Source organism: Psittacula echo (assembly GCF_963264785.1).
Source record: "Psittacula echo genome assembly, chromosome: Z".
Lineage (NCBI taxonomy): Eukaryota > Metazoa > Chordata > Aves > Psittaciformes > Psittacidae > Psittacula > Psittacula echo.
The window spans coordinates 101,708,584-101,780,672 of NC_137742.1; the positions used below are offsets into that span (position 1 = coordinate 101,708,584).

The following is a 72,089-nucleotide window of genomic DNA, read 5'->3' on the forward strand; positions in this document are numbered from 1 at the left end:
TAGCACGTGCTACTTTTTCCCCAGTAGCTATTACATCTCCTGTAGCAATTTTAAATGAGGTCTTAGATTAAAAGAGTTATGATCAGCCACCATTTTAAAGATAGCCAGAGTTTAATTTGCATCTGTGTTAATCAAGGTGCTTGGTAAGTGAAACAGCACTCTTAAAATGCAGATGATTGCTCTTCATGTCTGCAAAATGACTTGGATAGACAACAACAGAACAAATGCTCTCTAATCTGCTTCAATAATATTTTTAAATTTATATCTGAACTTACCATTACATTGGTGTTCCCATGCAATAAGCCTTCATCCTATGGAGAGGAATAGCTGAAGAAGTCAAATGATGCTGCAGTGAATCAGTGTAAATGTGCTATTACTAATGTTGCTGAAGGACTCTGTTCTTCAGATAACTAAGGAAAGAGCAAAACTGTATTTTAAACACAGTTCCACACAGCTCATCAAATTTTAATTTTAATTTCATTAAATAGTACGTATAGTATGCAAATGTGTATATAATAAATGCATTAGCTGTTCTATGATTCTATATTTAGTATCACATGTTATTCTTTCTTAGTAATATCATGGAACCAAATGGGACAAAGTCCTTTTTTGTAGTCAACCTAAACTGTTGTAGACTATAAGGGCAGCTGCACCAGAAGATGGGCGAAAAACTGCAGGGTTTGGATCAATACAAACAGAAAAGAAAGAGTGGAAATTTCTACAGATGCAACATAAATAATTATGTTGATGAGGAAGCTGCTTTTTGGACCCCACACTAACCATAAAGACTTTGCAGAAGTGCACAAATCCAAAAGCCAAACTGGTACAAACCGTGAGATTGAACTGATAATCCTGCTTTATAGCTCAAATGGTGGGTATATCAAAATGAAGGACCACACACTATCAGTGAGAAGTTAATGAGTTGTTCTTGGTTTTGAAGGTACATTTTCAGAAGCATGTCAATAGTCCCTTAGAATTTAATGTACTAGTCGCCTGTCAGCTAGTCATTGCCTACTGCAGGCAATCATCAGTTATCACTGTTTAATTTGTTTATTTACTCTTGAATTTGACCCTGAGTTGGAAGAGAAGTAGTATTTTTTTACCAAACCTATATATATACATGATCCTCTCTGCCTGAAGAGTGTAGGCAGTACAGCCCTGCTATCAAATTTGGTCAGATGTCTTTGCCTCTGAGCACCCATGAGAGTTTTGAAGTGAATCGGATGGGTTGAAACCAACAACAAGGAGGATGAAGTGTTAATCGCAGGAGTGAACAAGGTTTTCTATGATGGGAGCTTGTGATGTGAGAAGTGATAGGTGTGCTTTCACAGCATTTGCAAAGGGGAGTTTACACTGTTGAGTAGAGCTGACTATCAAACATAAAGAAATAGTAACTATAGGTTACTGTCTTTCCTCCCCTCCATTAAAGCAATGTGCCCCTCGTCTTTTTCTTCTTTCCTAAGTAAGTTTGTTCCTCCCACAAATGATGCAGTTAGAGGAGAGCTGTCAAGCTACCTTTCTAAAAGAAAAAATGTTTCTTTCCACCATGTCATTTCATCTTCAAAATAGCATCCTTACTTTCATTTTATTGAAGATTTTTCTTAGAGCCATTTTACAGCCATGAAGAAAAAGCACTTCATCTTTTTTTTTTAACTCCCTTAAATCCTGAAATCATGATGAGCTCGTAATTAACCGTTTTTTAGGGTATTTGTGAAACTATTATGCTGTACTATAAGGACATACACTTTATCAAGGATTGAGCATGGTCTAATTAATAGAGATCACATGCAGCCCATAAATTAACTCAACATGGTAATCAAACATCCATAAATACTGCTTAAATAACCTCTGGCGCACCCAAGGGCAACGCATCCACTATGATATGGTATGTCATGTTGCTGCATGGAATACAGCAGTGTTACCTTTGAGGGTGGGCTGCTGGGGGTTAATTTGACAGAAACTATGAAATAGCAAAGAAAGTACTTTTTATGCTAATGTAAGTGCCCATGAAAAATACTAAATTATCCTTAATGGAAAGTTAAAGATTTCCTGGGCAGCAACCCCTGCCTACTCGTCCTGTTGCTGTAATTATTACCCACCACCCCACCATCCTTCCTTCATGCCCTTGCAGCAGGGAGTATGACAGTTCCCCAGTGATTCACACTGCAGCTCCACAAACAGCTGGTGCTGCTAAGTGGGCAGCATGAATGAGAAACCACAGGTAGAAAGAACTGGGCTGTTTAAGCCAGCACTGGACATTTTTCCTGTTGGAATCGAAAAGCCATGCACTTATTTAGAGTACCTCTAATGGTGTGCGCGGATATTTCTAGAAGTTATGTTAGCTCATGTGTCTCAGGAACTGAGCTTACAATGGGATGATCATCTTTGGAGAGTCTTAATTCTTTCCACTCGACTATGGACAGAACCTGTATTTCTATATTAGACCAGATTTACCTTTTACATGGAAAAATTAAATTGCATAAATTCCCACTTTATCATCTTCATTACAAAAAAAGAATCCATTCCATGTTAATATTTAGGTCAGCAGTTTGTTGCCAAGTCCCTTGAATCTCGTTTGTCCCCTTGGCAGATTTCTGTTTCATTAGTGCTATATTTGGGTGAATCATGACTTACAGACAACCTTCACATACCTGTTTTATAGGATTCCTTACACTCAGATGAAGGTCACTAGAAAGTTAGAAAAAAACAAAAATAACTGAGCTAACAGAAAAATTAATTCTGAAGCAGTTTTCCCTGCTCTAATTCAATGTACTTATATTACTAAGTAAATCAAACAGTAATAAAGCATTGTCCCCTGACATGAAATCACCATGTTGTAATTCTGCTTCTAATCATTTGTGGTGCTAGGAGACAGTGAATGTTATCACTGCATGCTGTGATTTCATTCAGCCTTATGGAGTTTTTATACCAGGAGGAAATACTACATTTATCTGTGACTTCCAGTATAATCCAGGTCAAATTGCATCATGTGGTAACTCCTGCATCCTCAACATATTCTGTGGAAGGACTTGGATGAGATTTTTAGAAAGACAATAAAATGAAATAACGAAAACTCTTTAGGCCTGTACAAATTGTCCCAACATTTGGTTAGTTTCTGTGTGAAATTTTAGCAGCTGGAGTCTGACCTGAATTTCTACTGGCTCCAGTTGTCTGCCACCAGTCTCATCCTGCTGTCAGATGCTAAGTTATTGTATTTTGGCTCAAAGTCAATACAGGACAGATATTTTTCCACTGACTTATAGGGCCAGACCTTAAATCTGAATAAGTCACCATAGTTTAAGCAAAGTTAAATGGATCTTATCCTGACTTTGCTTGCTAAATTACAGAAATATCTGCTGTGCCGCTTATAAGCTGTTCCCTCAAATCGGCTTTAATCAAACTATATCAAACCCTTTGTTTCAATCAGATCAATACATCGATATCCTTGAGTTTTCCATATCAGGTTCTTATATGTATATCCTGAACCTTTTCAGAAAAGTAGTGGTGGGTTTATCTTAGGCTGCACCCAGACACAGACACAGCCATACTCCCACTCCTCTTCCTCAACAGAACAAGGGGAAAAAATAAGATGAAGAAGTTTGTGGGTAGAGATAAAGACAGTGAGATCACTTATCAATTACCGTCACAGGCAAAGCAGATTTGGCTTGGGGAAAATTAATTAATTGCCAATTAAACCAGGTCTGGATTGAGAGAAAAAGACAAAATTAAGACCACACTGTCTCTCCTTGCCACCCCCATTCCCCTCAACCCCTTTTCTCCAGGGGAGCTTCATTCCTTCATTCCCAACTCTTCTTGATTCTCTCCCAGAGCAGCACAGGGGGATGGAGAGCAAGGGGTTACAGGCAGCAACTAAGGGCTCCTCTCTGCAGCTCCTTCCTCCTCCTCAGACTTTTCCTCTGCTCCAGCTTGAGTCTCCCCTCTGCAGGCTGCAGGTTCCTTCAGGACATACCCACCTGCTCCAGTGCGGGGTCCTCTGCAGAATCCCGCTCCAGCACACGCAGCTCTTCTTCCAGTTCTTCCCTTTCCTCATCCTCCTCTTCCCCTGGGGCTCACACGCTCTCACACCCTCTCTCCCCTCACCCCAAGCAGCATTTTGCCCCTTCCCCAGAGGCACCACCATCCCTGTTGACAGGCTCAGTGATGCTCTGTGTCAGGGCAACCCCGGAACCAGCCCTATGCCCTCACAGAGAACCCATGGGTATCACCCAGCAACAGGACACTGACTCCTGCACAGAATCTTTACAAGGAGGGGCTTATTTCCAACATGGTGCTCCTCTGCCATACGTAAAGCAATACAACCCGCCTCATCACACTTGTCTATGTAGACATGCATCAGTTCTCTCTGTCACCACGTTACTGTAGCTGTCACAAGCAGCTGGGTACCACGATGTCCGCTTTTGAGATTAACTCATCTCTATTACGCAACACTTAGTGGAGAAGTGTGGCCTAAACTATGAGCCTAGGTCTTGTTACACTGAAAGACATTGGATGGCTTCACCGTACACACAACCCCAATCCACTACTGAAATCAGCCCGTCGCCTCATTTACAGCAACAGACCTCAGCTGGGGTTTCTGTGCCCAACCCCTAATGAACTGGAAACCTCCCCTGGGAACTGAGTCCTGATTTAGAGCTTCCTGCTGCAAGCTGTCACTGAGACGGTTTGGGAGCCATTTAATATGTACAACACCGATTTTGTATAGCGATAATTGTTTTTAATCAGAATGTTGTGCAGTACTAAGTCAAACACATTACAGAAGTCTAAATATATTATGTCAACACGGCTACTTTAAATTACGCAGAGCTAGGCCCAGCCCAGGAGCTCTGTGGAAAACCGTGATTCATTAGGAAGAAATGTTGATTTAGTAGTGACAATCTTCCCCCAGAAGAACCATTATCCTAACAATGTTTCCTGGAATGGACCACCTGGGAAGGAAAGAGAAGAGGTTAAGGGACTGAGGTCCCGCTATTCACTGTATGATGTGAGGTACAGTCTTTCTGCCTGCACAGGACATAGCAGCATTTTATCTGCCTCATACCTACAGTCAGTCCTGATGATGCTATCACTGTTATCTTTTCAATAGCAAAGATGACGGGCATCCTCCCAGTTGTCTGCAGCAATTAAACATCGAGGCACCTTTACAAGGTGTAACTGTGTTATTGGGGAGAGGGACAAGATTAAAAGCTGTCCAGGGGTTCATTTTGTAGATATATTGTTTTTCAAAAAATGGTTCATAGAAACATTTTGTATAGACAATAATGGACTCATTTGTCAAAGGTGCTGATCAATGGAGGCAGTGTCAGAGCAGCAGAGACAGCACAAGCTTAAAAGATAGGGTCACCAAGGTACTGCCTCTACCGTTCCGCTGCCATGAAACAGAATTTACTGCCACCTATTTTGAATAATTTAAATTGAGTATTAGGAGTTGTAGATACTTTTCAGCATGCAGAAAACAGGCATGGGATAACGAAAAGGGGACATGGCATGAGTACACAGGCTCCTGCCTCCAGCCATACCCTCTTCTCAAAACCCTTTGTGGTCTCATCAGGTAAAATGGGAAGAAAACTATTTGCTCCAGCTGGCAGGGACAAATTGTTCCTAAGCACCACTCTATGTGAAATTAAAGCAACTAACCAACCTTAATGATCACTTTGGAAGAGACAGAATTCTTCCTTATTTTACCTCTACTTTAATTCTAAATGGAGGAAAAAGCAACACCTGCTTTCCTTCAGTTTCATCCTGTTTGCTCTCACAGTGCTCTGTTTTAGCCCTCATCTCCATGCATGTATGAGCCTGAAGCACGAATAGTCTATCAGACTGTTCATATTAAAGATACCATCTCAATTCTTAAGTGGTTTAAAAGCTTTATATTTCCCCCTTCACAAAACCAATCCAAATCCACCCCAAGAAAAATATATAGCATCTTTTTCAACAAAACAGAGCAAATATGATCATTTTCAGACCATATAAATAGTAGAAATGAACAAAAGAAATGTGAAACTAATGACAGCTTAAAAGCAATTTCCAGATATTATTGTTATGCATTCATAAAAAACCTCTTCTTTTAGGTTTTAGACCTGAGCTTAATGATATAGGTGTCTGAAATAGACCTACTAGAATGGGAAATTGTGTAGCTTGGCTCTCAAAGAGAATTTTCACTTGCCATCATCACTAATCTAACAAAGCCAGCATCTCAAGGGGCAAGAACTCCCCCTAGCCTTCCTCATCCTTCCTACAGAAAACCTGGTGATCCAAAATGCCTAATGAAGCAATAAATCCCATGGCGCCCTTCACATAATTCTCTCTTTTTTCCTATGCCACATGCCCACACTGTCGTTGCCCCTCGCACGGCAGCACCAGGCAGTGAAGGACACAAATATGCAAAACCTTGGAGACATTGAGAAACAATGAGTGACTGCTACCTGGAGCTGAGCGCATTAAAGAGAGAGGCTTCCTTTAAGAACATTTGTCCTTGCATAGCAATTTGCAACAAAACCTTTCCACACCATTGTGGTTACGGTACATTTTCATTCAACTAACTATATGTTTTCAGGAAAAAAACAATAGAGAATCCAAGCAACACAGAAGGAACTGGCTCTTAGTCACCTTTACTGTGAGCAGAGAGGATCTGCACAAATAGGAGGCAAGAAAGGATGTGTATCCAGCAGAGCTGCTCTCCCAAAACACTCCTGGATAGTGTTAGGTTCAGCTTTAACAACCAGCAGGCCCCTAACTGCTGTACCACCATTAACCTTTTGCAGAGAAGACTGTGGTTCATCAGGCAGGGAGTGCTGTGAGCCCAGCATCCTTCCGTGGTCTCCTGCATGGAGCTGTGAAATCCTGCACACAAACCACGTTTCCCTCTTTGTCAGGCCTTCCAGAACAGTAAGCAAAAGAGGAGACAAGAGTTGCCTGTTGTGTGACAACTGTTCAACATGCAAAGGGCAGGCTTCAGCTGGAGCCATTAAAGACAACTCACCATCAAGCTCTCCCCATCTTCTGTGATCTTTTACAGTCCCCCATATACTCACGTTTTTGGACACAACCCAAGGTGCACCATGTGTGGTGAGTCTTGTGCTGTTTTGAACAGTGAAGTAGAACCACCCACCACCCTGGATGAAATTCAGATTAATTAGGACCCCTCCAGTCTCTGCTTTCTGATGATTAAAGGCTAGAGATAGCCTGTAGAGATGACACCTGTCACCATGAGTTTTCGAGATGCATTAACCACACACTTAGTGGGGGTTGTTTTGTTTTTTAACTAAAGGAATCGTTCAGTTTAACTTGAGCAGTTTTAAGTACCACGAGCATACTTCTTCAGCATGAGAAGTTACTACAAAACTATAACCCATTTTGAAAAGGGAAGACGGCAAGGCCAAATTAAACTGGCAGATTTGGAAATTTAAATTCAGTGGCAGTTCAGGTTATACACTACATTTAGATAAAAAAAAAAAAAACCCTAATTCTATTTTAAAGGCTCATTTTCCACAAATGGCTGAGCTGTTTAAGTTAAAGTGAATAAATACCTAATAAGCCATTAAAGTCTCTTAGACTGTACGGCCTGCAGGCACTGGTACCTGGATTCGGCCAATTATAGTTCCATAAGATAAGATAAAGACATCAGTTTGTTATTGGAATATATAAAGGTTGAAGACACTGCTAATAAGTCACTACAGGATGTGATAAAATTGTTAAAACTGCTTAATAACTCTCAGTGTGTTTTGCTAGACACTTTTTTAGTGCTAGTTTTTCTCCCCATCTCATCCTTTCTTTGCACAGCCTTGAGAAGCACACTTCACAATATTGCATTAATACCACACTGCGATTTGTTTCTACATTACCATGTTTTTAGCACATACTCTGGACGTTGTGAAATATTAATGGTGTCAATTCCTCAACCATGGCATAGAGAAAATAAGAAGGAGAAGAAAGGAATTAAGGAAATACCAACAAAAACCAAACGAACAAATCAACAAGCCAACAAACCAAAGCAGCCATCCAAGAGAAGAGTCATAAATAGTGAAGGTTATATTTACATTTCAGCAATACCAGCCTTAGGGAAATTATTCACACACAATATATATCTATTCTTGCATTTTTTCCAGGCTGAAGGAGTCAGCCTATTTATAATTAGAATTTTCTGGTCATAACTCTGTTTATTAATCGTTAATTATTTCCCTCCCCGCCAAGCTAAGCGTATAAGGTTTGACTACAATCCAAATACGCAATGAAAATGTGTGAAAAATCATGCTGAACACACCAGTTCTGCAAATATTTGTGGATATGCACAGTCGTCATCCCACTGGTGTTAAGTTTTCCAGGGAGAACTGTCATTTGTCCTCTCACTTAAGGCAATTGTTCTTCAAGCACCTCAGAAACAACTTATCTTCTTTTAAACCCTTCCGTAACACCAAATCTGCCAAAAGTCACGCCTGGCCAGACTTTTGACTCTCAGACTGACTGAAACATCTTGCACTTTCCATGCTGTCTCTGAACCTGCTTCTCTGTATCCATCTATTTTTTTCTTGGCTTTACCTGAAAGACTTCTCGGGCATAGACTGCCTTTTTTATTGTGTGTCTGTACAGCACTTCAGACATCCTGATCTCTCTCCAGGGTTCCTTGCTGTTACCCAGCTTAACTAACTGATATTAAAGGAGGGCATCAGGGGGGCTGTTAATGGGACAATTGACAGAGCCCAAGGTTAAGCGTATGAATAAATATGTACAGAATAAGAGGCCGCCTGATGAAGGCTGAAGCATTTCATTTGTTAGAGTCACAAAGCCCATTAACATGAGAAAAATATCTCAGTACAATTTTCTTTATGGCTTGCTCTTCTATGACTTAAGTACCAGTTATTTAAAAAATTGTGATTCCATCCTAAGAGCTACCATATAAAAGCCATAGACCATAGTATATTTTTACAAGCATATCACCAACCTCCTAGAATGATCAAGGTTTCTGACAGGCATGTTTACGCATTTTCATTCCCCCTGCTTTCTTACAAATGTACTTACAGTTAAAAGCACACAAGCAAGGCTCTATTTCCCAGCAGTGTAACTTGCATAAAGACTTATGTTCATGCCATGAACTAGGGAGCATCTCACCTAATCCCAGCTTGTGCCCTTAGTAAAGCTTCGGCCCAGTGCTTCTGAATTATCACCTATGACTAATTCAGTTTCCCACTGTCACATTTCTATTCTGTTTTGGCTCCAAGTCACCAAAGGGGAATAACCTTCCCTGTAACTTACAGGACCAGATCCTCAGCTTGAGTAAGCTGCTATAATTCAAGTGACATCAACAGAAATAAGGCATATTATGTCAGCTTAGGGGCCAGCCTATGGATACTCAGGACAAACTAGCACAGTTGTTGTACCAAGTCATATAACAGCCTCAGTGTTGCAGCATGAGATCTTAATTTCCCATGCATGCTCTTCTTAGCAGTTCAGCAAGAGGTGCCTACCTCCAAATTTACTCAAGCTTGTAAAATCTGGAATATCATAGTACAATAGAAATTCCAGGTCCCTGTGAGAATGTTTTACTGTTCAGAGCTGTCTCTTGCCAATGAACATATGTATATTGATGCCACAGGTGAGAATTTAATGAAGCACTTCAGAAAGCATGTAGCTCTTCATGGCTGTGCAAATGAAGGGCTTGATAACACAGCCTTGGAAAACACAGTACCAATATTCTTCCTGTAAGATGGCTTCATTGATTTGAATATCCTGATTTTATACCTACCCTTCTCATTAATATCTTGTGACAGAGTCCCTGGCTTCACAGTGGTTTTCTTTATGACACTGCAGTCTTTCCTTTAATGGCAACTCACCAGCCCTGAATTTGTCGTCGATACAAAAGGAGGGGGAAAGAAGATATAGTCAATGTTACACAACAAAGTAAATAACGAATCTGACAGTGTGAAAAATACATTCTAAAGTACAGCAATTTTATCCCAGACAGTAAAAAGAGGCTGTAAGTTGGGGCATTTAACTACTTTCAAATTACTTTTGCACGAGCCCTGCCTTTTTTGTGTGTTAAAGATTGCTCATAGCTGCAAATTAAATATTTCAGGATTATAAATAATGGAGACTCCTAATGGCACTTTGAGCCATGACTATGTAATGCAATCTCTTTTTTATTAAGAGAAATTATTTTCTTCTTGATTATATTTCCTGGTTATTTCTTTGCCTTTTATTTACTGTTACTATTGTATATTGTAAGCACACAGGCCAACAACATAATTTAAAACCTGCTTTAAACAGCTTTGTGCTGGTTGGCCTAAGACATATTGTTTTATAAGTCCCAAAGAATATTAAAATATATAAATGACAAGAAAAAAAGTGTACTTTGTGTTTCAAAGAGAATACTGGTGGGATATGTAAAGAGTTTTAAAGATTATTACAAATATTCTTTGTAATGTAAAGGATAGATTACCCATAGGTTGGATACAAGAGCAAATTAGGTTTTATTATTAGTGTTTTTAAAAGGGTCCATTCTTTGTTTTGTACAAGTGGAACAACATAAATGGCGTTTAATAACAATACAGCAAAATGTAAGTTCAGCTTTCCCTAATAAGAGAAAAACAGTCTTTCTTCAGTTTTCATCTGTGAGAAGAAATTTAGAAATTTAAAGATTGTAAAGTATGAAAATAATCTCAGGTAGCATAAACTACAATTGCACTACAACTTACTGCCATTGAAATAATGTAATTCGAGAACTACCTGGAAAGGCAAATTGAGCAGGTTAGGCAAAATTTCCCATCTGGAATGGAAGCCAAAGGAAAAAGGATAAATTACTATCTATACTAAACACTATGCTGAAGATGAAGACCTCAAATTCTCCTGTTTAAACCATTGTTTACAGCTTTAATTGGGACCTGCTTGGATGAAGCACTGGAATATTGTCAGTTTGGAAACAAGATACTAGGGCCCTAACAAGTCATCTAGATGTAGAATACCAGAGCAAAACTCCTTTGTAATTTTTCAGTCTTCAGCTTTAGTAGCTGAATCCATGCTTCATGATGCTGCTTCGCTTTCAGCTCAACAACAGTGGTTTGAAGTTAGATAGCAGCTTTCATGTCAGCATCTCAGTGTACCGTCAGTGTTTATGTGAGTAAGAACAGAATGCTACTTGTTTTTCAAAGGAGCCAAAAAGAGATTAAATGTTGTCTGAAAAATCACTCAGCAAATATTATCCAGAAAGAATTGAGGAAACAAACACTCCCATGCCAACCTGTGCCTGCAAGCCAGAGAACTCAGCACTCATCATTCCTAGGCTTATGTTCCTAAGACTACTTTCCATTGCTTAATACATCTACACAATGGGAGCTCCTGCTTGCTGGGTGAAATGCCCAAGCAGAGGTTCTGCATTTATAGTGATTCTGTAAAACTGAACCTTTAAGAATACCATGGAAAGAAAGATCTCCAGTTATTATAAAGCAGCATAATCAAGGACTCTTGTCCTCAAACCCATTACCTCTGTTGAGCAAGCAGCTGTATGTTTTCAAAACCCAAAGGAGTAGAAAAGAAAACAACTACATATATATTCTCTTCAGATCTAAAGAGATGGTGAAAAGACTTTTAAACCAACATTTTAATGTGTCATTTACTTTTTTTCTTTCTTTTTTAGAGCTCTAAGATAGGTCTCAAAGGATATTTTATATTCTTGCTAACACTGTTTTCTTTAACACATGTGAAAACGTCTCCTCTGTTTTGGTATTTACCACACTGGGCAACAGGTAAGCCTAGATCTCAGCAGCAAGGTGGAATGGTTTGTGAGTCTAGCAGGAGGCAAAGGCCATTGACACTGACACAAAGGATCCATCTTGCACCAGAGTGTCACTTCAGTTGTCATTGAGGAAGAATTACCTTCTGTGACTGCATTGTCACTCTGTCCCTTTGTTCAGGTAGACACAACTATCTGCCCAGAGCAGGTCCTAGCAAGTCTGACCCATATCATGCAGACTTCAGATTCCCTAATCTCCATTTCCCACCCTTAATTAATGAGACTTCTCACTTGTCAAAATAAATGGGACCTGCAGATCAAAAAGTCAACACTGTTATTTGTACCATATACACTCTGTCTACTCTGCTGGAGGCAGTCCTGAAGAGCCCTGTACCCCTGTGACTTCAGATGAAGTCAGGTCAACGGAGCAGTTTGCCTTAGTCGATGAGGAATGGGTTAGAGACCAGTTGAGCAATCTGGACATCCATAAATCCATGGGTCCAGATGGGATGCACCCGCGGGTGCTGAGGGAACTGGCGGAAGTCATTGCTAGACCACTCTCCATCATCTTTACCAAGTCTTGGGAAACGGGAGAGGTGCCTGAGGACTGGAGGAAAGCAAATGTCACTCCAGTCTTCAAAAAGGGCAAGAAGCAGGACCTGGGTAACTATAGACCGGTCAGCCTCACCTCCATCCCTGGGAAAGTGATGGAACACCTTATCCTTGGTGCCCTCTTAAGGCATATCAAGGATAAGAGGGTTATGAGGGGCAGTCAACATGGCTTTTCCAAGGCGAAGTCATGCTTGACCAACCTCATAGCCTTTTATGAGGAAATAACACGGTGGATGGATGATGGCAGAGCGGTGGATGTGGTCTACCTTGACTTCAGGAAAGCATTTGACACAGTCTCCCACAGCATCCTCATAGCTAAACTGAGGAAGTGTGGTCTGGATGATCACGTAGTGAGGTGGACTGCAAACTGGCTGAAGGACAGAAGACAGACAGTTGTAGTCCGTGGGGCGGATTCTAGTTGGAGGCCTGTATCTAGTGAAGTGCCTCAAGGGTCAGTACTGGGACCAGTATTATTTAATATATTCATCAATGATTTAGATGAGGGAATTGAGTGTACTGTCAGCAAGTTTGCTGATGACACTAAGCTGGGAGGAGTGGCTGACACGCCAGAAGGCTGTGCTGCCATCTGGCGGGACCTGGACAGGCTGGAGAGTTGGGCAGGGAGAAACTTGATGAAATATAACAAGGGAAAGTGTAGAGTCCTGCATCTGGGCAGGAACAACCCCAGGTTCCAATATAGGTTGGGGAACGACCTGTTAGAGAGTAGTGTAGGGGAGAGGGACCTGGGGGTCCTAGTGGACGGCAGGATGACCGTGAGCCAACACTGTGCCCTTGTGGCCAAGAAGGCCAATGGCATCCTGGGGTGTATTAGAAGGGGGGTGGTCAGTAGGTCGAGAGAGGTCCTCCTTCCCCTCTACTCTGCCCTGGTGAGACCGCATCTGGAATATTGTGTCCAGTTCTGGGCCCCTCAGTTCAAGAAGGACAGGGACCTGCTGGAGAGAGTCCAGTGCAGGGCAACTAAGATGATGAAGGGAGTGGAGCATCTCCCTTATGAGGAAAGGCTGAGGGAGCTGGGTCTCTATAGTTTGGAGAAGAGGAGACTGCGGGGGGACCTTATTAGTGTATATAAATATATAAAGGGGGAGTGTCATGAGGATGGAGCCAGGCTCTTCTCAATGGCAAACTATGATAAGACAAGGGGTAATGGGTATAAACTGGAACACAAGAGGTTCCACTTAAACTTGAGAAGAAACTTCTTCTCAGTGAGGGTGACAGAACACTGGAACAGGCTGCCCAGGGGGGTTGTGGAGTCTCCTTCTCTGGAGACATTCAAAACCCGCCTGGACACATTCCTGTGTAACCTTATCTAGGTGTTCCTGCTCCGGCAGGGGGATTGGACTAGATGATCTTTTGAGGTCCCTTCCAATCTCTAACATACTGTGATACTGTGATACTGTGATACTTACATGTCACTCCTTCTAACTAATGAACTAATGAAGAAAACAGGATTGAAAAGATGTAACTGACAAAAATTTTTGTCCTCAATTTGCTGAATTTGACCAAATATGACTAAAAATCCACCCATCCAACCAGTTTTTCCATATCTGTTTGAAGCAGAACCATCTCACAATAACAGAGAATACCATCATTTAAGTTAGCACACATTGAATGCAACCTACTTAGAGCTGTGGAATGTTTCACAAGCTTTAAATAGACTGAACATTTCTTCTTTTTGAATTATATATATATAAACCATCTTATAAAGAGGTACATTGAGACATCCAGGGATTAAGACTAACAAAACACTGTAGCTCAGCTGGTCTGCTTTTTGGAGACCCCAAGAAACCACCTCTCTTCTTAAGCCAGCTTAAGTTGTAGCCTCTGAGTGGTTTTGCTTTACACTCTGTTTACTAAACTGGATGTCTATAACTGATTATTGATGATTGTTTAAAATAAAACGAATACTGCTGAAGTTAATCCAGGAAGGAACTGGGAGGCTTAAAACCCGAATCTTAGTTTCCACATCTAACAGCAAAACTGATCTGGCTCCTAAAACAACACAACAAAAATCAAGATTGTTTGGAAGGCCCTCTGAGCTTAATAAAATAGATAATCTAAGGAGAAAAATTAATAGACTTTAATTAAGTATGGGAGCAATAAATAAAACAACATTTTGTTACATGCTATAGATTTTGAGGGAAAGCATTACACCCATTATTTCTTATTAATGCTTCAGGAAAGAAAATCACAGTGAAAGTACAAAAAATGAAGTTAGCAATGATTTTTCTCTCATGAGCCTTTCTCTAGGGATGAGTTACAAATGAAAGAGATGTTGTCTGGAAGAAAAGAGAAAGCAAGGATTATCTATGCTTATGTATTTAGGGAGACACTTGCACCTTCACTTCCACCACTTTTCTCAATTTCTAACAGTAGAAAAACTGTTAAACAGCATTTTTACACCTTTAAAAACTTTTGTGCTGGTATATGAAAGAATCTTTGGTCAACCAGTATAAATAGATGTGATTATTATGGCTTAGAACTGCACCAGGCTACAAGAGAGTACTCAGGATGAAGCAAGCTCTTTCCAGAGCTAGGCTACACTTCTGTCACATGTGAGCCATGTATTCCTATCTGGGTTAATTACTGGAGTGGCGGCATGTGTCCTTTGTGTGACTATCTCTTCCCAGGAGTTTACTGTTCCTATTCACAGTTGAAGTAAAATAACCTGATTCTATGTTGCTTATATGGGGAAAGCTGAACACCAAGGCTCTCTAAATATCTACTGGTTCACAAACAACCAAGAACACCAACACAGATTGTTTGTGTAAAAATGTGTATAGAATAGGCTGAGGCCTCAAGGAAAAGTGAGCAGATGGGAAGACAGACAGCAAAGATGAGGTGTGCCATGATAAGAACATGAATATATTTTCAAGCTCAGAGTGGTAGGGATAAGGAGCACCATTAGAAAAGGTTGCGAAGTGCTGATTTTAAAAGTAGTTCAGAAATATCATAGAGTGGGAAGTTAAAAATGATGACAGCATTTGAGGTGATAGCAGGCATTAGAGCAAAGGCAGTACTACATGAAGTAAAGCATCGAACATCACAAAAATCAGCAGGTACTGAAATGCAAATAATAAGTAAATAGAGAAAAGGGTAGTGAAAATACAGAAAAGACAAATGTGTGGAGTGAGCACACTATGCAGAGAGTGGAACAGCTAAAAACCCAACAGAAGCCAGTGCAAAATGAGGTTACCATTTAATAAGTTTACACCAGCTGCTCTGTGGAGCATGGAGGGATTATGTTTGTTGTTTTATAAGTTCATTTGCCAAATCAAACCTTAGAATCTTTGGGTATGTTTGTCTACTGCAAACACAGATAATAATAAATCTTTTGCAGAGGCATTGAAATGAAGCAAAAATGTATTTTCTGCCTCTGAAGGTGGTTTGGAAAGGCATGGATCAGAAGCCGTAGTCCCTACCAGTCTAGAACCCTTCCAGTTTTCCAGCAGGCTAATGCTATACTAGGGCATCAGCGTACATCCAGGTTTTACAAGGGATGTGACACCCAAACTCGAGCTCACATTGCTGTGTTGGTTGAGAAGGAGACCCAGCAGAGCCCCAGGTAAGGCATTTGTCCACACACACAGTGACTCTGGCTTCATTGCTTGTCTCATCTGATCATTTCCGCTTTGCAGAGGTAAGAGAATGGCAGACATGAGTTGTCCATGTTATAGCTGGTAGGTTGTGAGCTGTCTCTGATCTGAAACTGTTCAAACACATGGGTCCAGGCTGGTACCTAAGCTAGCTCATCAACAAAATTCACGAGACTCATCCCATCATTTCATTAACATACCTGTACTGATTCCAAAATGGAGCTACCTCACATCTGCCCAGCACAGAGCACAGACAACAGAGGCTGGATTTGTCTGATAGAATTTGAGACAACCTGCAGTCCTAATTCATCAGGGTGCATCAATATTTAAAGTCAAAGGAATGGGACCACTCATAGACTTAAGACTGAGCACATTTACGTAGCTTGTTGTACTGGGGCGGATAAAATGAAGACTGAAAGATCCCTGGGCAGTGTGTTTAGTCTCATCTGGACCTCTTTCAGGGGCTTGTTTAGGAAATATCTCATGTTGAATTATTGATCTTGTAAATAAACAGAGATAGAGAGAACTGACAGACTTCCAAGTTGAAAACAAAGAACAGAAAGAAAGGGAACGGCATAGAAAAGCTGAGGTATGCAGCAAAGACATTACCTATATATATTAAAGGATATCCATATTATTCTATGACAGAATAACAACATTATGCCTTCTGGCTCATGCTAATACTGTGGTTAAATCCCTTAAGAAGATTAGGAAGAATTACAGACGCAATTGGATGCAAAAAACCCTACAAACAAGTAGTGCGCATGTTTTAGTATATACGGCTACCAACAAAGTACTGCCATGGCAGGGAAATAAGTGGAGAAGCAGACTTACTTGGGCTCATGAGGGGAAGTCAGTAAGAAAAATGAAGTTTGGAATTCTAAGCTTTATGAGTTCTCTTCTGATGATTTCCATGCTCAGCAGCTCCCTGTCTCTTTGGACAAATTTCAAGATAAATTCCTCATAAGTCAGTAACCCCAAGCCACTTAAGGAAGGATTGCAAAAGCAATCTTCACGCTGCTTTATTTCATATCTTTGTGTGTTGTACTGTGTTTTCCGCACTTACTGAATTATATCCTAGCCAGAGAAGCTGGAAAAGTCCTACTTAATCAAAATGGTAGTGCTAATTCCTCTAAAGATTCCTCTGATTTTCACTGTACAGCTGGTGCTCTTGCAAACTAAATACATTACATTCTTCCCCACTTCTCTATTCATAAGAAAGGCTTCAAAATACAACCCAGATCACTCCTATAGTAATTTGCAGTAAACATAAAAAATCTGAACAGGTACTCATGTCCTCTCCAAAATCTCAGAGATGTGGATGAGTTTACCATAAAGCTTTAAATAGTTTGAGGTGGGGTTTTTTGCTAGCATTCAAAAGCTCTGTTTTGTTGGTGCCTCTGGATATTTTCCATTTTTCTACTTCAAGCAGTGTTTATCAGACCTCTGCACGCTTCTCTAATTGGATTGTTTGCCCATTTGAAATGCACAGCAACATTCTACTCAGAGAACAATACACCCAGACAAAACACACCTTGTTTAAAAATACATAAGTAACATCTTCTTTGAGCACAGAAAAAACAACATTTCAAATTCCTCAAGAAAACATCAAGGACATCAGAAAACCCAAAGCAGACTGGTACTGATCTAGCAGAAGGGAGATCCAGGAAAAGCTTCACTTTAATCCAGTTCGTCCTTCAATCACATTTTGCTTACTCTTCTTCATCAACAACTTTGTTTTTATTCCGAAATCTTCCTTAAGACCTCTTTGCTGTATCCTGAAGCTTCTGTAGTCTTCAATAAGCAGAGAAGCACCTAAAGCCCAGAGCACCAAATACAACTGAAAACGTACAGCAACACTCTCGTTAATTGGAGTGTGTGTGTGTGTGTGCATACATTCCATAAAAATGATTAAATCATAGAATCATAGAACAGGATTGGAAAGGACCTTAAGGTCATCCAGTTCCAACCCCCCTGCCATGGGCAGGGACACCTCACACTAAACCATGCCACCCAAGGCTCTGACCAACCTGACCTTGAACACCGCCAGGGATGGAGCATTCACAACCTCCCTGGGCAACCCATTCCAGTGCCTCAGCACCCTCACAGTAAAGAATTTCTTCCTTAGATCCAATCTAAACTTCCCCTGTTGAAGTTTGAACCCGTTACCCCTTGTCCTATCACTACAGTCCCTGATGAAGAGTCCATCCCCGGCATCCTTGTAGGCCCCCTTCAGATACAGGAAGGCTGCTCTGAGGTCTCCACGCAGCCTTCTCTTCTCCAGGCTGAACAGCCCCAACTTTCTCAGCCTCTCTCCGTACGGGAGGTGCTCCAGCCCCTGATCATCCTCGTGGCCTCCTCTGGACTTGTTCCAACAGTCCCATGTCCTTTTTATGTTGAGGACACCAGAACTGCACACCATGCTCCAGGTGAGGTCTCACGAGAGCAGAGTAGAGGGGCAGGATCACCTCCTTCGACCTGCTGGTCACGCTCCTCTTGATGCAGCCCAGGATACGGTTGCTTTCTGGGCTGCGAGCGCACACTGCAGCCGGCTCATGTTCATTTTCTCATCGACCAACACCCCCAAGTCCTTCTCTGCAGGGCTGCTCAGAATCTCTTCTCTGCCCAACCTGTAGCTGTGCCTGGGATTGCTCCGACCCAGGTGTAGGACCTTGCACTTGGCATGGTTAAACTTCATCAGGTTGGCATCAGCCCACCTCACAAGCGTGTCAAGGTCCCTCTGAAATGGGATAAAAATGTATAGAAATATTTTTCCAGAAGATGACACTACGTTACTATTACACAGAAAAGATCTGCTGTCTGCAGTATGGTATAAAACAATTGCTAAAGGCAGTGGTAGAAGCAGCAATGCAGTGTTTTACAGTGCACAGCAAAAATCCTGCAGTTATGAGAGAACTGTGGAGGCTGCCATGGTGACTGCCAGCTCTGTAGCGATCCATAGACTGCTGCTGAGGATTTCAACTAGATGCCCCATGCCTGGCAGTGTTCAAGGCCAGGTTGGATGAGGCTTTAATAGAAGGTGTCCCTGTCCGTGGCAGTGGTTGGGACTGGGTGGGTTTTAAGGCTCCTTCTAACTCAAACCACTCTGAGATTCCATGATTCTGTACAAGCAGTTTCTTTGAGATTTGGAGTAGAACCATACAGAATTGCAAAGGAAAGGTGAATATTGGTATGAATGGAGAACAAATGGGAACATCTGTACGTGGGGGCACACGGCAGGTCTCAGAACAGCCTGTGCTCATGGCACTCGGGTTAGCAGCCCATCAGGGTTCCAGAAGGATTAAGAAAAGGTATGTTCAAACCTTGCGTGTAGTCATCAGTCTAAGGAGACCCCAGGAGGCATGAGGGGGACTTGACAGCTCCAGATATATTTAAAATAATAATTAAAATAATAATAATCATTGAAAAACTCAACAAAATGTTGCTGTTGTTAATCACTCACCTACTCCCGTATTCTGGCAGTGGTATTTGCTACACTGCTGATAAAAAGTTTCAGCAGTATTTCCTACAGACATTATGAAAGAAGGTCTGGATCAGGACTTTAATCCTATTACTGATTATGACTATTTTCTGATTTACTTGGATTAGTTATTCTGCAGGCTTCCCCCTCAAAATGTCTTGGTGACTTTTATTGTTAGAACATGTGTGACCACTCCTGGACAATCTGGCACTCACAGAACAAGCTTATGAAATTCATTTGCTGCTTACAGATGTACCCCAGTACATCTGTAAGGTACCCCAGTGAAAGAAGGTAAATATCATTTTTCCTTTCTTTTTCTCCTTAAAAAGGGCAATTCCCTGGAAGTTTGCAGTAATATGCCATAGTTTTATGTGAAGAGCTCAGCTGAGACTATAATATAGGTGTCAGTCAATTGATTGGCAGCTTGTTTGGGCCTTTTTATGTCCTCACCTTGATGAAATTCTGATGATAGTAAATTTGTACTTACAATGCTGGACAGTGGTATTTAGTCCTCAATACCAAACTATTTCTAGGACAGATGCTGACTCCCCCTATAAAGAAAACTAGCAGCATCTAAACTGGATATACATCCATAACCCTCATAACTTTACAGGCAGTTTCTACAGTGCAATGAGCTGCCATTAAGTGCATTACTCACCAGTTAACAGAAGTACCAAACTCTTGTCATGGATTGTCCGAGAAAGATCTTTCTTTAAAAAGAAATTGTTTGGGGGTTTTGTGGAGGGGTTGAGATTATTCGTTGGAAGTCTGAAATTTTGAGAACTGAGATTTTACAAAAGCATTTGAGAAGTAGACACTTTGGCCAAAAGCATGGCTCTGGCACTGAAGCATAGCTGTGAAAAATGCCCCTTTGGTAGCGGCTCCTGAGGACTTTTGGGCCACGTTTACTCAATGTACCAGCTGTCCAGTCTGTGAGATGATGCTGGGATCCAGAAATCAAGCCTGACTTTCTCTGCATCTTTGTTCAGATGTTCCTAAAATCAGTAGACTCGTGTGCACGTTAATGTCTAAGCTGTGTATTGGTAGTTCTTCAGTGAGCTGGGTGAATATAGACCTCAGAAATGCATGTGCTCCACCAGCTGGAGGGGAATAGCAAGGACCTGGGGCCCAACAGCAATATATCTACACCAGCAGAAACCAGTCAGGCAAGGCAAACTTGAATTTGACTCCACATTGATGACATCTTAGTTTCAAAAGGGTGATGGCAGACACAGGCTGCTCCGCGTGAAGTCCGAATTTGATCCATGGGCCAGGACTTTCAGAGGACAGTAAGGGCTTGTTCACACCACCTTTTCCTCTTCCAGCTTTGCTGGATAAGGATGGTCATTACCCAAATCCCTGTGCTGCATGCTGGTATCCTGTTGCTGGAGGAGGTACCTCATCTGATGTGCCATCTGAGATGTTCTTCTCCCAAGGAACAGATTTGGCTCAAACAGTCTGAATGCCAGCAAAGTCTTCAGAGCCCTGAAATAGCTCCATGAATACTCTTGGCAGCCACTGAGCTGGAGGGCCTTAGGAAGAAGTAACTGCCTGAAGTGATGAGGAGTGAGGTGAGTGAACAGCACCTCGAAGACAGACGGTGGGCAGGCAAGCTTTTGGGAAATGTGGCATCCAGCTCCCGTAACACTTACCTTATCAGGTAATGTTTTTAGGCCCAGTTCAGACTGTCATTCTAACATGACATTCCACTGTTTTTGTTTTCAGTCTCCTGCTCATCTATAGGATCCTGAGGCTATGAGAGAAGCAATGTACAGATAGGAATAAGAAGCATTAATCACTGTTAAAACAAGTGCATAAAATCCAGGCCTCATTGAAATTAATATCAAAGCACTTTCACCAAGGGCAGGACTTCACTTACTGGATGTACTCTGGCATAAAGCCAGTGGCAGTAGATCAGTGTCAGGGTAGCTACAAACGACTGCTCTGGCAGTGATGGAGCACAAGCACTTCCCATTTTTTAGTTTCCTTAGTCCCATTAACACATGCAAATGATGTGCATTTCTGTGTCTTTTCCGCTTTAGCAACCTCAATTAAAACCCTGTTAACAGAGGGTTTTTTCAGTCATCCCCAGCAGACTTTTATTTCATCTTTTTTCTCTTTTTAGGTAGAGGGAAGACAGAGCAACGAGCACTGATGGAGAGAGATTAAGAATGGCAGAGTAACAAAGCAAAGGAATGAATACTGAAGCTGCCTTATTCTTGCATTAAGAACCTGACCAGTAGTAATGGACTGAAATGTGCTGTAAGGAAACCTTCAAACATCAGAGGTGTTTGTAAACTCCTGAATACTCTTGTCAGGTAATTCTCTACCATGTTGCATTTGTAGATGCATCCTCATAACTGTTCCAGAACAATGGCCTTTGCATATGCCACGACTATGTTTTGAACATATTTTTCAGACATATGCTATTCAGTGGTGGTTGTTAAATGCTCCATCCATAAACCATTATGTTCTTCTATATTGAGGTTTCACGGCAACAGGCAGCTGTTTGACAGAGAACAAACTCCCGGGGACAGCAGCAAATCAAATTAAATATATCTCCACAGAGCTATCATAGGGGGTTGCATGGCTTGATAGGCTGCATCAGGAGCAATAAGCACACAAAGGGAGAGCAAACCTGAGATAAATCAAGATAGCCCAAATGAGCAAGCAGACAGACAAATCACTGTTGGCTCCATGAAAGTCATTAGGAGTTTCAATGTTGATTTCAATAGAACCAGTATTTTAGCTGCGCATCTGTGGGGAGGAAGTTTTTAATCCTATAAAAGTCGGAAAGATTACCTAATTACTGTTATTTTCTCACTCACTTTCATAAGCATGGATATGGGAAATGACATGCATTAATATGCCAATAAATAAGCTCACTGAGGAAAACAAGAAGTGGAACATGCTGATAGTTGAGACTTTGTTCACTTTCTTTTCTTTCTTTTGCTCATACAAAAACCTGTAACTACCCTGGAGTTAAGTAGGGGCTAAAGAAAGAAAACAGCTTGATTACTTCAAGGAACAGACCCAAACATGTATTCATCTCAAACATTGGTTTATTCTCATTAAGAAATTTTCTACAAGCAAGATAATATGAGTGTTTTCTTTCTTCCCCCTTTTCTGTTATGTATGCATCAAAGCCTACTGGTAGTATATACACACTCTGTATTAGGCAGAGAGAAGAAACAGCAAAAGAAGTGCCAACATAGTAAAGAAATTCCTTTTAATAAATCCCATTACATTAACAGTGCTCTTAGCGTAGAAGTGTGCACTTCAGGGAACTGCAAAGTGCTCACATGATATCTTATTTCAATATATTTTATATCAAAAACCTGCCCCTTCAATACTCCTGTTCCCAGCCACTTGTTTCAGCCTGAATATACTCAAATCCTCGGACTCATTTCCTTCTGGAAAAGAAATTATAAATCTATGCAGAAGCAAGAAAAAACTTGTTTTGTTTTAAAAGCATTCGCTCCTCCATCATTCATTCAGTTAATGCCTTTTCCCACATAACATTTCCCAGGATCCCGATCAAACTGTAACTGGAGTCTACCACAACAGCCTTTTCTTCGTGAGTGATCTTATCTTAATCAGATGCATAATGCAAAACAGAAATATACCTGGGCTGCTCTGACTCACAGAATGATTTCTGCTAATCAAATGCAACCTTTGTTTTTCCACCATGGATCTGACAAGCATCCCTCCACAGGCTGACTGGGAAAAGGCAGGATGGAAACAGTGGACCGAAGTCCCTAATGAGGATAGCCCAGTATTACTTTTAGAGTACTGTATGTTCATTTGCCTGTGTCCAAGCCAAATCAGTCAGGCTTTTTTTCTCCCATGTTTTTGAGTGTCAAGGAAAGAGCTGAGTCTCCATTCAAAAAGCTGTAAAGGAGTGCAGACTACAGTCAACAGACAGAAACTCCACTTTGCACCATTAGAATCATAGAATCATAGAATAGTTAGGGTTGGAAAGGACCTTAAGGTCATCCAGTTCCAACCCCCCTGCCATGGGCAGGGACACCCCACACTAAACCATGGCACCCAAGGCCTCATCCAACCTGGCCTTGAACACTGCCAGGGATGGAGCATTCACAACCTCCCTGGGCAACCCATTCCAGTGCCTCACCACCCTCACAGTAAAGAATTTCTTCCTTAGATCGAATCTAAACTTCCCCTGTTGAAGTTTGAACCCGTTACCCCTTGTCCTATCACTACAGTCCCTGATGAAGAGTCCATCCCCAGCATCCTTGTAGGCCCCCTTCAGATACTGGAAGGCTGCTCTGAGGTCTCCACGCAGCCTTCTCTTCTCCAGGCTGAACAGCCCCAACTTTCTCAGCCTGTGTTACAAAAGTACTAGCTTGAATCCAGTTGCTGTCACCTCATGTTGGGCTCTCAGAATTAGTAGCAAGGTTCTATCAGGCATGACTCTGTGGTCATTACCCTGCTCCCACTGACAACCCTGCCAAGCACCGCAGGGACAAGCATCTCATGGAAAAATCAGCAACCGTCATGCAACAGAAAGGCTTCAGTGATGTGTCATAAATAAAGCATAGAGCTTCAGATTTTGCAGATGAGATCAAAAATCGATGGTGTAATACATATTTGGAACACAGAACTAGCTGGAGTTTGGTTAGAACTCAAAAGGTGATTATTCAAAAATCCAATTAAAACTTTATCCTTTCCCTAAAGCCATCCTCTTAACTTTAACATAACTCATAATGAGAGCTTTACTTGCAGTAACTATATGAACTTTCAAGGCCAGCTTGTCAGAAGAATATTCTTTGGGGAAAAAAAATAAAAGACCAGAACAGCATTTATATAAAAAATTTAAGCAAACATAACTTAAACATTTAAGCAGCATTCTAAACACCATTCTGGAACATAAATTCTATCTAAGTGTATTCTTGGAAACAGACTGTAATTTAGTGATTTTTTCACTATTCAAAGTCCTTGCATCGTTTCCTTTTTTTGCTATTAAGCAGAAACAACCTAGGTAATTTTAATTCACATTCTTTCCCTTTCTCCAACACTTTTCACAACTATCTCAAATTCCAGCTCTGGTTAAGATTCAGTAAATGATTCCAGCCTAATCCCCAGTAATAGGGTTCACGAGTTGTCTGGTTTAAAATCACATGCATGGGAGAACTCCACGTCTGTTTCAGCAAATGAGTTACCTTAATTTTCCTTTGTACTTCCTATTCTTTCAAACAAAAAGGGACCATCAGTTTAAACTATTGTAGCAAAAATTGCTTTTCTGATTGCTATTTCTTAAAAATGGAAGTAAAATGTCTCATTTCCTCACAATCCTACTCAACCCTTCCCTGCCCACTTTATCTCTTTCAGCTACTAGTTGGAGGTACTGCCTTTCAGAGATTACAGTTGTTGATTCTACCCACAACTAAGAGGTATGAAGAAGAAGACGTGGATGTTGATAAGTATTATACATAATACAAAAATGAGATGCGACCTTCTGTTTTTCAACAGGTGAGCTATTGCAGTGAGCTAATGCATCCTGCAGGGAGTTACTGCACCTCCAGTAATAACCACATGAAAAATGAATGCAACTCCTTTTAAAAAATCATTGAAATCTGTATTTGCACGTTCATTACAGCCTTGGCAGCACACAGATCGTGGGTTTGCATTTGTCACTGTGACAAAACAATCGATACAGCCCAAATCCCACACTTCTAAGAAAACAAATCTCCCCTTGACTTCAACGGTGGCACTTGAACAAGATGAGCAGATTCAAACCAAAAGGGTTTGAATGCAGCTTCACCTTAAGCAGTCTGCATAGACAGCAAGCCTCTAGAATTGATACCAGATTTCAATACGTGTTGATAACACAAGAAAAATTGGCTAAAACGCCAGAAGCTGTTTTTCCAGCCCTGCACCACTGAAGGGATTAGAGAACCTCAGGAAAATGGCCCAAGCTCTTTCCTCTATTAGCTTTACTCAAGTAGTAGCTAATGATTTAGGCTGGTTATCGAAGAAAATGGACCGCGACAACTTGAGCAGGGTCTGACATACGTTTCATGAACTCCCCTCTTCTGCAAGGCTCACTAGATAGATAATGGCTTCCAGGCATTGCCACAACAAACCACTGTTGAAAACAGGGACTGGAAAACAGAATCCCAAGTTAAGCTGTCCTCAGGCTTTCAGCTACAATCCGAGTATAAGGTTTAATAACTTATCCAGCACGTCAGATTTCATATTGCTGTATCAGAGCATTCTCCAAGGACTTATCAGTCCTGGTACAGATTTATTTTAAGATGAATGAGTACATGTTCATTTATTAGATATAATGTGGCAACAAATTCTTTTTTTCTGAACAGTTTCAGGTGTCCTCAATAAAAAAACCCCAAATTTAAGTCTGACTGCAAAAATGCCTTGAATCTAACCCACTCGGCTATGCTTAGTTCCAGAATTGTAAGCATCTAGCTTGCAAGTGCCACATTAAGGCAATTCAGCTTGCTTTCCTACCCTGTGCACCATGTAGTTGATACCTTAATGGAAGATTTAGGGCAGCTGCACATGGAAAAGTATCAGTCAACACACAGGAACTTGTATAAGTGCAGGAACACATCTGAACAGGTTATGACACAGCACTTCCCTTGAGGTCCATTTATCAGTCCTCTTTTGAAGACGTGTATTAAATGGTGGCAAACATCTACACAACATCCTAGTGGTGAGCACATTTGATTGAGAAATATTTGGGGCTTTCAGCTCTGAGTGACACTAACGTAGTTTTTATCTTCCACCTGATCTTTGTTGGTTTTGGAAATTATTATCTTCAAGATATCGATTGTTTTATCAGATTTGTTGAAAAATTCAACAGCTTTCAGAAGCTGTAAAAAAAAAAAAGGACAATAAATGTGATTGTTTATTCCTTATTTTCAAAACAAAACAATGCTAACCCTGTGTCAACTGCTCCAGGCATGCTGACCATAGCCCTGACCTCTCCCTTCCTAGGGAGTTTCCTTATCAAGAGGCTGAAGAATCAGACTACCATTACGTTATTCTATCTGGTTTAATAAACTTTGGTACTTATTTCCACAGGGAGACCACAGGAGGCACGTTTGTAGGTTATGACAGTCAGTAACTAAAATAAACAATGGTGATAAACATGGAAAGCTTGTCTGGTTCAAGAAGCACTTACTCCTTTATTTCAGTAGGACTTTGTGATGGCTCAGAATGTGCAAATAAACTGAATATAGTCCATTCAAGCAACATTTTGGCCTCTCATTACCCATGCAGGGCACCTTAGAACACAGGTCCTGCTCAGCTCCATGTAACTTGTACAAAGAGAGGCCCTACTCCTGTGACAAGAAAAATGGTGTAAATTGATCATAAAACAAGCGTAAGTGACAAAGTAACATCATTTTTATTGATTCACATTCAAAAGCAGGATGCAGCTATGAAACCGTGATGCTTTTACATGCTGTACCTAACAACAGCACAGCAGCTACCACTCCTTACCGAGGAAGTGCGCTACTGCAACCAGCCAGCATGTTATACTTTGTGGGCATGCAGTATAGAAGGTGTCCTGAAAAAGCCAGGGATGCAGTTTGGAAGGCCAGGGTCGATGGAAAACCTACTGATGAAACCTGGGCTTTTAACCAGATCACATCGCTCCATTGTGGAGGAGTGTGTAGCAGGAGCTGCTGTCAGGTGTGTTCCCCTGAGGAACGAATGGCACTGTAAATCATTAATACCTTGTTTGCTATCAACTGCACCAAGTAGGGCAGCAGAGAAAATAAATGACAGGAGAAACCAAAGCAGCCCCTGAGCTGAATACTGTGTGCGTCCTTCCAATGCTTTATGGGCTGAAATAAACTCTGACTTAAGTGTGAAGTCCTACAGGCTACGGTCCTATGTAATGGTCCAGGTATTTCACATGCCGTGCTGCTGTTTATGGCCTCAGTGTTACACCATGACTTAGAGGGTCATGGTCTGTTCAGTATTGGTTGAAAACCTGCATTCAAAACCACTGCCTGTACTCAGCCACCTGCATGTCACCCTGTTCAAATACTAGAATACAACTAGAACCGTGAATGTGATGTAAGCCACTATAAGAAAACTGTAACTTTACCAAACAATTCTCAGTCTCTACTATGCCTCATTTTAGAACCTACCAATGGAAGAAATGACAGATTTTAAGATATTGTCCCTTTATTAACACCAGTTTCCCACCCATAAGACATACTTTTGGGTATTACTGTACAGCTATTAATGCCATTGCTTCTAACAGCTTAAGCCTCGATAACTACAGGGATACTTTTGCTAATGCAGCAGTTACAAAACAGTCGACTTCCAAGAAGTATGTTTAAGAAGCCTCTAATCTTCAGGACGGCAAGGGGAAGGGCTGCACCACAGATTTGATTCACAGAAGCTGTGTCAGCTCCTGGTGTAACGTACCACGGCAGCTTCAACAACGCAACAGTGCAGCCATCTGCACAACATGACCCACACATGGCTGCAAGACTTGTCAATCACTGCCTATAAACCAGTGTCTGCTGAAATGAAATCACCTGGGAAGCCAGTCAGAAAAATAGGAATGCATCTACGGCTTGTTATCCAAAGAACAGTCCACAAAAGGGAAAATTTACTCATTATTTCAGCCTTGGCACAGTGAAAGACAGAGCAGTGTTACACACCCTAAACTGACCTCAAAATACATTGTTTAAACACATTAATACAGTAACAGGAAGCAGTAACTTTAGGAACTTTCAGTATTTCAGCTTCTCTAAAGGACAGTAATATTCTGTAACATTACATGCATGCCCTTCAGAAACAGTGGAAGAATTTACACGCTGAGAGAGAGGAAAAGAAACTGGACTGCTCTATTCTGAGTTGTGAAGACCCATTTTGATTAAGTAAGATCCCTCTCTAGTGAGACAGTTATTGTCCTAGTAAGTAGTACAGATGGTGAATATGTATTCTGCTCTATTCAGCATTGTTCATGCTCAAATCACTCTTCAGTAGCAAGTTAGAAAATCCAAGCACTGCTAGACAGTTAAGAGTCAATGACCAATGAAAGAATACTAATAGCACTTAACAGCTGACGGCTTTTACGAGCAGACTGTCCCACCTTCATCTTCAAATGGCCCTTTTGCACTTGAATTTGTACTGTGATTCTGGTACGGAACTCACTGTGGCCTCACATTGTTAACTTATCAATATAACAGATGAAGTGACCTCAGAAAGCAAAACACAACCAATAACTAAAACTGTAACAACTGTTTGAAAGGAAGTAACTCAGCAGGCACTAGGCTTGTGATGGAGAACAGATGTCATATAGCAAACGTACCCATCCATAATAGCTCCAGTAAGACCCTGCCACATCCTTGTCTGTAGTCTGCTTCTCAACCTCGCACCTCAAACACCTTAGAACAGCTCCTGTGGATACCAGTAAATTAAAGTGGCTGTTAATGCAGGAGAATGTGGCATATGCCTGAGGTGAGGTAGACGAGATGGACCTGTTCATGATGCGCAAATGAACTACACTGGCTCAATGCTGAGCAATTAGTCCTGAAACCACAGGGTACCGATCTGAATTTCTGAGAAACTCCTGATTTGACAAGTCTGAATGGCACTACTTATATGGTGCCAATACCTACTAGATTTTAAGATTGGTAGGATGACTGCTTCCTTTAAGCAGATCCATGTATCTGTAGTGTGCATATTAGGTACAAGAAGCCAGTGGTCTAGAGAAATAATTGAAGTGTTAATGAAGTGTTAGCAGCTTTGCTTTTTCTTCCTCATAAGCTACCCTCACTTATGTCACTGAACCAATTCTCATACATTTGTCTGGGGCTCCAAGTGGAAAAATCTCATTATCCTCTGAGTCCAGCTGTTAAGAATATAGGATGATGCTGTATTTCCATCTGCAGTAAAGCAGGAGCATTAGCTCTTTTTGAACTATGGTCAGGTGGATGCACATTTAATTGCCCTCAAAGTTTCTGTTTCAAGATGAAAAAAATCTTTCAAAATCATTGCATCTTCAGAACTCTTTCATTTAAAGTAAGTGACCTGGTTTCCTCAAACTTGAAGAGCTTAACGTAACAAGGAAAAGAGGGTTCTCTTTATCTATTCCTCCCAGCCAAGAATGGCTTGTACATATTTATATAAGCAGCTAAATTTCACCTTGAAACCTGAATTCTAAAGAAGTTCATAAAGCTTAGAAAACAGGAGAATGAAAACACCTTCTGACATGTTAAAACAGAAGCAGTGTGTCTTGTAGCAATCTGCATGGTGAAAATTTTAGTACCAATACAGTTAAGTGCCTATGTTTGCCCTAAGGCTCTGTACAAAAAACTGAATAGCAAAATGCACATGCTACATAGAAAAGAAAAAGCAACATGTCAGTAGTTTGTTCAGTCTGATATTCTGATATGGGTCTGATACTCTAAACTGTAGACAGCTACATTTTAATTGTAAATAAAACAGAAATTGAAAAACATCATGAAATTCTGTTAAGATGGTCCTTCTGCTGTGGCAGTATCATTTCTGAGGGAGGGCTCTTAGGTGAAGGAAGGTACACACCAAAATACGCAAGACAGGATTTAGTAAGAAATACTGTTTTATTGGTTTGCAGGTCACAGCTACCTCTTTATTAAAAGATCTCTTTACCAAATTAAAACATTTACAGAGCCAAAGTATAATATACATATTTGGACACCTCTCAACTGATCCCAAAGTATCAGTCTCTCTTATTTCTATTTGAACATTTCCTTCTTGCTCATTATACTTTAGCAGACAAAAATGCAAATATAGTACTACATACCTGCTGCACTGAGAGACCGAGATTTTCCAGCAAAGCAAGGATCCAGTGAGATTTTTAGTGGGTTTGAAAAATACCAAGAGGTTTTACATGAGAGTTTTTGAGGGTGAAAAAGACAGATATTATTGAAATAAAATTGTATATTAGTGTTTTGCTAATATATTTGAGAAAAAAATTACCTTCATTTTGTACTTCTTTCCAGGTACTTTGGCACTGAACAATCTATACCACTATTATGCCAAAAAAGTGCAGCTCCTTTCAAAGATACAGTTTATACAGGTTTATTATCAAGACTAATGATACAGCTCAAGTATTTTGTATCCAAGTTACCACTGAGCTGTAACTGACTGAGAGAATTTTACTCGCCCTTTAATACATACCTCATACATACATATTCGCACATAACAGATATCTAGAACTTGCAGTGGCTCAATCACAGTCAATCAGGTTTTGAATATATGGCAAAGTAAGCAAGACGACTGGGAACCTAGGTGACTTCTCATTGCACTGTGCTGAGTAAATTATTACAAGTCTTTATAGGTGACGAACACTTGTTCTTGGTTTTCATAACATTTAACTAAAGCTTGCTGTTTTGCTGGAATTGAGACACCAAGGAAAGTACCTGCTCTGAGGCTTTAATTTGTTTACTGCCCAGGTATGCCGCACTATTGCTGGCTGTATCTTCTAAGAAGTACCTGTAGTTTACCATCATGCCACAAGAAGCAGCAATGCCTCGAGGGCTTGTGTCCGCCATCCAGTTTATCCGCCACATCACAGAACCATTCTGAAGATGAAAATTTGCTACTGGATTAAGGGCATAGCCACGGTGCTTCTCTCCATACAAGTACCAGGCACAGAGTCTCATAAATGGTGAATGGAGCACTTGAACTAATTTCTCTGATCTCACCCACTCATTGTTATTTAAGATCTTCTTCAGTGTTTCAGTAGTAGCGTCTCCTGTGATCTCAGAGATTTCTTGCCATTCTGATTCTGTAAACAGTCCGTTTCTTTCCAGTTCCTTTGCTTGCGAGGAGAGGAGACCAACAAGCCATTTTGTGAATCCTGGTATAGGTGAAAGAGTAGAAAAAGCTTTTATCTGAGGAAGTTCTTTCTGCAGACAACAGGAGAGAGGAAAAAAAGAAAAAAACATCAGTTTTGTCATGATTGACAATGGGAAGTTTTGAGTGAAAGAACAGCTGATGCCTTTTTACTTGATGTCAAGTGATCACTGGGGATTCTGAGAATTAAATGATACACACAGACAAACACAAAATAAAAGATCACCTGCCCGTAACAGGTTAGTGCCTAGAAAGCACTTGGAGAACAAAGGAGATTTTAACCCTGACTGAACTATATTCCACACACATCATCTATTTAAAAGTACTTCTGCAGTACTTACCAATGTTATGTTCTGATGCAGGATTTCACAGGTAAAAATCAACAAATGCAATCACATGCTATAAAGAAGTTATTTGGAGGCATAAAAAATTTTAATAATAAACATACAAGTTTTCAAAACCTTTCAAATATTGTATGTAAAAACCTCATGAAATATCATTTTTATATGTAACTATCTTTTTTAAATGAAAAGCATTTTATTGTTTCAGTCTATTGTAAAATCAGGAAAGAAATGACTTGTAGATTTTAATGGAAGGAAGTATGTCCTGACGATTCGAAAGAGGGGCTTTTTATACACATACCAGCTACTTTTTACGGTATACCCAAACTACACTGATAAAATCACAAGGTTAGAAATACATACTTGCAGTAAAAAAAAAAAAAAAAAAAAAAAAGGCAAAATTCACAGTTTAATACTTGTTTAACAAAATAAAACTTCACTACTCCTACTAAATTTATGAGTAAAAACTGTTAACTATGTGATCACATAAAGCAAAACACGTAATGTGTTAGTTTTGGAACACACTAATGGGAAGAATAGGGAAGGTTGCTAAACTCACTGTCACTCGGAATTAACAAAAAGTACATCAGTCAACCTTGCTGAAGGAAAACAGGGACAAGAAACAGAGGGAAGATGGAGCTGAACTGAAACAATCAGTGTTGTTTTAATTACTGTTCATATAGGTAGAAGTGGTAAGAACCAAGACATTTATCAACATTACGGAAGTATCTTAATGTCAACAGAAAATTGTCTTTAAACAATTACAAAATGCATTTTTTTCTACTTTGAGTGTTACAGAAATAACCATTAAAAAGTCATCATCACTCAGATGCTACCTCACACTAGCAAATGTTAATGGAACACACGCTGCTGGGTTGTTGCAATTGCACCTGTGAGGCTGCATCCTTAGGCACCGCTGTGCCCCACACCACATTGCCATCTGCATGCTGTACCATGAGGATGCAGAAGCCGAGAGCACAGGCTGGAGCCACGCACCATTTCTAAATACCTTTAATAACTGAAATAACATTCAGCCAGTTATTTACAACACCTTTTTCCTTCCCACACAGAACTTCCCAAATAGCTTAATGCTGTCCTGCTGGCTTCCAGCATTACAAAATACCAGCCAGCTCAAATCTACCACCTCTGCAGTTTTGTGACTTATAATCTTATGAAGTGGCTAACCTCACTTGCCCCCCTTAGCTGAAGTTCTTTAACTATCACACAGATATGCAAGCCAAAGAGCTCTTCTTCTTCTTTTTGAGACCACCCAGGAACAAGAAAGACAGAACAAGTTACAAAGAAACACAGTCTCCATCATCTCCTTAGGGAACTGAATAAAGGAAAAAACAAATAATTTTATAAAACAAATCATTTCTGCGTGTTATTGAACAAAACCACCATTTCTGTAAACACAGCACCCAGGACATCCTGACTGGGTCATAGTCTCAGCTGCTATTGCTACCATGATTAGAGTACAATACTACCAAAGCTCATCTCCTGTGACTTTTTCACTAAAGGACATTATGATATTTTATTTTTAAGAGTAAATTCTGAAGGATAAGTCTGTAGCAAGATTGCATATGCACTTCATAAAAGTGTCACTTGTAAATCTACAGAAAGCAGTGTCTGTGGAGGGCAGGTTCTGCTGGTATCTTAGCACCTCTCTGTTCAATTTTAAAGAATACAGCATCTATAAAACAAAAGTTTATTAGGGTTGTGCCCTTACTGCAGACCATGGCTACAAAAGCCATGGATGTAGAAAATATGTTTTAATTAAAAGAATGTTTCTTGGATTAGACAGTTCAGTTCCCCTCTCACTTTGAAAAGAGAGCAATGGCTGCAGTAATTAAAAATATATATTTGGGGGCAGTAAAAGGGCACAAATGAGAACAAAAATGAGAACAGAACAAACCAACCCTACAGATTTAAAAAATCTTTCCTTCCCCAACTCCACACTCAATACTTCCCCATGGATATAAAGATCATCTATCCACAAATTAATTCAAAATAACTTTACATAATTTGAACACAGAATCAATTGCACCCACTAAATCTTCCTTTCATCACCTTTCATCCCCTTCCTGTAGTGTTTCTCAATCAAGAAGTCTATCTAATCATCACATCTGGAATATACTTTTCTTTAAAGCAGCAGGATCTTAATTAGTATGGCAGAGAAGAGTCATGCTCAGATGACCCCTTGTCAGCTACAGTTTCCTTGATTCAATGCTAGCTCCTATTACAGAACAACACTTTGAGCACAAAACAACAGATCTCCTGGAGAAAGCGGAGGGAGAAAGATGTCACAAAAGGGAATTTTTAAAGGCGACTGGAAAAATACTTCAAGATACTTGTTCCTGGAGAAAAAGCTGAATGTTCCTAGAGAAAAAGCCTGATAAGTTTTCAGTTTTGTTAAGATGGAAACAAGCAGCATCACTTGCTACCTTTGTTTTTCCATCAGCACACTAAAAGCTGACCAGTGGGGACCCTACTGCACATGGCCACAGCTTTGCTGCTGAGACAGTCTGCTGTTAAGTAATCTGACCTTTGGCATGTCTGCTCTCACTGCAGTTATATAAATTTCTGACCAGAAGGGAGGGCCATAATGCCCTCCTGAAGATTCATTGACGAAGCACCTTCCTGCTTGTCTACACAATAATGATGGGTGACAAATTCAGCAACTGTCTAGGATGTGACAGACCTACAAATGAACCTTAAAGTACACAAAGACCCGTAATCTATAATGAGAAGTACCCTTTCCACATCATCTTTCTTAGGAACCAACAAGCTCTCTCCAAAAAAGACTGGATTTCAAAATGGGTTTCATTCTTTGTGTCTTCACTCCTGTTGTGCTTTAAAGTTCCTTTTTAGTCCATAACACAGAGAACACAAGAGATAGGAATACATTGGTAAAAGTTTTTAAATTAATCATCTATCAATGAGAAATCCTAGATGTGCTCCAGAGGGAGTATAGATGTTATTATTGTGCAGCTGGGGTGAAAAAGAAGAAAAGAAAAAAAGAAGAGAAAAAGGTTGTTAAAGACTATTTTCCTCTGGGTAGGGATTGAAGGAATTCAGGACGTGTTTCTTTTTGACCTGAAGATGGGATCATATTTCCTTCAAGTTTTCCCAACTATATTACTTGTTCTAGAAAAGCTAGTGCCTTTAAGAACATATTGCTTATTCTCTTATTCTCTTTCAAGAATTCTTCACAGATGTTTGTGGTTAAAACCTGAGAGGAAAGAAGGAGGTAATGCTGAAATTTGAGAAGCAAAAACTGTTCTTTCAGGTAAAAGGGAAAACTGACTGGGCCAAAAGACAAGGCTGGTTACCACAAAGTCGAGTCCGGAAGTCTCCTGCAACATCACTGCTAAGAAAGCACAGGGTCTGAAAATACTGTTTTGCTACTGAGCATTTCACACAGGAGCTAAGCTTCCACAGAGTAGCAATGTCAATCTCATCTCCCCACTGCAAAACCCAGAGGGTACCTATGCACCATCCCCAAGGATAAAAGAGAGAATGAAAGATTTTTTTCCCATATTTGGGGATTAATAACAACCACTGCTAAGTTCCTACTTAAGGAACCGACATTTTGCTTCCTTGTGATGTTGACTGCTCTTTGTGTATCATTCACTGTCAGGAGTGACCTGCTCTACCAAGACCAACACAAAATATTTAACAGGAAGTTAGTTGCTCCTACTCTACCAATATACACAATGTAAAATTGTGCATAATTTTTACTTCTCAGGACAGATAAGATATGGGAAAGCGATCCCATTTTGAAGCTACAGTACAGATTACTACTTATCTGATAAATGCTCTAGTGTAGGAGCTTATCTGAGCAGCTATTTCTTGTAGAAAAATAAATAGATTCAGGGGAGTGTGCACATTTATGCTGCTGGTAAATTGATGTGCTAGTTTCTAAGACTATTGGTGGAGATCCATTAATGTTTATTTTCCTGTCAGAAACCCACACACCATTAAGATACAGCTGCTCATTTTGTTTTGGGCTGGATTTCTGGGTTTGGTTGTCTTTTATTTATTTGGGGTTTTTTCATTACAGGAGAGTGCAGATTTCTCCTATTATCCATATCTTATCTGAAGCTGTCTTGCACTCTGAAAGCTGTAGTCCAAGGTCACATTTTTCATCAATGAAAGCAAAGTGTGTTTTGGAAATTATGATCTCCCCAGGTCACCTAGATTAAATTAAGGTAGCAATTATCAACAGCCCAACCAGAAAGCTAGAATCTGCCACCAATTGTTAAGCATTTCTATTGAGTCACACAATAGCTATCAGTTTTCTCCCCCAAATGCCACAGGCTATAAAATTCTAAGCAGTTTTCTCAAAGGCTTCACCACAGTTATCTGTGTCTGTCATCTGCAGACTAAATTGCTATGATGTACCTTCTGCAGAGCTAGAGACCATTTAGAGTGGCTATAAACACATTCTGAATTAAATGTCTGTCCAGTGAGAAATCTGTCTACGTATTCACCAGCACCTATCAGCTCGCTAAAAAAGCATCTGCCTGCTTGTTTCACAGTGTCCAATTTGGGGTTTGTTTGTTTTCTTGCTAGTTGTCTGAAATAGTTTCAAAATCCAATTCCTTCCTGAGACCAAAACAAGCTTAAATTAAGGACTACAAGAGATTATTTCAGTTGTCTGCTCCCTGCTTTATATACATTAGTATAACCATAAGACTACACAATGGACTCATGAATTCATCCTACTGCTTACCCAAACTAACGTAAATAGGATATGCTCAGAAAATAATGGAAGCTTGTTTATAAAAACCTTCTGTATTATTTGTGTAGCAAACTTTTGTTAAGCAACTACCAAAGAAAGAAAAAACTCCTAGTTACAGCAGCTCAGTTTCTCCAAGATGCCCTTTGTACGCGACACAAGGTCCTATTCTGATATCCATTATACCCCTTCCCTTCACATAATTATATTACTGTACTTGCCAAAAATGTCTAGGAGGAGATTAAGGATTCAAACTGCTAACAGTGCACATATAAAGAGACGAAACTGAGGACCCATTTCTGTGACTCAAGTTCATACGTCCTCCATCTGCTTAGACTAGTGAAAGACTCAAAAGCAGGGGCCATTAAGTTCTATGCGGTGCCTCAAACTAACAGTGCTCAACACTGAGGGTTGTAATCTTTGCCAGTCTCTACCACTGCAGTTTTCCTAACAGTCCTAATAAAAACCCATTTGCAAGAAATATTTTCATGAGAGAATCTGTACTTGTCATTCTCTGAAGATGAGAAGTGCCATGCTACACACATTCATGTTCAGCAGTGATCAGCTCAGGCAAATTAGCAAGAAGGTTGTGTCCCATCCCTGTTCAAGGCCAGGTTGGACTGGAGCAACCTGGTCTAGGGGAAGGTGTCCCTGCCTGTGGCAGGGGGTTGGAAGTGAACGACCTTTAAGGTCCCTTCCAACCCAAACCAGGTCTGGGATCCTATGATTTCTAAAAAATAAAGCTCTATCTTAATTGTCCATGAATGAGATTTTAAGGAATCCGGTAAAACTGAATTTATAGACATAACTTCATAGTGTAGATACCTACTAGATCAATGTTTCCATATAGTTTTTAAAAACCTCGACAAGTAAAGGCTTCAATGGTGGAAAAAAAACAGTGGCTACTAGCATATGTATAACAGTGCATGTCTTCTTCTGATCTAATAATACATTCATGACAGGTCCAATTTGGAGTTTTTCTTATGAAGAATGACAGCTGAGAATTCAGTTTTGAGGTTACAAGTTGAAGTGTCCCAGCAGGTTAAGTTAAGGCAAAGTCAAATAAAGGATTTTTAGTAGAGGATAAAAAAAGTTTAAACAGTTTGCAGTGCCTTGGGAAAATACAAATGAAATAACATTCTGCAGATCAAGCAGACATTCACAAAAGTTAACTCAAACAGAAGACAAGTTATAAAAGCGTATTAATCATCAATGATTCAGATAAAATGAAAAGCAAAATTCTTGATGCCTTCAAAACAGTCTCCTCTTCCCAAAGCATTTTATTATCAGTTAAATTAAAAGAGTCTCAATTTATGTAACCTGGATTACTTGGTGATTTAGCAGCACTTTTAAAAAAAGATTTGTTTATTGCAAAGCCATGCAAAGGTTAGGTAAAATATCCTTTTCCTATCAGAGACCTCAACTGTCTATTTTTACAGAGTCTGCTAGAAGCTTGCTTAATGAGATGTGATTTCTGACCCAGGAGTTTTTTGCTGAGGCTATATTGTTTCAGCTGCTGCCATCAAGTCAACTCAGCACTACTGCTATACCATTTGTCCCTTTTAAAGTAAGTGACTAAAATGCTGCTCTGAAGAATTACGTCCAACCTGAGCACAGACAACCTTGGAAAGTCCTTTACTTACAGCAGACCAGAGAGAAAAATACATGTGTGCAATTAATGCACTGAAGTAGGACTTCCAGAATTTTGGGAGAAAGGTAACATAGGCTGCCAATAGTATTACTCATCATATGCCCTGCCTCCGGCCTGAACAATCTAACTTAGTGGAAATTTCAGAGTAAGTATTTTGAAGCTGAAATACACAGGGCTTCTTTCTACTTGAAGGTGAAGTCTGCTTAGATGGGAGTGACAATATTTACAACAAAAGCTGAATGATGAGGCATTACGGAAGTGTATCAGATCATTCTGATAACAACAGCGTGATGATTTAGGGTCACTTCACAGACGTAAAATACGTACTGAGAGATGGCTTTTGCAGAATTCAAAACAATGAATTCAAGAACAGTATTTTAGAATGATGAGGAAGAAAACATGAAGGACTGGGAAGAAAGCGAGAAGAGAACGGTAAAAAAGTATTAACAACATCAAAGAGTGGAAGAAAAACTTAGAGAACCACATCCATCATAAACACAACTGGATTATCCTTCATGCATTTTTTCAACCCCAGAGTGGTACACCAACAAGGTTTATCCATCAAGAAAAAGAAAGGTGTAGAGGTTGTTGTACCTTTAATAGATATTGAATTAGTATTAAAAGGCAGTTCAAGTTTTAATACAAATTTATAGTCAACTAAGTACACATCCAATTTGCCATATAAAATCTTACTAATAACAGCACATTTTTCATAACACCTTAAAGCACTGTATCACATTTCAGTGGGGAGGAAGACCTCCATCTTTGGCACTGAATGGAAAGCACTTAGCTTTCAGTATCAAATATATTACTTAAGCTTGAGGCAATAATTTTATGATTAGAATGTATTTAAAGGCATCCCAGCCAAAATGTTTCCTATTAATCATGTATTTGATGAACACAGAAAAAGGGCTGGACTTTACAACACTGACATGTAGAAACTTTGTCCTAAGTGTAAATAAGAAACACATACTTCTGTTGGCCACATCAAATTTTAGAACTCTATTTTCCTTTCAAACTTACAACTTTTCCAGTGTTTTAAGTAATTAGTGATGGACAAATATGTTGTCAATAGAGTTATTTTATGAAAGTAACTCAATTATCCAGGAATTACTTTTCAGATATGAAAGCAGAGAACAGCATGAATTTGTTCCATTTTCTCTTCAGTCAAGATCAGACAGATGACATGGCCTAATTATATTTGGATGACTGCACTTTAGACAGTTAATCTTAAAGCCATTTTGAAAGCAAAAAGCAACAAAATTTAGCCAAAATATCTATATAAAACAAGACAAAATAAAATAAAATAGTAAGAAAATACTATATTCAGGGCAGCCAGCTATGATTCAGTAGTTGCCTAAGCAATCATTTTGTAGCTGTAGCAATTTGGTGCATCCAATTTTAAGCTATTTTTGTAAGTAGAACTGAAGTTCTAAATCACAGACAATTTTCCAAACACCATTACTATTCCAGTTGTTGGAAGAATGAACTTAAACACAAGTAGTGATCATTATTTTTAAGTGGTAGCTTTGTCAATAATTTAAGTAGTAAAGACCATTAAACAAAGTACTCAACACAGAAATGTGATAGTCTCTTTCACACCACTCCACATGTAAATTAATTTTCATTCTTTTCTCCAGTTCCTTGCAAGAAGCTTCTACAAGAATTCCTTAATCTATTAACAATAATCCCATAGCATGCAATGATACTACATAAATTCACAGAACTGACTTGCATAAAGTATCTTATTCCTGTGACTTTCAAACGTTGCAGACATCTTCTCTGCTATATTGCATGAAATGCCCAGGCAAAGAAACCTCTGTCCTTTTTTTTTGGTGTGTTGTTTTTTGGGGTTTTTTTTGTTAGGTTGGTTGTTTTGTTTTTAAATAGACATATTCAAGGTAAGCATGAAAACTGTATATATAACCAGGGGCAACTCAATATAACAAACAATAAAACTAATTAATGCACAGGAAGTACTTCTCTTGTACCCACTGGAGTGGTTGTAAGATTTTGAAAAAGGAACAGCCAGGTACATTGAAAGATGATATTGATCAGGGCCTGGAAGGAAGCCTGGTTGCAGGCTCCACTCACTCAACTGAGAGACAGTAGTGAACCTTATAATACGCTGCATTGCAAAATACAGCTATATGAAAGCTACCTTCAATAGAAATGTACTAAATTTGACTTTTTGTCAATCTATGCATATGACTGGGCAAACACAAGTAATTCACACAGTACATACCACCTATGCAAAAGTATCAACACGTGGTAGACATTCACCAATAGCAGAAGATGTTCTTCCAACCATTCTTTACACATCTTCAAAGGCTGACCTGGTAAGAAGCTGCAAGCGTTAAGGAAGACGTAGCAGTTCTTTGCCTTGAGCAATGATACAAAATCAAAACTAAAACACCAATGTGAGGACAGCAGGTTGGCCAAACAGCACATTAAGTACACCCTGCCACACGTACCTGCAGCTCTTTTACAACTCGCTTGATGAGGTAAGTCCCAAGTTCCACACCTTGCAGTCCCTGCTGAGTCAAACTGATTGAGTAGAAAATTGCTGTTGTAATTTTGTCTGCATCTTCTGTTTCTAAAGGTGGCACCTCTTTCACTATGGCCTGGGAAAATGAGAATGAAAAAAAAGGTTAGTACTAGTTATTGCCATCATTATGGAGAAGAGGGCCTTTCTTTTTAACTTGCAAACCTGTTAACACTTTTCTCCACTGTTTATTCATTATTCTCTGTGAGAAACAACAAAAATCTAATAAAAAAGTATAAAGAAGAGCTGCTTATCCATTAGCAAGTGCAGGAATTAATTGTAATGTGGTTTAAAACTTTGAGAAGTAATCACTACTGCTTTGAAGTTTTAATCTCATTTGCTCTCTTTTCTTACATATATCTTATTATTCTTGCCCTTGAGCAAACCCCCAAAATGTCAACTTACATCATACAGGAAATAGACAGAATAATCCTGTAATTTTTAAATGTCAACTCTTTCATCTCTTAAAAAAACTCAATCAAACCCAAATATTCCTAAATCATAAGGAATTACGGACTTTAAAAGAAGTACATTGCAATTAGAGCACTTTCCTGCCTACTAAATGCATCAGTGACTGTACCTGGATGCTGCTGGAGATATCACTGGTCAGTGCAACATGCAAGACTATCAGTGGCTCTCCTGGGATTGCACAGTGAGAAAAAAAGTAGCATCTTCTATATGACCCAACTCGACGCTTCATATCAACCCAGTTTCTAACAGGATGCACAGCTTCAGAACTCAATGAGAAAATAAAAACAAAGTAAAATTATGTATTTTTTTTCATTTAGAAATAGGGATCAGCTGCCAGCCCTACAAGCTCAGTACTTTTCCCACTGATGTCAGTGACAAAATTCTCCAATCAAAAAAAGGAGAATCAAGGCATAAGTGAAAAAAGTTAAATTCATCAGCAAACTGTGACAAAGCAGATGGTAAAGGCACACTGCACACCCACTCCCACTAGTTTTCTTCGGGATATGCTTATCACATATCTGAGCTTTTATTTCCACTTTCTATTCACTATAGCATATTTGACTGAGATGACTAAACCCTTGTATGAATTTGAATACAATTGCAAGGGGAAGTGGGAAAAGTAGCTGAGAGGTTGGAAGAAAAGACAGCAGAGTACAAGGGCAGTATGTGAGCTGAAGGATCAAATTATGATATAAATGATCCCCTTCCCTGTTTCCTTAATTTGGTTTTAAACAGTGTGCTCTCTAGTACATAAAATGCAACTATTTCTCATTTATACTTTGCCTTTCAGTATCTTGAAAATAGTGAATCTGTGCAGTCACAAGCATTTAATAACCTCTTCATTGAGCATTTGCAACTTTTAGCACTTACTCACTAATTTTCTGCAGTACTTCACAAGGTGATTGCCAAGTAACCCTTTCCAAGTTCAGGAATCCTGTTGAGAACCACTCTGAAAGCATGTTCTTTAGAACTCCATTCATTTCCTGCAAACAGAATAGAATCATAGAACAGTTAGGGTTAGAAAGGACCTTAAGGTCATCTAGTGCCAACCCCCCTGCCATGGGCAGGGACACCTCACACTAAACCATGTCACCCAAGGCCTCATCCAACCTGGCCTTGAACACCACCAGGGATGGAGCATTCACAGCTTCCCTGGGCAACCCATTCCAGTGCCTCACCACCCTCACAGTAAAGAATTTCTTCCTTAGATCCAATCTAAACTTCCCCTGTTGAAGTTTGAACCCATTACCCCTTGTCCTGTCACTACAGTCCCTGATGAAGAGTCCATCCCCAGCATCCTTGTAGGCCCCCTTCAAATACTGGAAGGCTGCTCTGAGGTCTCCACGCAGCCTTCTCTTCTCCAGGCTGAACAGCCCCAACTTTCTCAGCCTATCTTCATACCGGAGGTGCTCCAGTCCCCTGATCATCCTCGTGGCCTCCTCTGGACTTGTTCCAACAGTTCCATGTCCTTCTCATGTTGAGGACACCAGAACTGCACACAATGCTCCAAGTGAGGTCTCACAAGAGCAGAGTAGAGGGGCAGGATCACCTCCTTCGACCTGCTGGTCACGCTCCTCTTGATGCAGCCCAGGATACGGTTGCTTTCTGGGCTGCAAGCGCACACTGAAGCCGGCTCATGTTCATTTTCTCATCGACCAACACCCCCAAGTCCTTCTCTGCAGGGCTGCTCTCAATCTCTTCTCTGCCCAACCTGTAGCTGTGCCTGCGGTTGCACTGTCCCAGGTGTAGGACCTTGCACTTGGCATGGTTAAACTTCATCAGGTTGGCATCAGCCCACCTCACAAGCGTGTCAAGGTCCCTCTGGATGGCATCCCTGCCCTCCAGCGTATCAACCGAATCACACAGCTTGGTGTCATCGGCAAACTTGCTGAGGGCGCATTCAATCCCACTGTCCATGTCACCGACAAAGATGTTGAACAAGACCGCTCCCAACACCGATCCCTGAGGGACACCACTCGTTACTGGTCTCCAGCCGGACATGGAACCATTGACCACAACTCTTTGCGTGCGGTCAAGATGAACTTATCTGCTAAAGAAGCTTTGTAGAACATCGAGATGCTAGTAAAGATAACCTTTTATTTCAAATTACAACACTGGGAAGTTCAAGGAAACTAACACACCTAGTTGAGAATATTAACATCTGTTTGAGAATATTAACCACCTAATAGTTCAGCTTTCCTCACACTGGACTGAAATGACAATGAAAATATTAAAGACACTGTCTATAGTAAACTGTAGATAGCAAAATGGAAGATAATGTCAAACAATGTGGATGAAAAGCAGACAATAAGTATTTGAGCAGTCTTGACAATAAGGCTGCACAGGTGCTCAGATTTAGATACTGTGAAAAACAGGGGAAATTTGATAAACATAAGGTCTTGAATTTCACTATAATTTTCTACATCTGAATCTCTTCTGCGTATCCAGCAGTTAATGCCTTAGGAAGATTATTAGTACTGCCTTATTAATTTAATACTAATATCTCTACTTTAGTAAAGATTTTTTCCCATTGCTCTTTAGGAGAAAGATATTCTCTTTAGAAAAATAGCTATTTACTTAGTCTGCACATGATTAACACATGGCCCTTTCTCCGTTTGACAGCTCTCCAAGACACGTAACACATCTGGAGTCACTCCAGATGTCACTCACTTGGAGGTGACTGGAACACATACAAACACATTTACACGCCAGTAAACTACAAAAATGCTTCAGTCTGGACCTCAGCATGGCTTGTAGAACTCATCACAGGAGTTGTACGTGCCACTCAGGACATAAATTAGAAAATGAGCACCTTTCAACAGGATGAAGATAAACCCATTGGCTTTAAAGAATTGTTCTCTGGAAGTATGAAAATTTTTGAGCAAGAAAAGCAAAACCAGCAGCAGACTACAGAACTCAAAAATCACAATGATATGGAAGAGTATGATACAGAATTAAAGCCAAAGGTAATATGAAACACTTTCAGGAACATTAATAGCAATAATGAATTTTATATTCCCTACTCATTCCCCGCTGCCTACATTATTAAGGATTTTTCTGTCTAAAATTCTTTGAGTTTAGAAAGTATTCTTGAACTCAGCATAGCATGAATATCCCCTAAAGAGACTCTAGAGTTTATTTTTCTGTCTTGCATTTGCTTTGTATACAGGGCACAGTGTGGTACCAGCACCAGTTTGCCAACAGCCTGATCAAAAACATAGGCTTGCTTACCTGAAGCTAACTTAATAACCATTTATTTTAGAACTAAACCTCCTCACTTTCTATTCAGACCTCTACTAAGCCACTGCTGTACACAGACAAAAATTATGCTACAATGTACTTTAGCTTGCTACATTTAAGCAAACAGCAGAAAAAATGTATAAATCTATCCCGAAAACACTTGCTACTTAAAACATTTTTCCAACGCTCAGATGTAGTCTCAGGACTTCCATAAAACAGCAAAAAAATTTCTTATTTTTTAACAAAAATAATTTTTTAACTTTGTAACCTAACAAAGATGAAAGCTCTAGAAGCACGTGTCAAGGGAGAAAGGTTCCTGTTGGCCAAAGTAACTGCTGTAGTATTCCAAGGACAGTTTCATTCTTTAATTCAACATACTATAAAAACTAAGTTTCAAACCCTGACTATGCTTGCAGCCAACTGTGATCAGATACTTCAACCTACACCATTCCACCCAAACCCGGAATTACATTAACTCCCCCCATAAAAACCCCTAAAGTTGATGGTAGTGACCACAGCCATGGAGTTTTGCAAGGTAAATTCCTAACAAATCCTGGCTCTTTTCCATGCCTGAAGTGGAGAGTCAAGTTTTCCTTCAGTTTCCCTTTTTTCCATTTATTCCTGCGCTAAGTTTTTTAGTGAAATATACCTTTTCAGCCTCTTGTCTGCAACTATCTCTGCACAGAAACAGCTGCTACCTGAATGACCTAGAAGAAAACAGCCATTCATCTGCACAGTTGTCATAAACGAAAATCTTTTTATATACTTTTTCAGCAGTATCTTCCAATATAGAAGAGCTTGTTTATTGAAACATAAATTGACATATGCTTCAAATAGTGAAAATGTCAACTGCCTTATTCCAAATACAGCGAGTATCCATGAGGTCACCTCTCCCAAGATTTGTAAATTAGTTTTTTGATGGTCTTTCTTGGTAAAGCCCTCAGTTATATAAAAAAACTGTGCTCAAAGTCTTTGGTGAAACTGTACTACAAAGCTGAACAAAACCTGCATGTGCTAGTAGAAAAAAAAAAAAAAAGTTAAATAAATACGAAACCAAAATACTACAGAAAAAGCAATCACCTTAAGTACATTTATAGGGTAAATGGAAAACAGTGGAAGCCACATCATGCGTGGCATTGCATAAAGAGAACCTCTGTAAAAAATACACATATGTGACTATCTGCAACAAGTGCAGATAGTCTTTCTTTCAGGGGAAATGAGGGATCACACTAATCAAAATCCACCCCAGGAATGGACAGGCTTCACAATACTCCACTAATGCCTTGATTAAAAATGTTCCTGCTCTCTCATCTCAAGGTTAATTCCATCCTACACAACAGTAGGTGGTGCGGGGGAAGGAAGTAACATAATAGATGACATTAAGAAGGAACAGCTACATCAGAACTTGCAACTAGGATAGTTGAGAGAGACATATGCATTATACCTTCCCTGCCTAGTAAGTAGATCTACTGCACATTTATAGCGAGTTGGATGACTTGAGTGGCTTACTGGAAACACACGTTAAACCTGTGCTGTCTTACTACCTGAAAAAAGCACACAACTACTATAATATGACATTATTGGGAAAAATGCAGAATTACTGTTGGCTCAGGGCACCCTGACACTTGATGCGCTCTGATAATACATCACTCAACTGCATTTAGAGTAGCTGTAACCTATGCTGGCAAAACTGCTTTTGCTGATGCTTCTAGGTCTAATGGATTAAAGAGAAAGCAGAAGGTAGAACAAGCTGTACCGTGAAGAACCCTTAATTGTCTGCGTAACAGCATCTACAAAAGAGGGCTCTTTCTGGCACAGCTAAACCACACAGGGCTTGCAGCTCCTGGGCAGCACCCCTCAGTGAGTATTGGCTTGCAACCCCAACAGGGCTTTCATTAGCAACAGTTTATGCAGAAAAGCTGACTTTCAGTTCAAGTACTCTCTCATACGCAGATTGGTTTTAATAGTCTACTATCCCAAACAAACATATTCCGATTTTTTTGTTCATTCTGGCTTTACGATGCTTCCCTTGTGAATCCCTGTTTTTGCATGGCTCTGAACTTTTTAGAAAATAACCATAAATCCTTTTAGTCAAATACCCCTCAGTGTAGTGAAAGTCTCCAGGTATTCCAGGACTGCTCGTCTGCTTTTCTTTCATAAGGGCACACTGTAAACCACAAAAAATAAGCTAGAGTTGTCAGATCTAGGGTCAAACTTACAGGTTCCTATTGCTCTCTTGTCATTCTTCTGCTTTTTGGAGAGCCATTTCAAGCTGCAGTCTAGCAGCTAGGAGGAAAAACTGCTGATGGCTGCACTCCTGCTAGTCATTACTTTGAACACACGGCTCTGCGTCTATTGGCAGTAACAGGGCTCAGATGGCAACGAGTGACTTGGCAGGAAGCCAGTTATACTACACAGAGACTGGCAGAAGTGGAAAACAGGAATCATTCATTTTGCTTCTTTGAAGCACCCACAGGTTTAATAAGCATGCTCCACAAGATAGAATGTAATGATGCCCAACTGCACCAAGGGCTTCTTTTCAAGATGCAGAACACATTACAGAGCCACTTCAGGTCCAAGATACAGCCGTATAAAAGCAACACAATTGTAACCACAGAAGAAAGTGGAGCAGATGTGCTTCCAGTAACGATCATGAAAGAAAGGAATGTTTTTGATGGGGAATTACACCTCAGTTCTGTCAGCTGTAAATAATAATGCTTTATAAAATAACAGGGCAGCAGGCAGGTTGAAGAATTAGAATAGTTGCAGCTGGAACTACAATGATCTTCTCACCCTACTGCAACTGTGTATGTTGACAACACTTCTTAATGCAGAAAGACATAAACCACTTTATACTATCAAAAATGTGTTTAATTCAATTAATCTGAACAAAACTAGAGTTGTGTTTAATATCCTAAAATATAATAAGTTTCTGAAAGGCTTGACTCCAACAATGATGGTCTTGGCTTATGTTATTTTGTAAACTTAGTTCTGAGTAAATTCTTATTTTCATTTCAGAGGCCTAATCATAAAATTACATATCCAACATTTCATTAAAAAGAAAGCACACATTTAGTATTAAGCATCCCAATTTCAAATTTGAGCAACAATACACACTCAAAGTAGTATTTAAAATTACCAGCTATACTTCAGTTTCTATTAGCTTAGCATAATAAACTATGATGCTTTTTCTTTTCATTCTGTGTTCTTGCTACAAGACAGCAAGTTAGAAGCTTTTTAATTTTCACATCAGGTCCCTATTTATTGAGCAACAAATAAAACTGTTATGAAAAAACTTGAATTATTTTTATTAACAAAAACCGCCTCTCTGATGAAGGAACTACCAATTTCCATTTAAAACTACTAAAAAATAAAACACCCCTACGATGAAAATTCATATGCAGATATTTAACACAACATAATATGAACCAGCAGTAACTAACACTCGAGGCATATCAAACAGATAGCTCACTGTTAGTTGCTGGTTAGATATCCAACAGGGCTACAAGAGAAGTATCCTACCAGCCTCACAACAGCTGTTTTTCCATAGCTTTGGAATGTTTGAAGTTTTTAACTTCAAAATATACACAGAGAATATCCCTGGTGACATACTCAAAAAATGCGCTCATCAGCAAAGCAGGATTCAATAGTGTGATACAAATAAAAGGGAGTTTTTCTGCTTTTTTACTGCTAATAGTAATTACTGCAGTGGTAATGATAGTGCTGAAAACTTCCCTGGCTCTGTGTTTTATATTGTTTGATCTTATTCCTAAAAACATTAAAATATATAATTTATCCCCCCTCATTTCAGCTCATTTAGACAATCAGTAAAGTGCGCACTAGCATTTTCAAGTGACTTAATCACCTTGATACGTTATTTCACTGTAACCTGTTGAACAAACACAAAATAGAAATGCTCCATCAACCAATACTTAACACTCCAAGCTGTTTCTCTGTTGATATGTTTAGAGGAAATAGAAAAATATTTCATATTTACAACACAGCAGTGGGTAATCCTTGTTTTAACAGGCCTATCAAAATGCAAAGTAAAAGCTAAGGACTGTATAAGAAATATTTTAGTCAGTTTGGGAAAAACCAAAATCCCAGTAGGTCATATAATGCACTCCGTAATTTTCCTCCAGCATCAAGAAGATCCATTTAACTTTATTTCTGTATTTCATTATCAGTGTGGATGCAAACACACAGACGTTACAGAATTCTGGTTATGGTTTAATCTTTATGCATGTTAGAATTTAAATCAAATTTACAATAATGAAACAGCTAGGTAGGATTTTTGACAGGTAAACACCAAACTTTTTTCATAGAAAAATTTCTAACTTTATTTTGTTTCTCTAGTTAAGGGCTTCTTACATTTTTAAAGTAAACTGCATCAATATTCAGATTCTCCACATAGACACTGTTTCACCTGAGAGAACAAATGCTCTAATTCATTGATGAATACTCATTAATGAGACCACAGTTCTTTCAAGGACGTACAAATATCTGATATAAATACATCTTTCTGTGGACGGATGTAGACAAGACAAGTATTTCCCCTTCCCAAAAAGCCATGTACAGCCTACACACAAAATATTCTCCCTTAAAGCGTGTCCTACCACTGCCAATTTCTCTATTAAAATTTGAAAACATCTTCCTTGATTATACCCAAGTCAGAGTGCAAATCTGTGAGAAAGCTTTAAGAAAAGAAAATAACTAAACGAAAAGTTCAGCTTTGGGTCCCTGCTGTGTTTAGGAGCAGCTGCTATGTAGGGAAAAGTACCCAAAACAATTACGGTGTTTCTTTTTTTCTATTAGATTAATACAAGAACAAGATTACAGACACACACCAACCACTGCTTAATTATGGAAGGTTTATTTATAAATCAATATGACAAAAGTACTATCTTTTTCATCATCTTTTGCCAGCAACTTGAACCTTCCTCTGACATTTTCTAAAATATATGGAAAGATGAAATATATTTTAAAAGCAATAGCTGAACTATTTGCTACCTGAAACAATAATGTGATTTTTTCAACATGGTCCGTATTTCAAATGCTGAAACTCAGTAAGCTAGCAAAAAATAAAAAAATCTCAAGAGGAAAATGTTGGCACAGAAGAAGAACTGAAAGAGAGAGAGGGTTCTGATCGGTAAGAGGAAGAACTACACTCAGGAAAGCAAATTTCCCTCTGTAGATTGCAAGGGCTCATCAGATAAACACTTCATTTATAAAGGCAGTGGAAAAGGAGGGAACAGAACACATGGGAAGAACATCAGAGAGAAATGAAAAAAATTCAAACAGCATCATGAAAGAAGAATTAGGTCCAGTTTTACTGTAATTTAACTTTTCAAATGTGCTAGTACTGAAGTCATCTTAACATTATCCATGAGGCTTACGATAGTAAAAACTGATTCATGTATTTAACAGAAAAGAAAACCCACCTCTGGGACAGATATGAGGAAAAAATTCTCTTCACCATATGTCCTGTGGGCATTTTTGGTGGATTCTTTGGGGGGGGGAAAAGGCTGAATAGCTTCAAAAGTACACTTTACCACTAATTTTTTGCCACTTGATTATCAAGAATCTTGTGTCAACAGTATTCATCATCTTTCACACATCCCTAGAAAGACATTTACCATGTCATAACAACTTGTCACTGAGAACACCTATAATTTTTCTGTCTCGCTCTTGCGATGAGTCTGCCTTGTAGTAACTAACTAAAATATAAACTAAACCTTATCCGCAGCATGCTTCTTCTCTTTGCAAAATCCACCATATTAAGTATTTCCAGCGCAATCTTCAGGGTTTATGTTCAAGATCTACAGAATTCCTCTAGTAAGGTAGCCACTGTTCTTCTCAATTTCTTGTAAGTCAGCTTTTTCAACCCAGTTTGCCTTGCTCTGGGTCCTGACAGTCACGGCGCTAGGACTTCAGACTTAATGGACATTGCTAAAACAATTCAGTGACTTCAGTGCTCAGAATCTTTCACAAGTCTAATAGTGAGACATTTCAGAGTGTACTGCAGCTAAGCACAGGTCACACAGTACATAAAATCAAAATCTGTATTTCCACATTTACTTCAACTTAAGAGGTGATTTATGAGAGACAACTGAAGATGTGAATACTTGAAGGCAATACTGCACCAGTTTGCAGTACATCACCTATTTTGTTAATGATTCCGGGACAGTGAAATCAACAGAGAAACAAAGATTGGGTAATTTGCACCTTCCTTTTTTAAAATAGTACCTTAAGAAATTCAGGGAAACAAGAATTCATCATATGTAATAGTAAATCCTGACACAGTAACATCCATCCCAAGTTCCAGAGCTTTTCTATACCTTTTTTCATCACTTTCCTAGAGTTAGGGAAACCAGCAAAGAACCATTTTGAAATTGTTCACTACAGGATTCCAAAATACATTTTGTATCACAAGAATAGTTCCTTACTCAAATTCCTTCTTCCGTATATACACACACACACTCCACCCTCAGATCTATAGCCTGAATATTCTCCTATATAGTTTTCTCTGTTCTTGATATTTAGCCTCAGGTAAACAGGTAACATCTCACACCTACAGCTTAAGGTATCAAATGCGCATGCCCTCATAGCACTTCTTTGCAAGTTATTTGCACCAACTAGTAATCAGCTCCATTGCAGAGACTGTAGGATGGGTGCTCCCTTGGGTGCTTATGGTTATTCTGATGCTTACTTGCAATGGAAACAAACAGATTCTTAAGGCTGAACAAGACGATTCTTTTGGAAGCAAGACATTAGACCTTTTCCAGTCATGCTAGAAAAGAACACAGGAATAGCACATAGCTGTTGGCTGCTGTGGAAAACAGATGAGAATGACCTAAATGAAACTCCAAATTGAAAAGAAACAGTATCCAGAACATATTCTTAGAGCCAGTAAGGTCACAAACAAAAACCAATACAAACTAGTTCTATCTTAATCTTTCCTGGCTTATGCGCTACTTATCACCAGCTCTCACTCTTAAAATATATCACATTTGAAAAATAAAACTGATCAAGTGCAAAAAAGACTGTAAGAACAGATATGCAGAGCTAAGCCTAATCGTATGAACCCAGATATTTAAAAAAGTATTTTGAGAAAATGATGTAACAGAATGCTTACGACAGCACTTTCATTGAAGCTTTAGTTCTGCAGACACCATTTTTCTACTTTCAAACAGCTTTAGTGTGTTTCTGAACATACGGTATTATTTGATGCATGTACCCTCAGCTGTTTTACACATTTCTATCTTGCTAATTTTGCAACTTCAGTCTGGTTGTACTTAAGATGATCCAGCTGGATGTGGAATCTTACCAGCGCTGTTGCTCCTTCCATTATATGATGATCACGAATATTAAGAAACATCCTTTCTTGTCAAATTTAATTTGGATCCGAATTTCAACAAACAAGTTGGTCAATGCATCTGACCAACTTCCTGTCTTTCTTCGTGTCTTCTGGGAAGTCCTGCCACCTCCTGCCACTATCATCTCCAATATCATTCCTTCTTCCATATCCATGTCACCTCACTCTACCTTGTAATCACTTGGGATCATGAAATCATAGGATTCCAGGCTGGAAGGAACCTCAAGGATCATCTGGTCCCACCTTTCTTGGTAAAGCATGACATAGACTAATTGTTCCAGCATCTTGTCCAACCAAATCTCTGGTGAGAAATCTGACACTTCCTTGGAGAGATTATTCTAATGGCTGGTTTTTCTCATTGGGAAAAAATTTCCTCTAGTGTCCAACCAGGACCTCACCAGGAATAACTTGTAACGAATACACTACAACCACCCTTTACATACTGGAACATGGTGATAAAGTCTCTCCTGAGCCTTCTTTTCTCCAGGCTGAGCAAGCCCAGCTCTCTCAGCCTCTGAACATGTGGCAGAACCCTCAGTCCTTTGTGGCTCTTCTCTGGATCCTCTCTAGCCTGTCCACACCTTTTTTTTGTACAGTAGGCACCAAAACTAAACTGATGATCCACCTCACCTGTTTTCTACATTCTACTAAGCCAAGTCGCAACAACTTTTTTCTCCCGTTGGTATTACTCATCATTAGTGTTACATGGCCACTGTGTGACTTGTAGCCCTCTATCAGACTTTGCAGTCGTGCCACTACACATCAGTCCTGCAGCAAGCACCTGACACTGCTTGGCAGCCCCATCAGCTGCATCATATCATGCTGCATCGTTGTGGCACTTCCTCCACTGCCCTAAGGCAGCTCAGTCTCCTACCACCACTTGACTTTGGAAATCCCATTGCTGCACACCATGGGCTGCTCCCTTCCTGAGCTATCAACAAACCCATCTCTCACTGATGCCATGGACTACGGAAAAGGCTTCCCTCCTGTCACACCAGGGAGACCCCAACAGTGAATGAAGGTCATGGGACGCTTTCCAGCCGAATGTGGATACTCCATGAGTAAGAACCCAAATCACATCCCCTTCAGCCTTCCCGGGGCTCCATTTCAGATCCACCCGACCTCAGCCCAGCCCTCACCTTGACATGCGGCCCATCCACCGCCTTGCTCGCCAGCCCCTCCACCAGGTCGCCCCTCAGCTCCACCAGGAAGCGCAGCCCACCCTCGAGGCGGCCCAGGTGCTGGAAGAGACCCCGGTACTGGGGGTTGAGGTAGTAGCGGAGCCGGTCCTCGGCCTGCAGCAGGGCGCCCAGCTCCCTCTGCTGCTCACGGGCCTGCAGCACCTTGGCGCTGAACTCCGCCACCCGCCCATGATCCACGCCGAAGTCACGGGCCAAGCGAGTGAGGAGCTCGGCGCGGGGCGGCCCGGCCTCCAGCCCGCGGTAGTACCGCACGAACTCCGCGCTGCGCAGCTCCGCGGGGGGCGGCGCCTTCTCCTTGGTCTCGTAGGGCGGCAGCGGCGGCACGGAACGGCTCAGCAGCTCCTCCATACCCGCGACGGAGGCGGTGCTGGTGCCTGGCGAGCACCGGCACAGACCCGCCGCCACCGAGACGCAGCGCAGCCCCCGCAGCGCCGCCCAAGGCCCGCGAAGGAAGGGCCGCGGGCACAGGGCCCAGCCCAGGTGGCTCATCCCGCACCTCGGCAGCCACCGAGCACCCTCCAGGAGGCCCAGGCCGCAGCACCGCCTTCGGGCGCGCTGATTGGCTGATACCACTGACTGCCAGCTCTCTTTGCCAATCGAAAGGGAGAAGAGTGTGGCGGGGCTGGGGTGGTGTTGCCGCCATGTTGAGTGTGGCGCACTGTGAGCTGGTTACCTGGGGTCCTCACGGCGGCCGCGTTTCCTCATCGCTCAGAGCCCCTCTCTCCCCGAGTGCCTTCATAGTAAAACCCATTGGTCTCTGTATCTTTCTCACTTGTCGCTCCTGCTTTTCCTCTGCCCATGGCTGTTTACATCACAGCTTGCACCAGAGGGAGAGGCCTGAGATAAGTGTGTGCTAGGACAGGCACCACGAGGAGCCCATGGCCATGACATGGTTCAGGTGGCATCAAAGGATAGCGGTGGCATCTGAAAAGGTTTGGCCCCATGGCCATAGGAGGACAGCAAGCTGGGGGTCCTAGGAGCTTGTTGGCTCTTAGTTCTGGGTGCTGAGGGTATTGGGGTTGCTTCAGAGTTCCAGGAAGTACAGGCCCGGCCTGCTGGCATCTGCCTGCTCTGAAGTAAGTGCAGGTAACAGCACACATTTGATTGTGTAATCTGAGGGCACAGACCTTGAAGCAGTGTGCGCTTTGCTCTCCAGCTGTGAGCCCAAAGTCCTCTAAACCAGTACTGTTCAGGAACAAAGGTAAATGTACACATGCTGCTCTCAATTCAGTCTTAGAAAGACGTATTTGCCTCTTTTTGGCATCCCATTACTATTGTTATGTGCCAGTGAAACCAAGAAAAACAGATAGGTTGGATTGATGTCGGTGAGATCACAGTTGAGCACCAGCTATCCTGACCTTCAGAAATGCAGGGAATTCTTGACTTTCAACTTTTGCAGTAAGAATCAAAGAGGAAATCAAGCCTTCTCTACCAGTAAAGAGATAAAAAAGGGGGGGAAAAAATGTTAAAACAAAACCCCAGAGCACTAACTACTTACAAGTTTCCAGAACAATGTATTAGAGCTTTCTAAGCAAGAAAACAGATAATAATAAAAGCTATGTGAGCAGTGTAGCCGTGGGGAACAGAGGGTCATAAGATAAGCAAAGATACCCTTAAGAGCTGGAAAGTATGACTCAGAAGCATTATAATATATGAAAAATATGGGGGGTTTTTGTAATGTATGTGAAAATAAAGTTCATAAAATGAATCCCACAGGCAATTAATTCAGTTTCAGAAATTGCCTTAACGACTGTACAACTGCATTTTCAGCAAAACTTTAAGCCCTCAAAAGTTGGCTGGTTAGTCCTGCTTCCCCTGTACAAGAAACAGGCTGTCAGAAGAAAGCTTCTGTCTGTCAGATTCTCAAGCTTATGTTTTCAGAGTCAAAGGAATGGGTAGGTAAGAACTTTCCATCAAATAACACGATGTTGCTTATACGTGCGCTGTTTATAGACATCAATGGTGCAATTTTAAATAGGTATCCATTAGCCAGGTACAATTTTTTCCGTTTGAAAACCAAACTAAAACTTTTTTTTTTTTTTTTTTTGCAATGGTTTGTAAGAAGTGGACAGATATGTTTTTCGATAAAGGGTAACGAGAAATTGGACTTCTCCATCTATATGTTTAATAGTAATCCTTAATGTACTGTATTTGTCATAAATATGATTATATAATAAACTTTTTTAAAACACATGATGCAGATTTGCTTAACATAAGCCTAAAAAATGTGTTAAAAGTCTCCATCAGCCTCGTTAGTCTTTGAGGTAGTTTTGGTTAGTGCACAGCAGCTTCTGAAACCATTAGGACAAAACAGCTGCTCTGTACTCATGGGCCAAAACACCTAGATATCCTTATGCGTATACATATCCACATCAAAGCAGGTCAATGTCTCTTTAATGTCTTAAGACTAAGATTTAAGATTCCTACAGCTCTGTGTAAAGTAATTAAAGCATTAAGGCATTTACAAAAATATTAGTAGAAGGTGTTATGCACCAGATCGGTTTCTGTATGATTCAGAGATTCCTGGAAATTACAAGGCCAAGACTGAGATGTTAGTACAGGGAAGTGGTGGTGGAAGTGCAAGTCTTATGACCTCCCAGGAAATGGTTAGCAGTGCTCAGGATCAAATCTCTTTTAAAATCCTAAATAGAATCACTGCTTTTCATTTTGACAACCATCTCATCTTGGCCGTGGTTATGATTCTTACAGTAAGTATTCTCTTGCATAACCCACAGGCCATAAAAACTAGCTACCTATATTGTTTATCAACAAGAAACCATTGTGGTGTGTAAGCTATAAGGCTTTGTAAAGTAAGACATTTCTTTTGAAATCTTCTACTGCTTCTCTTTTCCCTCTAGGGAAAACTTAATCTGCTTCAGCTGCTGCTTGAAAGATGAAAACACATCTCTTTCTGTCAGGACCTGAGGGCACTAACAGACTGAAAGCACCAACCAGCCTCACCTGGAGCCTTCTCACACCCTGTCCAGTGGGCACAGGAGACCCATTTCAGCTGATCCTGGAGTGTTTTAGTCCTTAGCTTGGCTGTGCTGTAGGAGTATGGATCTCCAGTTGAGTCAGGGTTGTGGCTGTGCCTGGCTGTGGGCATGTGACCCCAGACTCACCTCCTGGCCTGACTTTAGATCTGCCTTGTCCCTAGGGACATGCCTAGCAATTGCTGGTTTGTGTCTGGTTCTGAGTTCTGTCATTGGACCTGATCCTAATTCATATTCCTGGCTTGACCTTGCACTGTGGGCATGCTTGTTCATCTGGATTCTTGGCTGGGCCTGATTGGTACCTGGGCCTGTCCTGCTCACCTTGCTGAGATATGGGAGCTCTGTTATCGTTCTTAGCTCCCTGTATCAGCTCTTGCTGCTCCCTGATACTTCTTACACACATGAGACCACTGATCCAGAGGTAGATTAGCAAGTCCTTCAGGTCCAAGAACTTGTTTTCCTTGAAATGACTAAGACCTTGCTAAACTTCAGAAATTAATTTATTATATTCTTAGAAAGTTGGGAGTTTTTTTGGCTTTGTTGAAAACTGAATGTTATTATTGGAAACTTGGAGATCGGAAGACACTAATTGCTCTTTAGTAATTGTAACTTTTGTTTGCAAGCAAAAAGAGAAGCATATAAAAGATAGAAATTAAATCTGATCTTTCTTTTTTGCTCTTTAATCTCTTCAAATGTTAAGTGAAAATAAAATACATGTCCTGAATTCTCTGCTCCATAATTCTGCTGTAATGAAGATGAACTGATTTATGCTGGGTATGAATATATTCCTGTATCTTGGGTTTGGGATTTTTGTTGTTTGAGTGGTTTTGGTTTTGTTTTTTTAGTATTTGCACTTATTGTAGAGTGCCATTTAAGTGTAGAGTCTTAAATAAGAAACAGATTGGGCTACTATTAAAAAGAATAGCAGAGCTTCAAAGGAAACCGAATGGAGCCATGCGTTTCCAATAAAGTCTGTGGTTTTTCCCTCATGGTATTCGTCCTAGGGGTATTTATAAGGAAATGTTACTCTTCATCTATCATAAAGATATCAGGACCAAGATTTTACTTTTGGGTGTAATAATGGGGTATATATATAAATTTTCTTTATATATACAAATTTTCTTTTTCTGAGCATAGTACTCAAAGTTTTTTATTTTTTATATATCTGCTAGAAGATACTAAAAAGACCTCTTCGTTTAATTGAACAGCACCTTCTTTCAGGTTGATATTGGGAAAAAGGGTGAAAGATAATAAAAGGCCTCTTCCCCTGTTTCTTCTTCCAAGGCTGATGAATTACCAGTGTCATAGCACAATGGTAAGCTGTGTTGCAAGCTCTAAATGCATTTTGCAATAACTTGGAAAGAAGTTTGTAAAATTACTTGATATGAGAGAGCATTCCATTTGGAAGATTTCATAAATTTCATAAAATATTGGAAAAAGAAAACCTGCTGTATTTACTTAGTAAAAGGCATAATCTTTTCAGCTTTCACACTAGCTCTTCAATTATTTAGACCCTCCAGACAGACAATTCTGTAGGGCATTCTGAAGCTTTTTTTGCTACATCTCACAAAGCTGTCAGTTTAAAATTAGATAGCAGTGTTCGATTGTCAGAGCTGTAGCCAGTGTTTAGCTTTAATCTTAATTTTGCATAAATGTGATATTGTTTTATGGAATTATCTGGCTTTAAGCACATGAGGCTTGTACACAGAAGCTATAGAATTCTGTGCTCTCAACAATTTTGTTAAGGGTTCTTTTGTGACACTAGCTGGGTTCAGTGTTTTGTTCCTTGTTCTTCAGATTGTCAAGCGCTTGTTTAATTTTCCTTCAGTGAGTTGCTTGCTAGGTAATGAAGTAGTGAATAGACAGGATAGGTGTCTGTCTTTGAGATCAGACCATGGTAATATTAGTTTCGAGTGATTAATCTTTCTATATTAAGTAGTTCTCTGAAGTAATGGGTATGAAGCTAAGGATTTTTACTAGAATCAGAACTGTCGTGATAAAAATCTGGTTTATATGTCTTTTTCTGTCAATGTTAAGAATATTTATAATTGACATTGGACTGAGTCTATTTCTCAGATTCAAATGTTTTTTTCTTTTTTTTCTTTTAAAAAAAGGAAAATAAATGCTTTTGGTGACTTTATAAAAGGTCTTTGAAATTTCAGTGTATAGTTAAAATGAATGTGATGCTTTTTTGTTATCACTCATGGGTCCTAAGTACAGTGTTGGAAGTTGTTTATTTTATGAACATTGCCTTGATTTACTTTATTGTCTGATGCTAGATTTTGCTTTTACAGGGTTTGTTAGTAAATAGAAGTGGAATATAATATGTGGGTTTATATGTAAAAATAATTGAGTACTTCACCCTTATTACCGCAGAATCCTTATAATTAGCGTGGAGATGGGCAGCATACAAGCTTCAAGCTGCTCTTTTTTTAACCCACTATTTGTTGGACTCATGAGAAGCTGCAACAAAACTCTAACTTCTGTTTTAGTATGAAAAATAAAAGCTGAATATTAATGTTAGCCAAAGTTGTTCCCCTCCACCATTTTAGAAATAACCCTTTCCCCTTTATATGTCTTTTCTTCACTTAGAGAAGTCCCAGTTGATGATTCAGTTGCTAGATAATACTTATGCTAGTATTTACCCAGTTCATTCAGTTCCTTGATACTAATACTTGTGACGACTTAGATGGCACATTAGAGGAAAATGAGGCCAAAGATTTATGCAGATACTCTCGATTATGGCAGGCTCTAACGTAAGGCAGATGGAATCCTACAGGACAGCATATGAAGCTAATCTTGTCTATGTGAAATTTGTATGCTTACAGCATAAATCATACAGTATAGTAACAAATTCTTCCTTATAATAATTATTTCTAAACTGATGTTGTAATTTTTCTCCTTGATTGCTGAGACAGATTTTTACACTTGCATGAATTTGGATGTCAGAGCAGTAAGTTCTTAATGAAATTACCTCTAGGTTGCAGAAATAAGGCTAAATGTAAGAGTAAGAAGCTATCTCCCCTTTTTCCTGCTTGCAATAAAAATTCTTAGATTTATAAAGATAATGGAAAAGAGGGACAGAGTCTGTCAGGAAGAGGAAGTTGCATGATTCAAATATGGAGGCATTACGAAAAGTAATTTATATTTTATGTGTTTAGTTATAGGAGTTGCATGATAAATTTAATTAAATATTTGTGGTTGTTCAGGGGAGGACATAGAACTTTTCACCTGAAAGGATTCTAGATGTTGGGCTGAACTCATCTATGCTCTGAGGTAGTATTCTCTACTGTTCACAAGCCAGGTGAACTTTCTGCTTTTCATTGCTTTCTCTTTTTTTCTTCTCCATCATAAAAGATTAGATGACTAGCTCATTACAGCCCAATGAGTCTGAGCTCTGCAGTGCTTAGGGGAATAAATGACCTGAAGCAGTGAAAATCCAAGTTTTTCATTGAAGCAGAGGCCTGGTTCCTTATAACTGGGTTATGTGTAAAGTGTTAGTTGTCCACGAGTGACCTTGGCATTGTCCTGGATGACCGCTGTCTTGCTATGTGGTTAGAGTGTTTTATTCCAGCCCCCTCAAATTCAGCTTCAAGCATTTGCTGAGTTAAAGGATTTACCATATTGCATGAGGAGGAGTTCAGGATGCAACATAGTTGTTTACTGTGTAAATATTGTTTCTTTTACAATTAGTACTTGAGTCTACAAGGATGAGTGTAGGCTGGCTGTTATAATCCTGTGCAAATTTATTTAGTCTCTCTTATGCTATAAGCATTAATTAGTTTGAATAAAATAACACAAGAATTGGGAAACTGAGAGATGTGATAATTGCTTTACACAGCATGGAACTTAATATTCAGGAAACAAAATATTTTAAAATCTTTTATGCTAGTGGCTAAGGAAATAATGCTTTTACACTGTTGTCTTCAATAGGCCTGATTTTTAATGTTGCTTAAGTGTCCTTGAGGAAACTATTTTTGAAAATCAACTGTTGGAAAAGTTTGGTGCTTGGACGCAGTCCTCTTCTTGTGCACGTAATTGCTCTGTGACATGTAAATCTGCACATGGTCTTGTGTCATGAAGATACCAGTGGTCTAATCACATGTGTAATGCTACAGCTGGTGCACTTAAGCGTTACAGTGCTTAGTTTGTGTTTAAAACCAAGATACCAAAATTGCAAGGATGTCAAAAAGTACAATACCAACCTATTAATCTGTCACCAACTCTAATGGCCTCTAAAAGCTCAATTCAGCCTGGAGAAGAGAAGCTGTGTGGTGACCACAGAGCAGCTTTCAGTGTCTGAAGAGGGCGTACGAGGATGCTGGAGAGGGACGCTTCATCAGAGACTCTAGTGATGAGCAAGGGGGAATGGGTTCAAAATGAAAGAGGGAAAGTTCAAGTTAGGTATAAGGACCCTCTTTACTGTGAGGGTGGTGAGGCATTGGAACAGGTTGCCCAAAGGAGTGGTAAATGCTCCATCCGTGGCAGTGTTCAATGCCAGGTTGGGCAGAGCCTTGGGTGACATGGTCTAGGATGAGGCATCCCTGCCCATGACAGGCTGTTGGAACTAGATGATCTTAAGGTCCTTTTCAACCCTAAATATTCTGTGATTCTATGATAATTGCCATTGGGGTGTCTCCATGTTATTCCACACTTAGGTGTGTATGAATTGCTAGTGAGGCAAAGGTGATGCTTATTTTGGTCATTTCTATTGGGTTTGTGAATTTACTGCATGCTATTTGTTTAGTTTCTGAAAGCTGCTATGACTGTGAAATTAAAGAAAATAAATCAATGTTTTTTTTAGCCAGTTAATGTGGCCTTTTTAAATGATGTTTGCAAAGGAACTGTTACTGGTGGGTGGGAAATACAGATTAGCTTGTGTTCGGCTCATCTCACTAGGTTTACTCCCATAGCTGGTGGGAAGATAGGGATTCTTCCTAGAAAGAGTTAAATGTGTTTGTGTCTCTCCATTGCTTGTAGAGAAATCCTGGTGTTTGTAGCAAATGTTACCAAGCAAACTATCATTTATTCCCCCTATGCCTTCAGATCACAGGGAGAGACGTCATATAACATGCATAATTATGACAAATAAGCCACAGTCATGCTTCATGGAGAGTGAGAAAAGCTTTCCCTAAGCTCCAGAGCAGGCTGTGTGAAGAAGGCAAAGTTGCTGAACTTGCGCAGCACTGGAGGTACAGACCCATCAGACGGCCCAGTGGGCAATGGAGTACTTGTTACCAAACCTTTAAATCTTCCTTGCTAAGTAGATTTGGTTTCCCTGTCAAAAAAATGGATCTTGTTCTAGTTTATGTACTAATAAAATGCATCTCAGAGATAAAACGGGCTTTAGTGTGCTTTCTTCCAAGTATTCTAAATAACACCACTATCAGGCTTGCTTTCTTTTTTCCCCTCCCTCACAGAAGCTCACTACAGCAGTTCAGAATGGCAGATGTCAGTGGTTTGTCCCTACAGCTCTTTTTTGCTGCATAGTTGCCAGAACAATTTTTACCTTAATGCTTGTGCTCTCTGCTTTACAGTGTATGATATTTAGTACCAGTCTTGCATTTGGTGACAGTGTGATATAGGGCAAGGAGCTTGTTTTGAAACTGTCCTGGTTTAGCAGAAGCAGTCATTTTTTTCTCCTTCTTAGTAGCTGGTGCTGTGCTGTGATTTTGACTTTCGGCCTGGGGATAATACTGATAAAGCCGATGTTTTCAGTTGCTGGTCAGAATGTTTACTCTGACCAAGGACTTTGTGAGTCTCATGCTCTGCCAGGGAGGAGGGGAAGCCGGGAGGAAGCAGGGACAGGACACGTGACCCAAACTAACCAAAGAGGTATTCCATACCACAGCACGTCATGCCCAGGATGTAGAACTGACCGTCCCCAGAAGAGCTGGATGACTGCTGGGGGTGGGGTGAGATATCGATCGGCGAGGTGTTATATTCTCTTCCCTTGCTTTTTCCTTTATCATTATTGTTGGTGGTAGCAGTAGTGATTTGTGTTATACCTTAGTTATTAAACTGTTCTTATCTTAACCCATGGGAGTTGCATTCTTTCGATTCTCCTCCCCATCCCTCCAGGAGAGGGAGAAGGAGGGGGGGGGGGGGGGGGGGCGGGAAGTGGACTGCGTGGTTCTAATTTACGGCTTGGGCTTAAACCATGACAGAAACCTCTGAGGAAGCCTTTATGGAAATGAACATGCTCAATGATGAAGTAATAGCACATCCATAAGCCTGAGCAAGTGTCTTACACCAGCTAACACTTGATTTTCAAATGAAACTGCTTATTGTGTTCCCATTAAAATAGTGGTGAAAACCAGATGCTTCTGTCTCAATCACTCCAAAGGCTAAGACTCAATGTAACATGTATTCCATGCAGGGAGCTCCTTCAGAAGTTTTGGCCATGATGAAGTCCTTATTCCTAGGTCTGGATTTTTAAGCTTCACTGTGCGCAGCTGATGCAGTTACTGTATACTCCTGAGGCTTGTGAGCAGAAGTGGAAGTGTAAATGTCTCTGCCCAGTTTTGGAAGGGGAGGGGAATAATTTCTGAATTTTATGCTGACATGTATGAAAGTGCTGTTATATCATTACTTAGAGATCTAAATGCAGCCAGAGAATAGTTCATAGTTTTCATTTAAACTTTTATTGATTACTGACCCCAAAGAAATTGCCCACGAACTGGAACATGAAAACCTCTGCTGTGCAGAGGTGTATTTCATTAAATGTGATAGTAAATACAGCTGTACAAGAGAGAGAAGAATCTTAGGGAGACTTGTCTGATGTTGTAGATGGTTTTTTGCAAATACTGTACTGGTGGCTGGTGAAATCTCCAAAGGATAGTAAAAAAAGAAAAGTCAAGGCCACAACCTCAATTTAAAGCATAACAAAATTAGAAATTGAAAGGATTTTAGGGGAATGCACATCTTGGGAGAAAACTGTGATTTTTGTGTCTCTTGGTGTGCTGCTATGTCCTTGCCCTTGTAATTGAGCTTGGTGCTGAAGATGTTGAGTGTTTCTGGCCTTCCTCTTTATAATAGTTAGAGACTGGCACTGATGACTCTTCTGAGTTTTACATTGCAGTTAAGGTGCAGGATTTTAAATGTCGATGTGCACAGTGACATGCTTTTAACTGATCATATGGTAATGCTGAATATTTATTTGATGAATTCATGGTACTCTGGTGCATTCAAAGGACTTGGGTGTGTACTGGGTTATCTCTTTTCCTGTGTATTACTTGCCTCTGCCTGGTATCACCTGGCTTTGAGCGTGGATCAGTGTGCTCATATCCTCTGATAATGAGTGGTGGATAATACAGGAACTAGATGAACCAATGAAATAATCTGATTTTACATACTAATTGCTTTACTATTTTATGTTTTCTTCAAAGTAGAAGCTTTTATCACCAGTTTAAGTTGAATTTTTATGGATTAACAAAGATTAGTATTGGTTTAAAAAAACATGAACTGTAATACTTTGTATAATATTCATCCAGGAGAAGAAAACACTTAGATTAAGTTGCAGAATAATTTTCCTTGACATTAATTATATGTTTTTTAATAATTAACAGAATTATAATTTTAATCTTGAATACTTAATAAGTAAATGTCTGTGCTCTAGGTGGGTTATAGGAAGAACAGCTGAATCTGTTACCTCCATGATATTCTGTCTGGCATCAGCACATGGAAATTTAAGGTCCTTGTTAGGAAGCAGTGTATCTCTGCAATTGCTAAAATTCTTCAGAAGTGGCCTTCAAAGTGTGTAATTAATTATGTGAAACAAAAGAAAGAAGGCTCAGTTTTGTGATTCTTTCATTGATGTGTTGTTACTGCTTATTGGAAGTGTTTGTTGTGTTGTTCTTCTGTTTTCCTTTCTTTGTGAATTCACTACCTGCAACTTATTCCAGGGTTACTGTACTTTCTCGGATGCTAAGGATGAGAGATGTAGGAGCAAACAAATTCATTTAATGTTGTCTGGTTGGGTCATCTGTGCAACCAAAGACAATGTAGGTAGTAATAATGTCTTTTATTCTACGTATGGGATTTGCTTTGTATACAAACTCCCTACCTTGTCTGTGCTTTCCTTAATAAAGTATTTATTTGAAACCCCTTTCCTGTTTGATTTTTTTTAGTTTCGTCCTAACAAGATGTGACGGGGTAGCAGACTGGTAGAGCACAAAGACCTGTAAATAAAGGAGCTGTTCCATCTTATTAAATTTGTGTGAGAAAATAAAAAATAAAACCAGACCTGTTTCATATGCTATTAGATTTTTCCTTGCAGTTGCAGATATTTTAATGACAGTGTTTCAGATTTAGTGTGGTTTTAATGTATCAAATATCATTCTTTTTGTATAGCTTTGTTAGTTGCTCCTTTTTAAATGAACTTAAGGTTTTTCCCTTGCTTTTTAATTATTTCACAGATTAATATATTGTAAATGGGCTCATTTCTGTGCCTCAAATTAAGCTAGTTCTGTTTCGGCTTTTCCTCAATTATTCCTGTAATTAAGACCCATAAACCCATAGCAGAGAATAAAATAAAAAGTAAAAAAAAAATATCAAAAGGGGGGAGCATCTGTTTGGCTTCCTTAATCATAAATTGCTTAAAATTCTGAGGCAGCCACTAAGAAGGAAATTATTAAGGAACTTGACAGTCTATATGTAGTTTTGAAACGAACATGAAGTTTTCATACAGTAGTCTCATCAGAGACCCCAGTTGTAAACAGTCTGGAGTGTACCCACTTAATTACATGAAAACCTGGCATGGTGCTCTGGGGAAGAATTAAAAACTGCTAAATCTGCATCCTACACTGAAGTGGAATATTTAATCAAGTCAAAAGCTTCATTGCACCCTATAGCAAGCCAAGTTAAATCTAAGCTGTTAAATATTTTATTAGTGTTGATATTCATTCTAGCCATATATCAGATCACGATAACAAAAACAGAAGGATTTCTTTCACTTACAGAGTGTAGGACGATGGTATGTAATTTTCCTTGACACTTAAGACGGTTACTGTGGAAAGTGGCCTCAAGGAGAGCTGTGCTTGGGAGATGAAATGGCCCAGGCTAAAATGTGTCTGAGTGACGTACAGGAAAAAACAATCTATAAGCGTGTACCATTCTTTACTCTTTTTATACTGCTGTGTGCCATTAAATACATCAGTATAAAAAAATGGGGAAATTGTTGTAATTCAGTGACACAGACTATTTTTACTTAAGCCCAAGGACGCATCTAAAGAACTGAAAAAGTAAAAGAAAAAACATGCTTTCTTCAAAGCAAGCTCATATAACCAGAAGTATGAAGCAAGTCAGGGTTTTTTTAACTACTTTTAGCACTTTTTCAGTGCTTCGGCAAGAAAACTTAGGACAGAAAGTAAGCGTGTGCTGTAGTTTGGGTCAATACATACCTTTATTGTCTCTAAATTATTTGTTAGGTGTTTTTTGTACTTTTGGGATCTTCTAGGACATTGCTTAGTTATTAATGCATGGATATAAGTGCCATAAAGCTAAATAATAGCTGTCATCTTCCTAAAATGTTTATTTTAAAATGGATTAAGCTCAGGTCAAAATATTTCTAGACTCTAATGATCATTCCACACATGTCATTGTCTTTAGCAGCTTACAACAGATAAGCTTTAAATGGAAAATTAACAGCTCTTTGTAAAAAATAGGACTTAGTTTACGCAGCTTGCAAGAGGCCTGTTTACTGATAGTATATGTAGTTTTCTAGTGACTTTCACAGTTTTCATGCCACTGAACCCAAGCAAAAATGCTCTAGAAATGCCAGTTAATTGAAAGTATAAGTAAGCTGTAGATAAGTGAAAACAGCGCAAACCTAAATCCCGGCTGGCATTTTACTCTATTTCCTGATTCCTGTTCCCACATGAGCATAGCACTGGGTTGGGACCAAGAATTAAGACAGGATTTATTCTTGTGTCCACAGTCATTTAATTTACTAAAGCAGAGTTCAACTTGCCTTCTGAAGAAGTACGTCAATAATGTTTTATTACCATCCTGTCACTTGATGCCTGTTGAAACCACCTTCTCCTTCCAAATCTCTGCAGTAATGAAGCTTCCAATGTTGCTACTTTGTAGGTATGTGTAGCCTTCTTGAACTTAAAATGACCTCTTGTTTATTCTGCTGTACAGAATAAGAGCAAATACACAGTGGGCAAAAAGACTAATTGCCTCATTTTGGTAATTATGAATACCACACTAAATAGCCCCCTGACTTTTCTCTTTTCAGAGATGAATTGTTCCAGTTAGTGCTACCCCTGAAGCATGTCCACATGAAAAGTGGGACTGAGTTTCCGAACTCCAATATTGGTGGAATTTTCAGTCCATGGTATATCTCCCATTTCTAAAACTTTAAAGTTCAGAACCTTAACTGTGTAACTTTTGGCCCTTCTGTAATCTTATATTTGTTAATTCAATAATTTGAAAATTTTATTTCACTTCTAAGTTGCTTTTTGTTGCCATTGATATTTGATTTCCTCATTGTTTTGTTGTTGGGGGTTTTTTCTTGTGTACAGTTTAAATGACTGCATAAAACAAAACTGTTGCAGAGAATACATGTAGTGACAGCCCCAGCATTTGTATCAGTGCAGGCTGACTCTACCAGATATTACACGAGTTACTGTAATTGTATTTAAGTGATTCACTTTTTATATTTATTTACTCTTTCATAGTCTGAAAAGTTATTTCTCTTTGTAGACAGGTTATATTGTTAGGGTATTGTGTTTAAGCCATCTTATGTGTGCTTCTGAATAGGATTGTATAATACATGTTTATACATAAGAGTAATGTATTTCTGGAAGCTTAGATAAACAGTTTAGCTGTTAGATGAACAACTAAAACTTGCTTTCTGCATGCATTTTGTCTCCTGTTGCATATCTTCACTGAAAAGCAAACACCTTTTCATCCAAATCATTTATTTCACAGTTAAGTCTGTAGGTGTGACCTGCTGAAGAACATAAATTGACAAAAAAAGCCTTTTTCTGATTATGCTATGAAATACATAGGACTTTGTAATACGCAGGTCATGATAAGTAGTTAAGTTGATTTTTAACAATAGTATGTTGTGATAAGACAGCAATAAACTTAGCAGCTTTGAAAGGAGGTCTGTTTCTGACTATAAGTGTGTACTTCATGGAGGTGTCTTGTGATTCTGTGATCTGATGTCCTTATATTTGTTTAATTTTACCTATTTTGTTTGTGACTGAATTTGCATTTTTCCTGTGTTTTGTAGTTCATGTAGGCATTAGATAATTGTCAGGTTGATACAGTCCTTTGGAACAGTTTTTCCTCTGCTCATGAAAACAATTGACACTTAACACTGTTGTAGGTCATTGTGAGTCATGTGTGCTCATTTACACAGAGAAAAGAAGTTCTTGATAAGCAGGTTTGTATCTTTTATGAGCAAACATGGTGTTGGCTGAAATGGGAGTTTCCTGCAAAGTGTCATTTTGATCTATGATTCCTCTATGTAATGAGAGCAGAAAATAAAGCCACAAGAAACAAACTAATGAAAACAAAACCCAGCTGTAATAAGAGACCAGTAAGAACAGGATTTAGATAACTCCAGCTTCAAAAAGCTGACAGTTTAATTAAAATTCTTATTGGGAACACTAGGTAATATAGCTTCGTGTTTAATAGGAATATTTTGCAAAACAAGTGTATAACTATTTTTCAATATATAAATTAATTGGTTCCTGGCTAACAGAATGACTGAGATGAGGCCATTTGTGCCACCATCCTGCACTGTTTGGTGTCTTGCCATGCTAGAGGCGCAATAAGACGGCGGTCTAATTTTGCATGACCAGTCTTACAAAATTGAGCTATTTCAATGTTTTGTTTAGATTTTCGGGTGCTACTGAAACAAGGCTGAAGCAGTGCATGCTTCTAGTTAAGTCTAGAGCTGTATGTCATGACAGGAAGAAAAAAAAATTAAGGAAGACAAGATAATTAGTGGGTTTAGTGCATATTTGTCTTAAATGCTTTTAATAAAAATGGGCTGAATGTCATGTAGGATTCATTTGGAATGTATAATGAGAACCTTTTTTAATAAGAATATTGATAGTTTCCCTTCAAACCTCATAGACAGTTGTTTCCAAGCTTATCTTTGCAAAGGTCATGCAAAGCCTACTGTATGTCTTGCTTATCTCTTGCATGTTGTAGTGCTTCAGAATACTGCATGACAATCATCTATTTTACACCAGTATGAATTAATCCAGCTTTACAGCTAGGCTGAAAGAACAGAGGCAAAGCAATTTGCTCAAGGTCATCCAGAAGATTATTGGCAGAGCTAGGATTAAAACTTACTTTTTAAATCCTAAAAGATAAGAATTTGTAACAGGGCCTGAGAGGGGGGTGAAATGGGGTGGTGGTGATGTCTCTTATGGATTTTAGCAAATTCAGACACTTTCTTGTAAGCTTGCTTCTGTCCACAGAGTACCATGTGCACATACAAGAAAAGAAACATAATTTTTCTTATGTTTTGGCTTTCCTCTTTAATTTGTGGTACTGAAGATTTAGCGTCCGGGCCAAATTCTTCAAATCTTCCTTTCTTATGCCCCTTATAGGTAGGTCCCCTTGGAATTCATGTTTGCATAAATGGGGAGTGCAAAAACTTGAGTCTGACTGAAAAGACATATTTATCTATGCTTTATTTTTAACCTTCATATAAATTGCTAGTGTAAGAAGATTAGAGAATGCAGAAATTTGAGGGGTTTAAGAAGTGCTTGTCTATATTTCTGTTTTGATAACTTTAGCTGGTTTTCTGTCAAATATAGTTTGATTCTGCCAGTGAACTGCTTCTAAACAAAATCTGAGTAGTCCTAAAAAGATCCAAAACCTGGAAAGGGATATATACCACTAGTAAGATGATCGTTTTTGTTGTGCTGCAAGGGGTTAAATATCACTGATTCTTCGCATCGTTACTATAGTGTGTTGGTTTCTGTAAAGCATATTGAAGGATCAGGAAGCTAAATGAGAAGAGAGACTTAATTAGCACTTGTTACCCCCGTTCCTTCTGAGCAGGCCTAAAGCAATCTATTGGCTGGTTCAGAATTCAAGCAGAATTCCTGATAAATAGAAACGTAAAAGCTAAAAAAGTGATATTGTTACACAGTTAATTGTGCCTAATATCACATAGTCTATAGAATACATATATGTATGGAAACTGGCAAAATAACAATACTTGTCCTATTTTGTTTTAAAATTTTACAGTGCTTATTTCATATTAAAAACACGTTTAAGTTTCCAGCTTTAAGACTTCTAGTAATAAATACTTGAGCAAGCCTTTATATGCCCATTTAAAAGCTTTTGAAAACAGACTCCTTTTCAACCTCTAGTGTTTATTCTAGTTAACTGCTACATAATGCGTCTTTGCTTTTTCTCGCCAAAAGAGCCCTCGAGCACAGGCGCTTCATCATGATTCTGAAAGCAGAGTTCCAGTTTTGGTACGTTGTGTAACTAGAGGAACTACTTGGTTGTTTTCCTGCTGTGCCACGCCACAGGATTTCCCCTCTTCGGTAAACCAGAGGCAACATAAATAATTCAAATATCAGCCAGAAATCAAAGAACCAGTTAATATCTCTTGCTGTTCAGAAAAAACTGCTCTGTGAACTTTTTGACAGTATGCATCTGTTTCTAGTAGTAGCCTTATGAAGTAGCTTGAGATTATTATTGCACGTTGGAGCCGGAGTTCAACCAGATATTGTCTATTTATTCATGAAATTTGTAGATCTCAGTTGCTTTAAGGTTATGCAATAATTCAGGAACCTGAAAGAATAAATATTTCTGTGCAAGTAGAAAAAGGGCTTCATGGAATGTCTGTCAATTGCTTGGATTTACTGTGATCAAATACTTAAGACTTTTCACAACATGAACTCCAAGAGAAGCTATTTGTCTTCAGACTCATCTTTGGGTTATAATTTTATGTGTATTAATTCACAAATATAATGGGATCAGCAAAGCTTGATGATGCCAATAACTTCCCAGGGATTCCACGGTAATAATCTAATTAAAGGGGAGGTGATTTGAGGATTTGGCATGCAAATACTGGAATGCAGATTGAGCTGAATCTGTAAGTTTTTCAACAATGTGCTATTGCAAGTTGCTGGACTTGAGTGAAGTGCTGATTACAGCACATCTGGCACTGCATGCCTGCTTGTTATTCTTCCCCTAACTTACTAAAATGGCAGCTTGAGACATAGCTGTGCTGTCCAGTGGGCTGAGGATGATGACAGAGCAGTGTGTCTGTAATTTGGGAGGGACATTCTGGCTATGTTCTGAAAGTACTTTATGAGCCACAACAAATTGGGAAGCGTTATACAAGTCACCAAGTCTCTTAAATATTTATTGCATTTGTGACATTTAACCATGGGTGATAATGGGTATGTAATTGTTGTACTTCAAAAGTTCAAGCCCCAGTAAAAATCAGTCTGGAACACACCTCATCATTGCTGGAGCTACTGCATCCTCTTGAACCTTGCTTGCACTTAACATGGCAGAACTTCGCAGGTACCAAGCTTGAATGAACCAGGCTGTAACTTTTCAGCTGCCTATGATCTGTAGAAATGGTTTCGTAGTAGAGGGATTGTTTCCCGAGGCCTGGAAACAAAATTAAACTGAAGAACCAACAATAAAGCCTAAATCTCGAATTCTTTAAATGTATCAGTTGTCACATTCCTAGTTGGAACAGAAAACTTGTTAGGCTTAGAAAAATTTTGGTCAAAAAGTAAGAAAATAAATCTACTAAAACATTCAACTGCCTCAAGAGCAGCATTTATTGCACAGTATGCTTATGTAATATTTACTTAATTTATGTGCTCATTTACAAGTCTTCTTTTCCCCACCTATTTAAGACAAACATAGCCTCTGTCCTTCTAAGTCTGTGCATACATTTACAACTTTTACTGTGTTCTTCCAAAATGTGATGGAGATCTTGACAAAGAGGAAAGAAGAAAAGGTTGAAAACTACTAAAAAAAGAAGGGTTCTTAAATCAGGGACCTGTCAATAGCATCATGCAAACTAAATTCAGCAGCTAATTTACTGGTGACAGAAATATAAGCTGTATAACGTGCATCTAGTATAATCTGTCATTGGTGTTTAAGGGGGAGAGCAAGGCAGCATCTAATAAAATGTAGAAGAAAAACAAGTTTGTAAGGTGAGTGACAGAAAGTTCATTACCTCAATTGTTTCCTGTGGTGTTCCTCCCTTTTCAGGCATGAACCTGAAGAGTTTGGTCCTTATGAAGTAAAGAACTATTACTTTAAAGGACTTTTTTTTTCCTCCTCTTTCTTGTCAAAACTTAAAATTGTCCCAGTTCAAAATCAATCAGAGAAGAAACAGAAGATTTTGACTGCATCCCTGCCCAAAGAGAGCAAAGTGAAAAGAGGCCAATAAGTGTTTTGGAGATGAAAGCTATGTATGAGTTAATTTAAAATCACCATGAATCTTTCCTGATCACATCCTACTATGTGTATGTACTATAGTATCCTAGACTATTAGATACTTAGAGGTGTATAAAAGAGATTAGTGCCTTCTGCAGTCTGTGCCAGATGAGAGGATATCCAAATGCTATGAAAGACAACTGTAAATTGTGGTACTATGATATTATTATAAAATTATTTTTGAGTTGTGCCTGGAAATGCAAAACAGGAGTGAGAAAAGTGTGGGACATAGAAAAAAAAACTTGAATCAAAATGTAAGAGAGATTATGGACTTAAGTTCTTAGTGTATTTTTTGCTTTTGTAAATGCCATATGATGATAGTGATGTCAAAGTCCTAAAGAAGCTGTGGTACAGAGCAACATTCCCATCTGTTGTATAGCACAAGCTGTCATACACTTATCACACTAATCCTAGCGTTGGTCAGAGGTCTTGAAAATCAAGGTATTGACTTCAGGGCACTGACTGTAGCCAAGAATAAGATAGATGTAAAAAGTATCTGCTGTAACTCTGTTTTTGACTAACACATTTCCTGTTGCTCTGTGATTTGGGGTTTTTGCTCTCTGTAGGCTTTTGAATGAGTGGGAGAAGGCAACATGCATCAGCCTTACAAAGCTGCTTTCTGTAGTTGGGAAAGGATTTGAGACTGTTAATATCATGTCTAAGGGAAGACAGGAGTCCTCCAGTTAAGTGCATCTTAACAGTGCAAAAGAAGCTTCTTTACGCAATTGCATAAAAAGAATATTCTAAGAAATATAAATCTGGTGTAAAATCCTTCTTGCTGTG

The 72,089-nt window shown here is 39.5% G+C and overlaps 1 protein-coding gene across 1 annotated transcript; it reads right to left on the reverse strand.

The window, feature by feature from the left end:
- Positions 1-30,055: 30,055 nt before the first annotated feature.
- On the reverse strand, positions 30,056-53,379 carry MLYCD (malonyl-CoA decarboxylase). Its single transcript, XM_080636777.1, has 5 exons — positions 52,801-53,379; positions 41,917-42,029; positions 41,156-41,312; positions 40,505-40,654; positions 30,056-31,350 (listed from the first exon to the last, which is right to left on the reverse strand). The coding sequence occupies exons 1-5, from the start codon at positions 53,350-53,352 to the stop codon at positions 30,817-30,819; spliced, it is 1,506 nt and encodes a 501-aa protein (XP_080492903.1). The 5' UTR covers positions 53,353-53,379; the 3' UTR covers positions 30,056-30,816.
- Between the last annotated feature and the right edge of the window lie 18,710 nt (positions 53,380-72,089).

What these genes read in the sequence shown, in the direction of transcription:
- MLYCD (XM_080636777.1), bottom strand. Translation starts at nt 53,352, where the DNA reads ATGAGCCACCTGGGCTGGGCCCTGTGCCCGCGGCCCTTCCTTCGCGGG. An exon ending in TGGATGGGCCGCATGTCAAG is followed by an intron (nt 42,030 to 52,800) that starts GTGAGGGCTGGG and finishes TTCTGTTTGCAG; the next exon opens with GAAATGAATGGAGTTCTAAA. An exon ending in GAGTTGTAAAAGAGCTGCAG is followed by an intron (nt 31,351 to 40,504) that starts GTACGTGTGGCA and finishes TGTTGTCTGCAG; the next exon opens with AAAGAACTTCCTCAGATAAA.